Genomic DNA, 72,089 nt, shown 5'->3' on the forward strand with positions numbered 1-72,089 from the left:
ATCTCCATTCGCAACATTCCTGCCTGTCCATCCCCATTGCTGATACTTGAATACCATTTCGGTGCTTTTCTCCGCACCCCCCTCCCCCATTTTTTTCTTCTGTGTTGCTCCAAGCCGATTCCAACATACCACGCGCACGCGCCTCCCTCGACCTTCGGCATTTCGTCTTACTACCTGCTTTACACACACACGCAATAAAAAAATAGTAAAAAAAGAAAACCGAAAAGAAGTTCTTGAATGTACCGCAAATCTCCGCGTGAGTTGCTCCCGCGCATACCCCTTCTATTCTTCTGTGAACACTGACCTCCGTAGTCAGAATTCTTAAAACAATACGGGCTGCTGCTCTTTACGAGTTTTCTCTCTTGCACATAGTTCAGTAACCTTGTTATTGCAAACCCAAGACACCCCTCTCGTCCCCAAACTTCCTGGAAGCCTCCATGAAGGTCGCCCGGCCCCACCGCAGCCCAGCTTAAGCCGTTGTCCCCTGTTTTCTCCTACTCTCGCGTAGTCTTCCCTCTTTTTCTTTTGCGGGGTCCTGTCACAAGAACCACACCTCCCTTTCTCTCTCACTATTTCGCTTCTTTCAACCGACCGTTGACCCACTCTGCTGTCCTCCTTCCGGACCCGCTCTTACCAACCTTTCCCCTTTCTCCCCAACTCAATCTGTATCTATGCTCCAACACTCATAGCCGTCATTATCCCATGTGGATAACCATCATCATGCCCCCAGTCTCCTCGGAACGTTCGGAATGAGCAACCTAATAATTGGGGTCTTGAGGAACAACGCGTCTTTCTGAAGTGGCAGAGGGTATTTTCATACCACTGTCTTCCTCTCGCGGTCGCACTACTAGACCTCCATTTAGGTGGGAGGTGGCTGCTGCCCAGCGCCCTCATGCAGCACGAGAGCAGCCACTGGGGCAGTAAAACTGCGGTGCCGGTCCAGCATGCTTTTACTCTCACGTACTGCCATTGCGATCCTCTGTTTTTCTCTGGTCTCCATGGTTACGACGTTGAAGAGAGGCTTGATAAGTTAAACAGGGTGAGCGTGTTGAATCGATGGGAGAATAAATTCAAACTTCCGCACGTCTTATTTTCTCTGACGGAAGTGGCGAAGAGCTGGTTACTCAACAATGAGAAAGAAATCCGTGAATCGACCAGCTTTGTCAAAGAGCTGCGTCGTATACTTGGGACGTCCTCAAAGAGGTCCGATGGAGCCAAAAAAAAAACTGGCGGGGTGTGGGCAGGACCTGGACGAGAGGTACTCTTCGTACATAGAAGATGTCATCGCATTGTGCCATCGGGGTGGCAAGGACATGTCAGAAACTGATAAAGTTGAGCACATCATAAAAAGGGAAAACTTATTTCGCCTTTTAGTCTCATTGGGTTCAGAACCTTACCATCATTGCTGATCTACACGCGGTCTGTCAGCATTTGGATAAGCATCAGTCCATTCGCCTCCAACATGATTGTTTCCGTTCCTGCTGCCTTTAGGATTCGGAGCCCCGTACTCTGATCCGAACAATCATACGAGAATAGTAACAGCAGCGGGATACCACCTGCTCTCAGACACCCAGGTACACTCCCATGGGCGTCATGACTTGATCAAAAACGAGCTAGGGTACATGACCGAAGTTCCACAGCCTTGTGGTCCTGCTCCTCCTCACGTCCAGTCATACTCCGAAGGTGATAGGAGTTCATCCTTACTTATGCAGCAGATGGTCCCTCCCACTGCTCATGGTCATTTGACGGCTATTTCTGTGCCTTCGTCTTCACTGCCACCACTTCCAGCGTGGCGAGCAACGCGACGAACAAGCGACCGGACACTGTGATACTGCTGTCGCATCAGAGGGCACATTTCGCGGTTTTGTCCGCTACGCCAGCTGGACGAATGCCTAGGTTAAGCACAGTATGAACGCGATGCGTACTTTGGATACGCCCCTCGTCAGTGCCTGCACGCGTCTCCTCCGCGCCAACCTTCGCCGGCTTATGACGCCAGAAACTACCCTCGTGATTCCCGTCTGACATGAGGTCGCTCCCCTCCACCCTCACGTCACGCTTTGTCGCCTCTCCATCCTGTATCCAACTACAACGTCCCCAACCAACAGCAGGAAAACGAGACGGTGCAGTTTTTGGAGAGAAACCTGCCTCTTTTGGACTGATCACAGCTCTCGCCGATCTGCTGTGTTACCTGTTATCTGTTATCTTCGAAGTAATTGAAGTGGAAGCGTTAGTGGAAAACTGAGATAGTTTTTATGTGAGTCATGCTGATCTGCCTTCCCATCAGCGAAAGATCAAGAATCCGTATGGCGGCCCCCGTTTACATGAAGCAAATAAGACCACAGGATCTCTGCTCATTGTAGCATGCGCGTATTAATGGGAGAAGTGCGGCATTCTATTCAATGTGCTGTTCTTTTGCCCTGTGCTCACCAGCGCACCCTCTGATGACTTCGTTTATTCTGTCTCTCCCGTTATTTCCTGCTGTGAACCCACCATCCGTATTGCTAATACTGAAAATTCCAGTTGTGTAGTTTGGCCACAGCCCACTCCCAGCCAGAAATTTGATCATGTTTATTAAACACGCTGTGAGAGCATTCTCTCAGTATCCTCGGAAGAAGTTAACGCTGAAGATTTTGTTGTGGTGCCCTCTACTTGGTTCGTACACAAAAAAATCGCCATCCCAACCTGCCTTGTTCAGCTTGTGCCCGGGTTTGCGGTGCTTGCTGAGCTGAAGGCTACGAATGAAGTCATCTAACCGGCCAAAGGAATAACTATAGCATCGGTGGCCCTCGGTACTCTAAGCCAGCAGTTTCCGCTGACGTGTCCCCTCCCAACAAGAACTTGTTTGGCTCGCTTGACAACATGTGGGCTCTTGCATCCACTGTCGCTCACGACGTGACACCTAATCAGACAACGTTATTACTAGTCGTCCTAACAAAGCACCAAGCTTTTTTCGGCGCACACTGCACTAACCTCCCACAAACCCCTGCACCGGAGCACAGACTTAGAACGAATAGGTCAGCCGTGATCCGCCGCAGACAATACCGCGTCTCCTCATCTTCATCTGAAGGGAGAATCGTAGAAGACAATGTGGCTGACATGCTCAAGCGCAAAATTATTCATCCAAAGGCGAGCTCCGGGCCTTCCCCAGTCATGCTGCTCAAGACGAAAGACGGTTCTGCACGGTTCTGCGTCAATTACAGGGCACTCACTAACATCACTCAGAAAGGCGTGTATCCTATGCGAAGTATAAATGTTGCATTATAATGTCAGCAAGGGGCCGAGTAATGCTGGAGCCTGCACCTGCGGTCTGGTTACTGGCAAATCCCGATGGATGAAGCTGAAGAAGAAAAAAATACCCGAAGTTACCGCCGCCCGACGGCCTTTACGAAATTAATGTAATGCCTTTTGGCCTTTGCAATGCTCCTGGTTCATTTGAACGGATGATGGGCGCTTTGCTTCGTGGCCGTAAATGGAAAACGGGAATATGCTACCTAGAAGATGTTATTTTTAGTCCATATTTTCAGCGCACCTTGAGCGCCTTCACGAGGTACTTGTTTCCCTGTCCCACGCGGGACTCCAACTTAGCACAAAAAAATCTATTTTACTTGAAAGACTATTAAAGTTCTCGGACGCGTCGTCTCCAAAGACAGATTACACTCCGATCCTCATAATAAAATTGTCGTAAGTAATGCTCGTGGACCATTTTAACAAAAAGGGGTGCGAAGCTTCCTTGACATGGCATCAATACGCATCTTCGCCACCCTTGCGTCTCCCCTGCTTCAGCTCTTACGCGCCCCCGTGCCGTTCATGGACGCATGATTGCCAAGACAAATTTTAATATCTCAAAACATTCCTTCCCTCTGATCCCATCCTGTGCGTTTTGACGAATCAGCGCCTACGATACTGCACACTGCTGCCATTGGGTGGGGAATTGGTTCCTTTCTTCTCCAGCGGAACTCTCAGTATCGGGGCAGAATCATAGCGTACTCTAGTCGCTAACTGACGCCAGCTGAGAACTACACCATCACAGAACAGGAATGCCTGGCTGCCGTCTGGTGTATGCCATACTTTTGCCTATACCTCTACGGTCGTCGTATCACCATCGCTTCAGATCATCGCGCCCTCTGTGTGCTATTCCCGATCAAGAACTTATCAGCACCTCAGCGGATGGATACTGCATTTGCCGCACTTCGACTTAACCGTTACATTCAAGACAGGTCAAAGCATTCACACAGCGTATTTCCTTTCCGGATGCCAATTGTTGTCCCCGCCGCAAGCAGCGTCTTCCGAGCCCCAGCCACCACGTTTACCCATGGAACCCCTCAACAATGCTCCAGTAGAGGCGACCACTGAGCTGCCTTCGCTTCCGCACGCCGATACGTACTGCTGAACTTCATTGGACCACCTGAGTGGGTCGGCGCGACAACCCAATAACGGGTTGCGTAGATATCTGAACTTCCGTACATTGGATGGCACGCTCAACCGCGCCAACCAACATTATTCGGTCCATAAATAGATGCCTGCCGAAACTTGTTATCTCCGCCTGCGCATACTCGAAGCTTATCATGATGATACCCCAGCCACACACCCTGGGTTCCAGAAGGCATTTGATCGTGATAGCAGTCGACTTTTCTAGCCCGGCCACTCCAGGAACGTCGCCAAGAATCTCGCCTCTTGCGCGCTGTGTCAACACCGCAATTGATGCACATAACCTCGTTACGGTTTACTGTATCCGCTTACTTGCCCTTCTGTTTCATTTGACAGAGTATGCATTGACCTGTACGGGTCGTTACCTTTTCATCGACTGCGTCCAACTGCATAGTGACTACTGTCGACCACTTGACAATGTACGTAGAGACCGCTCTCCTACGGTCAGGGTGTGCTCACTAAGTCGCCGACTTCTTCCTGCGCAACATCATCCTGTGACATGGAGCGCCTCGGGTTTTGCTCAGTGACCTCGGAAAGACCTTTATTTTACTAAAAGATTCTGAAGTTCTTTGCGCTGCCAACACCATCCATAAAACTTGTTCTAGCTACCATTCGCAGGTGAATGGACTAACTGAACAATTCGACCACACGCTCTCTAATAGGATCTCCATGTACGTCATCTCCGACCACCGAAATTAAGACATCATCATGTCTTCATGTCGAGTCACGGCCCGGGGGTTAAAAAGAAGGTCCCTTCACCCCGAGTAGTCCGAGAGGCGCTGGCTACCACCCCCAAGCGCAGGAAACAAAAAACACCTGAACATAAATACCCCAGAAAGTGGAGGCTAAAGTAGCCCCGCCGGTAGCGTAGTGGTTATCGCACCAGACCGGTTTCTGGAGGTCGTGGGTTCGGATCCCACCTGGCGCGCATTTTTTCTCCACTTTCTTATTTTCCAAATTCTTTATCTTGATCAACTACATCCTCCCCTTTGCTTTCCGAGGTTTTCTTGACTGCCAATTCTTATTTCTGTCTTATTTTCAACGAGCCCCTTATTTCCTATTCTGATTGGCTACATGCATAGCGAGGGCCTCTGTTATGGCAGTCTTGGTGCCATAGGGAGCTTAAGAGGGTTCAACGCTGGTCGACCACTCTCGACATGTCGTAGACGCTCGATTCACGGCCCGGGGGTTAAAAAGAAGGTCCCTTCACCCCAAGTAGTCCGAGTGGCGCTGGCTACCACCCCCAAGCGCAGGAAACAAAAAACACCTGAACATAAATACCCCAGAAAGTGGAGGCTAAAGTAGCCCCGCCGGTAGCGTAGTGGTTATCGCACCAGACCGGTTTCTGGAGGTCGTGGGTTCGGATCCCACCTGGCGGGCATTTTTTCTCCACTTTCTTATTTTCCAAATTCTTTATCTTGATCAACTACATCCTCCCTTTTGCTTTCCGAGGTTTTCTTGACTGCCAATTCTTATTTCTGTCTTATTTTCAACGAGCCCCTCATTTCCTATTCTGATTGGCTACATGCATAGCGAGGGCCTCTGTTCTGGCAGTCTTGGTGCCATAGGGAGCTTAAGAGGGTTCAACGCTGGTCGACCACTCTCGACATGTCGCAGACGCTCGAGTCACGGCCCGGGGGTTAAAAAGAAGGTCCCTTCACCCCGAGTACTCCGAGTGGCGCTGGCTACCACCCCCAAGCGCAGGAAACAAAAAACACCTGAACATAAATACCCCAGAAAGTGGAGGCTAAAGTAGCCCCGCCGGTAGCGTAGTGGTTATCGCACCAGACCGGTTTCTGGAGGTCGTGGGTTCGGATCCCACCTGGCGGGCATTTTTTTCTCCACTTTCTTATTTTCCAAATTCTTTATCTTGATCAACTACATCCTCCCCTTTGCTTTCCGAGGTTTTCTTGACTGCCAATTCGTATTTCTGTCTTATTTTCAACGAGCCCCTCATTTCCTATTCTGATTGGCTACATGCATAGCGAGGGCCTCTGTTCTGGCAGTCTTGGTGCCATAGGGAGCTTAAGAGGGTTCAACGCCGGTCGACCACTCTCGACATGTCGTAGACGCTCGAGTCACGGCCCGGGGGTTAAAAAGACGGTCCCTTCACCCCGAGTAGTCCGAGTGGCGCTGGCTACCACCCCCAAGCGGAGGAAACAAAAAACCTGAACATAAATACCCCGGAAAGTGGAGGCTAAAGTAGCCCCGCCGGTAGCGTAGTGGTTATCGCACCAGACCGGTTTCTGGAGGTCGTGGGTTCGGATCCCACCTGGCGAGAATTTTTTCTCCACTTTCTTATTTTCCAAATTCTTTATCTTGATCAACTATATATATATATATATATATATATATATATATATATATATATATATATATAAGGTTAGTAGAGACAGAGACAAACGAGAAAGACGTAGAAAATAAAAATAAGTTTACTGACGTTTCAGGCAGAGGACTCCCTTTCTTCAGAGATACTCTGAAGAAAGGGAGTCATCTGCCTGAAACGTCAGTAAACTTATTTTTATTTTCTATGTCTTTCTCGTTTGTCTCTGTCTCTGCTAACCTTAAGTTTTTATCTTGTCAGTCTATATCTATATATATATATATATATATATATATATATATATATATATATATATATATATATATATATATATATATATATAGATATATATATATATATATATATATATATATATATATATATATATATTTATATATATACAAATATATATATATATACAAATATATATATATATATATTTACATACGAGTGGCGCTGGCGCTGGCTACCACCCCCAAGTGCAGGAAACAGAAATGTCTTAAAAAATATACCCGAGAAAGTGCTGGGGAAACTGCCCCATCGGTAGCGTAGTGGTTATCACACCAGACTGGTATTCTGGAGGTCGTGGGTTCGGATCCCACCCGGTGGGCATTTTTTCCCCACTTTTTTTCTGACTCAAAAAATTCTTCATCTCTTTCTATGACCCAACGGAACCACCTCTTTGCTTCTTTGCTTTGCGAGGTTTTCTTGACTGCCAACCCGTATTTTCTTTCTTATTTCACCGAGCCCCTCATTTCCAATTTTTCTGATTCTCTACATGCTTAGCGAGGGCATCTGTTCTGGCAGTCTTGGTGCCAAAGGTAGCTTAAGAGGGTTCAACGCTTGTCGACCACCCTCGACATGTCGTAGACACTCGAGTCACGGCCTGGGGGTTAAAAAAAGGTCCCCTTCAACCCGAATAGTACGAGTGGCACTGGCTATCACGCTCAAGAACAGGAAACAAAAATACATTAACATAAAGATCCCAGAAAGTGGAGGGGAAAATCTACCCACCGGCATCGTAGTGGTTATCACACCAGACGGGTATTCTAGAGGTCGTGGGTTCGGATCCCACCCGTCGGGCATTTTTCACCACTTTGTTACTGACTGAAAAAAATTTTCTTCTGTTTCTATGAACCACCACAACTTCCCCTTTGCTTTCTGACGTTTTCTTGACTGCGAACCCCTTTTTTGTGTCTTGTTTCACCGAGCTCCTCTTTTCCCATTGTCTGATTCGCTAATATAACTATATATAAATAAATATATATATATATATATATATATATATATATATATATATATATATATATATATATATATATATATATATATATATATCTATATATGGGTTGGCAGTCAAGAAAACCTCGGAAAGCAAAGGGGAGGTTGTGGTGGGTCATAGAAAGAGATGAATTTTTTGAATCGAAAAGAAACTGGTGAAAAAATGCCCACCTGGTGGGATCCGAACCCACGACCTCCAGAATACCGGTTTGGTGCGATAACCACTACGCTACCGGCGGGGCTGTTTCCCCAGCACTTTCTCGGGTATTTATGTTGAGGTTTTTTTGTTTCCTGCACTTGGGGGTGGTAGCCAGCGCCACTTGTACTACTCGGGGTGAGGGGGCCCTTCTTTTTAACCCTCGGGCCGTGACTCGAGGGCCTCCGACATGCCGAGAGTGGTCAACCAGCGCTGAGCCCTCTTAAGCTCCCTTTGGCACCAAGACTGCCAGAACAGAGGCCCTCGCTGAGCATGTAGCGATTCAGAAAACGAAATGAGGGGCTCCGTAAAATAAGACAGAAAATAAGGGTTGGCAGTCAAGAAAACCTCGGAAAGCAAAGGGGAGGTTGTGGTGGGTCATAGAGAGAGATGAAGAATTTTTTGAGTCGAAAAGAAAGTGGTGAAGAAATGCCCGCCGGGTGGGACCCGAACCCACGACCCCCAAGTGCAGGAAACAAAAAATACCTCAACATAAATACCCGAGAAAGCTCTGGGGAAACAGCCCCACCGGTAGCGTAATGGTTATCACACCAGACTGGTATTCTGCAGGTCGTGGGTTTGGGTCCCACCCAGCGGGCCTTTTTTCACCACTTTTTTCTGACTCAAAAAATTCGTCATCTCTTTCTATGATCCAACAGAACCACCTCTTTGCTCCTTTGCTTTGCGAGGTTTTCTTGACTGCCAACCCCTATTTTCTTTCTTATTTCACCGAGCCCCTTATTTCCAATTTTTCTGATTCTCTACATGCTTAGCGAGGGCATCGGTTCTATCAGTCTTGGTGCCAAAGGTAGCTCAAGAGGGTTCAACGCTTGTCGACCACCCTCGACATGTCGTAGACACTCGAGTCATGGCCTGGGGGTTAAAAAAAGGTCCCCTTCAACCCGAATAGTCCGAGTGGCACTGGCTACCACCCTCAAGAACAGGAAACAAAAATACATTAACATAAAAATCCCAGAAAGTGCAGGAGAAAATCTACCCACCGGCATCGTAGTGGTTATCACACCAGACCGGTATTCTAGACTTCGTGGGTTCGGATCCCACCTGTCGGGCATGTTTCACCACTTTCTTTCTGACTGAAAAAATTTTTCTTCTGTTTCTATGAACCACCACAACTTCCCCTTTGCTTTCTAAGGTTTTCTTGACTGCGAACCCTTCTTTTCTGTCTTGTTTCACCGAGCTCCTCATTTCCCATTGTCTGATTCGCTGTTATAACTCTCTCTCTATATATATATATATATATATATATATATATATATATATAAATATATATATATATATATATATATATATATATCGAAAGAAATGCCGGCAGTCTACAACGCCAAAGAAAGCATAGGGGAATGGTTAGAATATTTTTTACCGTTATTCATGTTACATTTTTTTTTATTATTATTATGTGAGAAAGAAAGAAAAACATGCGCCCAGAGTGGGGACCGAACCCACGCCTTTCGATTAGATCTCGAATGCCTTACCAATTCGGCTATCTGGGCGACTGTGTCCTCCTTCACTTTCTGGGGTATTTATAGTTACTACAACTGTATCTGACGCTTGAGGGTGGTAGCCAGCGCCACTCAGACTACACGGGGAGAAGGGGACCTTCTTTTCAACCCCCGGGGCGTGACGCGAACGTCTACAGCCTGTCATAAGTGGGTAATCGGCGGGAAAACACTCTTATGCTACCGTGGCATCAAGGCTGCCAGAACCGAGGCCCTCGCTAAGCTTTTGCACGAGAAAAGGGTTTGGAAATGAGGGGCTCGTTAGGAAATATAGAAAGAAATGCCGGCAGTCTACAACGCCAAAGAAAGCATAGGGGAATGGCTAGAATATTTTTTACCGTTAGTCATGTTACATTTTTTTTAATATTATTATATTATGTGAGAAAGAAAGAAAAACACGCGCCCAGAGTGGGGACCGAAACCACGCCTTTCGATTAGATCTCGAATGCCTTACCAATTCGGCTATCTGGGCGACTGTGTCCTCCTTCACTTTCTGGGGTATTTATAGTTACTACAACTGTATCTGAATCTTGAGTTGTGGTAGCCAGCGCCACTCAGACTACACGGGGAGAAATGGACCTTCTTTTCAACCCCCGGGTGGTGACGTGAACGTCTACAGCCTGTCATAAGCGAGTAACCGGCGGGAAAACCCTCTTATGCTACCTTGGCATCAAGGCTGCCAGAACCGAAGCCCTCGCTAAGCTTTCGCACGAGAATAGGGTTTGGAAATGAGGGGCTCGTTAGGAAATATCCAAAGAAATGCCGGCAGTCTACAACGCCAAAGAAAGCATAGGGGAATGGTTAGAATATTTTTTACCGATAGTCATGTTACATTTTTTTTATTATTAATATTTTGTGAGAAAGAAAGAAAAACACGCGCCCAGAGTGGGGACCGAACCCACGCCTTTCGATTAGATCTCGAATGCCTTACCAATTCGGCTATCTGGGCAACTGTGTCCTCCTTCACTCTATGGGGTATTTATAGTTACTACAACTGTATCTGACGCTTGAGGGTGGTAGCCAGCGCCACTCAGACTACATGGGGAGAAGGGGACCTGCTTTTCAACCCCCGGCGCGTGACGCGAACGTCTACAGCTTGTCATAAGTGGGTAATCGGCGGGAAAACCCTCTTATGCTACCTTGGCATCAAGGCTGCCAGAACCGAGGCCCTCGCAAAGCCTTCGCACGAGAATAGGGTTTGGAAATGAGGGGCTCGTTAGGAAATATCGAAAGAAATGCCGGCAGTCTACAACGCCAAAGAAATCATAGGGGAATGGTTAGAATATTTTTTACCGTTAGTCATGTTACATTTTTTTAGTATTATTATTACGTGAGAAAGAAAGAAAAACACGCGCCCAGAGGGGGGACCGAACCCACGCCTTTCGATTAGATCTCGAATGCCTTACCAATTCGTCTATTTGGGCGACTGTGTCCTCCTTCACTATCTGATGTATTTATAGTTACTACAACTGTATCTGACTCTTGACTTGTGGTAGCCAGCGCCACTCAGACTACACGGTGAGAAGGGGGCCTTCTTTTCAACCCCCGGGGCGTGACGCGAACGTCTACAGCCTGTCATAAGTGGGTAACCGGCGGGAAAACCCTCTTATGCTACCTTGGCATCAAGGCTGCCAGAACCGAGGCCCTCGCTAAGCTTTCGCACGAGAATAGGGTTTGGACATGAGGGGCTTGTTAGGAAATATCGAAAGAAATGCCGGCAGTCTACAACGCCAAAGAAAGCATAGGGGAATGGTTAGAATATTTTTTACCGTTAGTCATGTTACATTTTTTTATTATAATTAATATTATTATTATGTGAGAAAGAAAGAAAAACACGCGCCAAGAGTGGGGACCGAACCCACGCCTTTCGATTAGATCTCGAATGCCTTACGAATTCGGCTATCTGGGCGACTGTGTCCTCCTTCACTTTCTGGGGTATTTATAGTTAGTACAACTGTATCTGACGCTTTTAGGGTGGTAGCCAGCGCCACTCAAACTACACGGGGAGAAGGGGACCTTCTTTTCAACCCCCGGGGCGTGACGCGAACGCCTACAGCCTATCATAAGTGGGTAACCGGCGGGAAAACCCTCTTATGCTACCTTGGCATCAAGGCTGCCAGAACCGAGGCCCTCGCTAAGCTTTCGCACGAGAATAGGGTTTGGAAATGAGGGCTCGTTAGGAGATATCGAAAGAAATGCCGGCACTCTACAACGCCAAAGAAAGCATAGGGGAATGGTTAGAATATTTTTTACCTTTAGTCATGTTACATTTTTTTATTATTAATAATATTATTATGTGAGAAAGAAAGAAAAACACGCGACCAGAGTGGGGACCGAACCCACGCCTTTCGATTAGATCTCGAATGCCTTACCAATTCGGCTATCTGGGCGACTGTGTCCTCCTTCACTTTCTGGGGTATTTATAGAACTGCAACTGTATCTGACTCTTGACTTGTGGTAGCCAGCGCCCCTCAGACTACACGGGGAGAAGGGGACCTTCTTTTCAACCCCCGGGCCGTGACGCGAACGTCTACAGCCTGTCATAAGTGGGTAACCGGCGGGAAAACCCTCTTATGCTACCTTGGCATCAAGGCTGCCAGAACCGAAGCCCTCGCTAAGCTTTCGCACGAGAATAGGGTTTGGAAACGAGGGGCTCGTTAGGAAATATCGAAAGAAATGCCGGCAGTCTACAACGCCAAAGAAAGCATAGGGGAATGGTTAGAATACTTTTTACCTTTAGTCATGTTACATTTTTTTATTATTAATATTATTATTATGTGAGAAAGAAAGAAAAACATGCGCCCAGAGTGGGGACCGAACCCACGCCTTTCGATTAGATCTCGAATGCCTTACCAATTCGGCTATCTGGGCGACTGTGTCCTCCTTCACTTTCTGGGGTATTTATAGTTACTACAACTGTATCTGACGCTTGAGGGTGGTAGCCAGCGCCACTCAGACTACACGGGGAGAAGGGGACCTTCTTTTCAACCCCCGGGGCGTGACGCGAACGTCTACAGCCTGTCATAAGTGGGTAATCGGCGGGAAAACACTCTTATGCTACCGTGGCATCAAGGCTGCCAGAACCGAGGCCCTCGCTAAGCTTTTGCACGAGAATAGGGTTTGGAAATGAGGGGCTCGTTAGGAAATATAGAAAGAAATGCCGGCAGTCTACAACGCCAAAGAAAGCATAGGGGAATGGCTAGAATATTTTTTACCGTTAGTCATGTTACATTTTTTTTAATATTATTATATTATGTGAGAAAGAAAGAAAAACACGCGCCCAGAGTGGGGACCGAAACCACGCCTTTCGATTAGATCTCGAATGCCTTACCAATTCGGCTATCTGGGCGACTGTGTCCTCCTTCAATTTCTGGGGTATTTATAGTTACTACAACTGTATCTGAATCTTGAGTTGTGGTAGCCAGCGCCACTCAGACTACACGGGGAGAAGGGGACCTTCTTTTCAACCCCCGGGTGGTGACGTGAACGTCTACAGCCTGTCATAAGCGAGTAACCGGCGGGAAAACCCTCTTATGCTACCTTGGCATCAAGGCTGCCAGAACCGAAGCCCTCGCTAAGCTTTCGCACGAGAATAGGGTTTGGAAATGAGGGGCTCGTTAGGAAATATCCAAAGAAATGCCGGCAGTCTACAACGCCAAAGAAAGCATAGGGGAATGGTTAGAATATTTTTTACCGTTAGTCATGTTACATTTTTTTTATTATTATTATTTTGTGAGAAAGAAAAAAAAACACGCGCCCAGAGTGGGGACCGAACCCACGCCTTTCGATTAAATCTCGAATGCCTTACCAATTCGGCTATCTGGGCAACTGTGTCCTCCTTCACTCTATGGGGTATTTATAGTTACTACAACTGTATCTGACGCTTGAGGGTGGTAGCCAGCGCCACTCAGACTACATGGGGAGAAGGGGACCTGCTTTTCAACCCCCGGCGCGTGACGCGAACGTCTACAGCCTGTCATAAGTGGGTAATCGGCGGGAAAACCCTCTTATGCTACCTTGGCATCAAGGCTGCCAGAACCGAGGCCCTCGCAAAGCTTTCGCACGAGAATAGGGTTTGGAAATGAGGGGCTCGTTAGGAAATATCGAAAGAAATGCCGGCAGTCTACAACGCCAAAGAAAGCATAGGGGAATGGCTAGAATATTTTTTACCGTTAGTCATGTTACATTTTTTTATTATTATTATTATTATTATGTGAGAAAGAAAGAAAAACACGCGCCCAGAGTGGGGACCAAACCCACGCCTTTCGATGAGATATCGAATGCCTTACCAATTCGGCTATCTGGGCGACTGTGTCCTCCTTCACTTTCTGGGGTATTTATAGTTACTACAACTGTATCTGACGCTTGAGGGTGGTAGCCAGCGCCACTCAGACTACACGGGGAGAAGGGGACCTTCTTTTCAACCCCCGGGGCATGGCGCGAACGTCTACAGCCTGTCATAAGTGGGTAACCGGCGGGAAAACCCTCTTATGCTACCTTGGCATCAATGCTGCCAGTACCTAGGCCCTCGCTTAGCTTTCGCACGAGAATAGGGTTTGGAAATGAGGGGCTCGTTAGGAAATATCGAAAGAAATGCCGGCAGTCTACAACGCCAAAGAAATCATAGGGGAATGGTTAGAATATTTTTTACCGTTAGTCATGTTACATTTTTTTTAGTATTATTATTACATGAGAAAGAAAGAAAAACACGCGCCCAGAGGGGGGACCGAACCCACGCCTTTCGATTAGATCTCGAATGCCTTACCAATTCGTCTATTTGGGCGACTGTGTCCTCCTTCACTACCTGATGTATTTATAGTTACTACAACTGTATCTGACTCTTGACTTGTGGTAGCCAGCGCCACTCAGACTACACGGTGAGAAGGGGGCCTTCTTTTCAACCCCCGGGGCGTGACGCGAACGTCTACAGCCTGTCATAAGTGGGTAACCGGCGGGAAAACCCTCTTATGCTACCTTGGCATCAAGGCTGCCAGAACCGAGGCCCTCGCAAAGCTTTCGCACGAGAATAGGGTTTGGACATGAGGGGCTTGTTAGGAAATATCGAAAGAAATGCCGGCAGTCTACAACGCCAAAGAAAGCATAGGGGAATGGTTAGAATATTTTTTACCGTTAGTCATGTTACATTTTTTTATTATAATTATTATTATTATTATGTGAGAAAGAAAGAAAAACACGTGCCAAGAGTGGGGACCGAACCCACGCCTTTCGATTAGATCTCGAATGCCTTACGAATTCGGCTATCTGGGCGACTGTGTCCTCCTTCACTTTCTGGGGTATTTATAGTTAGTACAACTGTATCTGACGCTTTTAGGGTGGTAGCCAGCGCCACTCAAACTACACGGGGAGAAGGGGACCTTCTTTTCAACCCCCGGGGCGTGACGCGAACGCCTACAGCCTATCATAAGTGGGTAACCGGCGGGAAAACCCTCTTATGCTACCTTGGCATCAAGGCTGCCAGAACCGAGGCCCTCGCTAAGCTTTCGCACGAGAATAGGGTTTGGAAATGAGGGCTCGTTAGGAGATATCGAAAGAAATGCCGGCACTCTACAACGCCAAAGAAAGCATAGGGGAATGGTTAGAATATTTTTTACCTTTAGTCATGTTACATTTTTTTATTATTAATAATATTGTTATGTGAGAAAGAAAGAAAAACACGCGACCAGAGTGGGGACCGAACCCACCCCTTTCGATTAGATCTCGAATGCCTTACCAATTCGGCTATCTGGGCGACTGTGTCCTCCTTCACTTTCTGGGGTATTTATAGAACTACAACTGTATCTGACTCTTGACTTGTGGTAGCCAGCGCCCCTCAGACTACACGGGGAGAAGGGGACCTTCTTTTCAACCCCCGGGGCGTGACGCGAACGTCTACAGCCTGTCATAAGTGGGTAACCGGCGGGAAAACCCTCTTATGCTACCTTGGCATCAAGGCTGCCAGAACCGAAGCCCTCGCTAAGCTTTCGCACGAGAATAGGGTTTGGAAACGAGGGGCTCGTTAGGAAATATCGAAAGAAATGCCGGCAGTCTACAACGCCAAAGAAAGCATAGGGGAATGGTTAGAATACTTTTTACCTTTAGTCATGTTACATTTTTTTATTATTAATATTATTATTATGTGAGAAAGAAAGAAAAACACGCGACCAGAGTGGGGACCGAACCCACGCCTTTCGATTAGATCTCGAATGCCTTACCAATTTGGCTATCTATGCGACTGTGTCCTCCTTCACTTTCTGGGGTATTTATAGTTACTACAACTGTATCTGACACTTGAGGGTGGTAGCCAGCGCCACTCTGACTACACGGGGAGAAGAGGACCTTCTTTTCAACCCCCGGGACGTGACGCGAACGTCTACAGCCTGTCATAGGTGGGTAACCGGCTGGAAAACCCTCTTATGCTACCTTGGCATCAAGGCTGCCAGAACCGAGGCCCTCGCTAAGCTTTCGCACGAGAATAGGGTTTGGAAATGAGGGGCTCGTTAGGAAATATCGAAAGAAATGCCGGCAGTCTACAACGCCAAAGAAAGCATAGGGGAATGGTTAGAATATTTTTTACCGTTAGTCATGTTACATTTTTTATTATTATTATTAATATTATTATTATTATTATTATTATGTGAGAAAGAAAGAAAAACACGCGCCCAGAGTGGGGACCGAACCCACGCCTTTCGATTAGAGCTCGAATGCATTACCAATTCGGCTATCTGGGCGACTGTGTCCTCCTTCACTTTCTGGGGTATTTATAGTTACCACAACTGTATCTGACGCTTGAGGGTGGTAGCCAGCGCCACTCAGACTACACGGGGAGAAGGGGACCTTCTTTTCAACCCCCGGGGCGTGACGCGAACGTCTACAGCCTGTCATAAGTGGGTAACCGGCGGGAAAACTCTCTTATGCTACCTTGGCATCAAGGTTGCCAGAACCGAGGCCCTCGCTAAACTTTCGCACGAGAAAAGGGTTTGGAAATGAGGGGCTTGTTAGGAAATATCGAAAGAAATGCCGGCAGTCTACAATGCCAAAGAAAGCATAGGGGAATGGTTAGAATATTTTTTACCGTTAGTCATGTTACATTTTTTTATTATTATTATTATTATTATGTGAGAAAGAAAGAAAAACACGCGACCAGAGTGGGGACCGAACCCACGCCTTTTGATTAGATCTCGATGCCTTACCAATTCAGCTATCTGGGCGACTGTGTCCTCCTTCACTTTGTGGGGTATTTATAGTTACTACAACTGTATCTGACGCTTGAGGGTGGTAGCCAGCCCCACTCAGACTACACGGGGAGAAGGGGACTTTCTTTTCAACCCCCGGGGCGTGACGCGAACGTCTACAGCCTATCATAAGTGGGTAACCGGCGGAAAAACCCTCTTATGCTACCTTGGCATCAAGGCTGCCAGAACCGAGGCCCTCGCTAAGCTTTCGCACGAGAATAGGGTTTGGAAATTAGGGCTCGTTAGGAGATATCAAAAGAAATGCCGGCACTCTACAACGCCAAAGAAAGCATAGGGGAATGGTTAGAATATTTTTTACCGTTAGTCATATTACATTTTTTTAATTATTATTATGTGAGAAAGAAAGAAAAACACGCGCCCAGAGTGGGGACCAAACCCACGCCTTTCGATTAGATCTCGAATGCCTTACCAATTCGGCTATCTGGGCGACTGTGTCCTCCTTCATTTTCTGGGGTATTTATATTCACTACAACTGTATCTGACGCTTGAGGGTGGTAGCCAGCGCCACTCAGACTACACGGGGAGAAGGGGACCTTCTTTTCAACGCCTGGGGCGTGACGCGAACGTATACAGCCTGTCATAAGTGGGTAACCGGCGGGAAAACCCTCTTATGCTACCTTGGCATCAAGGCTGCCAGAACCGAGGCCCTCGCTAAGCTTTCGCACGAGAATAGGGTTTGGAAATGAGGGGCTCGTTAGGAAATATCGAAAGAAACGCCGGCAGACTACAACGCCAAAGAAAGCATAGGGGAATGGTTAGAATATTTTTTACCGTTAGTCATGTTACATTTTTTTTAGTATTATTATTACGTGAGAAAGAAAGAAAAACACGCGCCCAGAGGGGGGACCGAACCCACGCCTTTCGATTAGATCTCGAATGCCTTACCAATTCGTCTATTTGGGCGACTGTGTCCTCCTTCACTATCTGATGTATTTATAGTTACTACAACTGTATCTGACTCTTGACTTGTGGTAGCCAGCGCCACTCAGACTACACGGTGAGAAGGGGGCCTTCTTTTCAACCCCCGGGGCGTGACGCGAACGTCTACAGCCTGTCATAAGTGGGTAACCGGCGGGAAAACCCTCTTATGCTACCTTGGCATCAAGGCTGCCAGAACCGAGGCCCTCGCTAAGCTTTCGCACGAGAATAGGGTTTGGACATGAGGGGCTTGTTAGGAAATATCGAAAGAAATGCCGGCAGTCTACAACGCCAAAGAAAGCATAGGGGAATGGTTAGAATATTTTTTACCGTTAGTCATGTTACATTTTTTTATTATAATTATTATTATTATTATGTGAGAAAGAAAGAAAAACACGCGCCAAGAGTGGGGACCGAACCCACGCCTTTCGATTAGATCTCGAATGCCTTACGAATTCGGCTATCTGGGCGACTGTGTCCTCCTTCACTTTCTGGGGTATTTATAGTTAGTACAACTGTATCTGACGCTTTTAGGGTGGTAGCCAGCGCCACTCAAACTACACGGGGAGAAGGGGACCTTCTTTTCAACCCCCGGGGCGTGACGCGAACGCCTACAGCCTATCATAAGTGGGTAACCGGCGGGAAAACCCTCTTATGCTACCTTGGCATCAAGGCTGCCAGAACCGAGGCCCTCGCTAAGCTTTCGCACGAGAATAGGGTTTGGAAATGAGGGCTCGTTAGGAGATATCGAAAGAAATGCCGGCACTCTACAACGCCAAAGAAAGCATAGGGGAATGGTTAGAATATTTTTTACCTTTAGTCATGTTACATTTTTTTATTATTAATAATATTATTATGTGAGAAAGAAAGAAAAACACGCGACCAGAGTGGGGACCGAACCCACGCCTTTCGATTAGATCTCGAATGCCTTACCAATTCGGCTATCTGGGCGACTGTGTCCTCCTTCACTTTCTGGGGTATTTATAGAACTGCAACTGTATCTGACTCTTGACTTGTGGTAGCCAGCGCCCCTCAGACTACACGGGGAGAAGGGGCCCTTCTTTTCAACCCCCGGGCCGTGACGCGAACGTCTACAGCCTGTCATAAGTGGGTAACCGGCGGGAAAACCCTCTTATGCTACCTTGGCATCAAGGCTGCCAGAACCGAAGCCCTCGCTAAGCTTTCGCACGAGAATAGGGTTTGGAAACGAGGGGCTCGTTAGGAAATATCGAAAGAAATGCCGGCAGTCTACAACGCCAAAGAAAGCATAGGGGAATGGTTAGAATACTTTTTACCTTTAGTCATGTTACATTTTTTTATTATTAATATTATTATTATGTGAGAAAGAAAGAAAAACATGCGCCCAGAGTGGGGACCGAACCCACGCCTTTCGATTAGATCTCGAATGCCTTACCAATTCGGCTATCTGGGCGACTGTGTCCTCCTTCACTTTCTGGGGTATTTATAGTTACTACAACTGTATCTGACGCTTGAGGGTGGTAGCCAGCGCCACTCAGACTACACGGGGAGAAGGGGACCTTCTTTTCAACCCCCGGGGCGTGACGCGAACGTCTACAGCCTGTCATAAGTGGGTAATCGGCGGGAAAACACTCTTATGCTACCGTGGCATCAAGGCTGCCAGAACCGAGGCCTTCGCTAAGCTTTTGCACGAGAATAGGGTTTGGAAATGAGGGGCTCGTTAGGAAATATAGAAAGAAATGCCGGCAGTCTACAACGCCAAAGAAAGCATAGGGGAATGGCTAGAATATTTTTTACCGTTAGTCATGTTACATTTTTTTTAATATTATTATATTATGTGAGAAAGAAAGAAAAACACGCGCCCAGAGTGGGGACCGAAACCACGCCTTTCGATTAGATCTCGAATGCCTTACCAATTCGGCTATCTGGGCGACTGTGTCCTCCTTCACTTTCTGGGGTATTTATAGTTACTACAACTGTATCTGAATCTTGAGTTGTGGTAGCCAGCGCCACTCAGACTACACGGGGAGAAGGGGACCTTCTTTTCAACCCCCGGGTGGTGACGTGAACGTCTACAGCCTGTCATAAGCGAGTAACCGGCGGGAAAACCCTCTTATGCTACCTTGGCATCAAGGCTGCCAGAACCGAAGCCCTCGCTAAGCTTTCGCACGAGAATAGGGTTTGGAAATGAGGGGCTCGTTAGGAAATATCCAAAGAAATGCCGGCAGTCTACAACGCCAAAGAAAGCATAGGGGAATGGTTAGAATATTTTTTACCGTTAGTCATGTTACATTTTTTTATTATTATTATTTTGTGAGAAAGAAAAAAAAACACGCGCCCAGAGTGGGGACCGAACCCACGCCTTTCGATTAGATCTCGAATGCCTTACCAATTCGGCTATCTGGGCAACTGTGTCCTCCTTCACTCTATGGGGTATTTATAGTTACTACAACTGTATCTGACGCTTGAGGGTGGTAGCCAGCGCCACTCAGACTACATGGGGAGAAGGGGACCTGCTTTTCAACCCCCGGCGCGTGACGCGAACGTCTACAGCCTGTCATAAGTGGGTAATCGGCGGGAAAACCCTCTTATGCTACCTTGGCATCAAGGCTGCCAGAACCGAGGCCCTCGCAAAGCTTTCGCACGAGAATAGGGTTTGGAAATGAGGGGCTCGTTAGGAAATATCGAAAGAAATGCCGGCAGTCTACAACGCCAAAGAAAGCATAGGGGAATGGCTAGAATATTTTTTACCGTTAGTCATGTTACATTTTTTTATTATTATTATTATTATTATGTGAGAAAGAAAGAAAAACACGCGCCCAGAGTGGGGACCAAACCCACGCCTTTCGATGAGATATCGAATGCCTTACCAATTCGGCTATCTGGGCGACTGTGTCCTCCTTCACTTTCTGGGGTATTTATAGTTACTACAACTGTATCTGACGCTTGAGGGTGGTAGCCAGCGCCACTCAGACTACACGGGGAGAAGGGGACCTTCTTTTCAACCCCCGGGGCATGGCGCGAACGTCTACAGCCTGTCATAAGTGGGTAACCGGCGGGAAAACCCTCTTATGCTACCTTGGCATCAATGCTGCCAGTACCTAGGCCCTCGCTTAGCTTTCGCACGAGAATAGGGTTTGGAAATGAGGGGCTCGTTAGGAAATATCGAAAGAAATGCCGGCAGTCTACAACGCCAAAGAAATCATAGGGGAATGGTTAGAATATTTTTTACCGTTAGTCATGTTACATTTTTTTTAGTATTATTATTACGTGAGAAAGAAAGAAAAACACGCGCCCAGAGGGGGGACCGAACCCACGCCTTTCGATTAGATCTCGAATGCCTTACCAATTCGTCTATTTGGGCGACTGTGTCCTCCTTCACTACCTGATGTATTTATAGTCACTACAACTGTATCTGACTCTTGACTTGTGGTAGCCAGCGCCACTCAGACTACACGGTGAGAAGGGGGCCTTCTTTTCAACCCCCGGGGCGTGACGCGAACGTCTACAGCCTGTCATAAGTGGGTAACCGGCGGGAAAACCCTCTTATGCTACCTTGGCATCAAGGCTGCCAGAACCGAGGCCCTCGCTAAGCTTTCGCACGAGAATAGGGTTTGGACATGAGGGGCTTGTTAGGAAATATCGAAAGAAATGCCGGCAGTCTACAACGCCAAAGAAAGCATAGGGGAATGGTTAGAATATTTTTTACCGTTAGTCATGTTACATTTTTTTATTATAATTATTATTATTATTATGTGAGAAAGAAAGAAAAACACGTGCCAAGAGTGGGGACCGAACCCACGCCTTTCGATTAGATCTCGAATGCCTTACGAATTCGGCTATCTGGGCGACTGTGTCCTCCTTCACTTTCTGGGGTATTTATAGTTAGTACAACTGTATCTGACGCTTTTAGGGTGGTAGCCAGCGCCACTCAAACTACACGGGGAGAAGGGGACCTTCTTTTCAACCCCCGGGGCGTGAGGCGAACGCCTACAGCCTATCATAAGTGGGTAACCGGCGGGAAAACCCTCTTATGCTACCTTGGCATCAAGGCTGCCAGAACCGAGGCCCTCGCTAAGCTTTCGCACGAGAATAGGGTTTGGAAATGAGGGCTCGTTAGGAGATATCGAAAGAAATGCCGGCACTCTACAACGCCAAAGAAAGCATAGGGGAATGGTTAGAATATTTTTTACCTTTAGTCATGTTACATTTTTTTATTATTAATAATATTATTATGTGAGAAAGAAAGAAAAACACGCGACCAGAGTGGGGACCGAACCCACGCCTTTCGATTAGATCTCGAATGCCTTACCAATTCGGCTATCTGGGCGACTGTGTCCTCCTTCACTTTCTGGGGTATTTATAGAACTACAACTGTATCTGACTCTTGACTTGTGGTAGCCAGCGCCCCTCAGACTACACGGGGAGAAGGGGACCTTCTTTTCAACCCCCGGGGCGTGACGCGAACGTCTACAGCCTGTCATAAGTGGGTAACCGGCGGGAAAACCCTCTTATGCTACCTTGGCATCAAGGCTGCCAGAACCGAAGCCCTCGCTAAGCTTTCGCACGAGAATAGGGTTTGGAAACGAGGGGCTCGTTAGGAAATATCGAAAGAAATGCCGGCAGTCTACAACGCCAAAGAAAGCATAGGGGAATGGTTAGAATACTTTTTACTTTTAGTCATGTTACATTTTTTTATTATTAATATTATTATTATGTGAGAAAGAAAGAAAAACACGCGACCAGAGTGGGGACCGAACCCACGCCTTTCGATTAGATCTCGAATGCCTTACCAATTCGTCTATTTGGGCGACTGTGTCCTCCTTCACTACCTGATGTATTTATAGTTACTACAACTGTATCTGACTCTTGACTTGTGGTAGCCAGCGCCACTAAGACTACACGGGGAGAAGAGGACCTTCTTTTCAACCCCCGGGACGTGACGCGAACGTCTACAGCCTGTCATAGGTGGGTAACCGGCTGGAAAACCCTCTTATGCTACCTTGGCATCAAGGCTGCCAGAACCGAGGCCCTCGCTAAGCTTTCGCACGAGAATAGGGTTTGGAAATGAGGGGCTCGTTAGGAAATATCGAAAGAAATGCCGGCAGTCTACAACGCCAAAGAAAGCATAGGGGAATGGTTAGAATATTTTTTACCGTTAGTCATGTTACATTTTTTATTATTATTATTAATATTATTATTATTATTATTATTATGTGAGAAAGAAAGAAAAACACGCGCCCAGAGTGGGGACCGAACCCACGCCTTTCGATTAGAGCTCGAATGCCTTACCAATTCGGCTATCTGGGCGACTGTGTCCTCCTTCACTTTCTGGGGTATTTATAGTTACTACAACTGTATCTGACGCTTGAGGGTGGTAGCCAGCGCCACTCAGACTACACGGGGAGAAGGGGACCTTCTTTTCAACCCCCGGGGCGTGACGCGAACGTCTACAGCCTGTCATAAGTGGGTAACCGGCGGGAAAACTCTCTTATGCTACCTTGGCATCAAGGTTGCCAGAACCGAGGCCCTCGCTAAACTTTCGCACGAGAAAAGGGTTTGGAAATGAGGGGCTTGTTAGGAAATATCGAAAGAAATGCCGGCAGTCTACAATGCCAAAGAAAGCATAGGGGAATGGTTAGAATATTTTTTACCGTTAGTCATGTTACATTTTTTTATTATTATTATTATTATTATGTGAGAAAGAAAGAAAAACACGCGACCAGAGTGGGGACCAAACCCACGCCTTTCGATTAGATCTCGAATGCCTTACCAATTCGGCTATCTGGGCGACTGTGTCCTCCTTCATTTTCTGGGGTATTTATATTCACTACAACTGTATCTGACGCTTGAGGGTGGTAGCCAGCGCCACTCAGACTACACGGGGAGAAGGGGACCTTCTTTTCAACGCCTGGGGCGTGACGCGAACGTATACAGCCTGTCATAAGTGGGTAACCGGCGGGAAAACCCTCTTATGCTACCTTGGCATCAAGGCTGCCAGAACCGAGGCCCTCGCTAAGCTTTCGCACGAGAATAGGGTTTGGAAATGAGGGGCTCGTTAGGAAATATCGAAAGAAACGCCGGCAGTCTACAACGCCAAAGAAAGCATAGGGGAATGGTTAGAATATATTTTACCGTTATTTATGTTACATTTTTTTTATTATTATTATGTGAGAAAGAAAGAAAAACACGCGCCCAGAGTGGGGACCGAACCCACGCCTTTCGATTAGATCTCGAATGCCTTACCAATTCGGCTATCTGGGCGACTGTGTCCTCCTTCACTTTCTGTGGTATTTATAGTTACTACAACTGTATCTGACGCTTGAGGGTGGTAGCCAGCGCCACTCAGACTACATGGGGAGAAGGGGACCTTCTTTTCAACCCCCGGGGCTTGACGCAAACGTCTACACCCTATCATAAGTGGGCTACCGGCGGGAAAACCCTCTTATGCTACCTTGGCATCAAGGCTGCCAGAACCGAGGCCCTCGCTACGCTTTCGCACGAGAATAGGGTTTGGAAATGAGGGGCTCGTTAGGAAATATCGAAAGAAATGCGGCAGTCTACAACGCCAAAGAAAGCATAGGGGAATGGTTAGAATACTTTTTACCTTTAGTCATGTTACATTTTTTTATTATTAATATTATTATTATGTGAGAAAGAAAGAAAAACACGCGACCAGAGTGGGGACCGAACCCACGCCTTTCGATTAGATCTCGAATGCCTTACCAATTTGGCTATCTATGCGACTGTGTCCTCCTTCACTTTCTGGGGTATTTATAGTTACTACAACTGTATCTGACGCTTGAGGGTGGTAGCCAGCGCCACTCTGACTACACGGGGAGAAGAGGACCTTCTTTTCAACCCCCGGGACGTGACGCGAACGTCTACAGCCTGTCATAGGTGGGTAACCGGCTGGAAAACCCTCTTATGCTACCTTGGCATCAAGGCTGCCAGAACCGAGGCCCTCGCTAAGCTTTCGCACGAGAATAGGGTTTGGAAATGAGGGGCTCGTTAGGAAATATCGAAAGAAATGCCGGCAGTCTACAACGCCAAAGAAAGCATAGGGGAATGGTTAGAATATTTTTTACCGTTAGTCATGTTACATTTTTTATTATTATTATTAATATTATTATTATTATTATTATTATGTGAGAAAGAAAGAAAAACACGCGCCCAGAGTGGGGACCGAACCCACGCCTTTCGATTAGAGCTCGAATGCCTTACCAATTCGGCTATCTGGGCGACTGTGTCCTCCTTCACTTTCTGGGGTATTTATAGTTACTACAACTGTATCTGACGCTTGAGGGTGGTAGCCAGCGCAACTCAGACTACACGGGGAGAAGGGGACCTTCTTTTCAACCCCCGGGGCGTGACGCGAACGTCTATAAGCCTGTCATAAGTGGGTAACCGGCGGGAAAACTCTCTTATGCTACCTTGGCATCAAGGTTGCCAGAACCGAGGCCCTCGCTAAACTTTCGCACGAGAAAAGGGTTTGGAAATGAGGGGCTTGTTAGGAAATATCGAAAGAAATGCCGGCAGTCTACAATGCCAAAGAAAGCATAGGGGAATGGTTAGAATATTTTTTACCGTTAGTCATGTTACATTTTTTTATTATTATTATTATTATTATTATGTGAGAAAGAAAGAAAAACACGCGACCAGAGTGGGGACCGAACCCACGCCTTTTGATTAGATCTCGATGCCTTACCAATTCAGCTATCTGGGCGACTGTGTCCTCCTTCACTTTGTGGGGTATTTATAGTTACTACAACTGTATCTGACGCTTGAGGGTGGTAGCCAGCGCCACTCAGACTACACGGGGAGAAGGGGACTTTCTTTTCAACCCCCGGGGCGTGACGCGAACGTCTACAGCCTATCATAAGTGGGTAACCGGCGGAAAAACCCTCTTATGCTACCTTGGCATCAAGGCTGCCAGAACCGAGGCCCTCGCTAAGCTTTCGCACGAGAATAGGGTTTGGAAATTAGGGCTCGTTAGGAGATATCAAAAGAAATGCCGGCACTCTACAACGCCAAAGAAAGCATAGGGGAATGGTTAGAATATTTTTTACCGTTAGTCATATTACATTTTTTTAATTATTATTATGTGAGAAAGAAAGAAAAACACGCGCCCAGAGTGGGGACCAAACCCACGCCTTTCGATTAGATCTCGAATGCCTTACCAATTCGGCTATCTGGGCGACTGTGTCCTCCTTCATTTTCTGGGGTATTTATATTCACTACAACTGTATCTGACGCTTGAGGGTGGTAGCCAGCGCCACTCAGACTACACGGGGAGAAGGGGACCTTCTTTTCAACGCCTGGGGCGTGACGCGAACGTATACAGCCTGTCATAAGTGGGTAACCGGCGGGAAAACCCTCTTATGCTACCTTGGCATCAAGGCTGCCAGAACCGAGGCCCTCGCTAAGCTTTCGCACGAGAATAGGGTTTGGAAATGAGGGGCTCGTTAGGAAATATCGAAAGAAACGCCGGCAGTCTACAACGCCAAAGAAAGCATAGGGGAATGGTTAGAATATTTTTTACCGTTAGTCATGTTACATTTTTTTTAGTATTATTATTACGTGAGAAAGAAAGAAAAACACGCGCCCAGAGGGGGGACCGAACCCACGCCTTTCGATTAGATCTCGAATGCCTTACCAATTCGTCTATTTGGGCGACTGTGTCCTCCTTCACTATCTGATGTATTTATAGTTACTACAACTGTATCTGACTCTTGACTTGTGGTAGCCAGCGCCACTCAGACTACACGGTGAGAAGGGGGCCTTCTTTTCAACCCCCGGGGCGTGACGCGAACGTCTACAGCCTGTCATAAGTGGGTAACCGGCGGGAAAACCCTCTTATGCTACCTTGGCATCAAGGCTGCCAGAACCGAGGCCCTCGCTAAGCTTTCGCACGAGAATAGGGTTTGGACATGAGGGGCTTGTTAGGAAATATCGAAAGAAATGCCGGCAGTCTACAACGCCAAAGAAAGCATAGGGGAATGGTTAGAATATTTTTTACCGTTAGTCATGTTACATTTTTTTATTATAATTATTATTATTATTATGTGAGAAAGAAAGAAAAACACGCGCCAAGAGTGGGGACCGAACCCACGCCTTTCGATTAGATCTCGAATGCCTTACGAATTCGGCTATCTGGGCGACTGTGTCCTCCTTCACTTTCTGGGGTATTTATAGTTAGTACAACTGTATCTGACGCTTTTAGGGTGGTAGCCAGCGCCACTCAAACTACACGGGGAGAAGGGGACCTTCTTTTCAACCCCCGGGGCGTGACGCGAACGCCTACAGCCTATCATAAGTGGGTAACCGGCGGGAAAACCCTCTTATGCTACCTTGGCATCAAGGCTGCCAGAACCGAGGCCCTCGCTAAGCTTTCGCACGAGAATAGGGTTTGGAAATGAGGGCTCGTTAGGAGATATCGAAAGAAATGCCGGCACTCTACAACGCCAAAGAAAGCATAGGGGAATGGTTAGAATATTTTTTACCTTTAGTCATGTTACATTTTTTTATTATTAATAATATTATTATGTTAGAAAGAAAGAAAAACACGCGACCAGAGTGGGGACCGAACCCACGCCTTTCGATTAGATCTCGAATGCCTTACCAATTCGGCTATCTGGGCGACTGTGTCCTCCTTCACTTTCTGGGGTATTTATAGAACTGCAACTGTATCTGACTCTTGACTTGTGGTAGCCAGCGCCCCTCAGACTACACGGGGAGAAGGGGACCTTCTTTTCAACCCCCGGGCCGTGACGCGAACGTCTACAGCCTGTCATAAGTGGGTAACCGGCGGGAAAACCCTCTTATGCTACCTTGGCATCAAGGCTGCCAGAACCGAAGCCCTCGCTAAGCTTTCGCACGAGAATAGGGTTTGGAAACGAGGGGCTCGTTAGGAAATATCGAAAGAAATGCCGGCAGTCTACAACGCCAAAGAAAGCATAGGGGAATGGTTAGAATACTTTTTACCTTTAGTCATGTTACATTTTTTTATTATTAATATTATTATTATGTGAGAAAGAAAGAAAAACATGCGCCCAGAGTGGGTACCGAACCCACGCCTTTCGATTAGATCTCGAATGCCTTACCAATTCGGCTATCTGGGCGACTGTGTCCTCCTTCACTTTCTGGGGTATTTATAGTTACTACAACTGTATCTGACGCTTGAGGGTGGTAGCCAGCGCCACTCAGACTACACGGGGAGAAGGGGACCTTCTTTTCAACCCCCGGGGCGTGACGCGAACGTCTACAGCCTGTCATAAGTGGGTAATCGGCGGGAAAACACTCTTATGCTACCGTGGCATCAAGGCTGCCAGAACCGAGGCCCTCGCTAAGCTTTTGCACGAGAAAAGGGTTTGGAAATGAGGGGCTCGTTAGGAAATATAGAAAGAAATGCCGGCAGTCTACAACGCCAAAGAAAGCATAGGGGAATGGCTAGAATATTTTTTACCGTTAGTCATGTTACATTTTTTTTAATATTATTATATTATGTGAGAAAGAAAGAAAAACACGCGCCCAGAGTGGGGACCGAAACCACGCCTTTCGATTAGATCTCGAATGCCTTACCAATTCGGCTATCTGGGCGACTGTGTCCTCCTTCACTTTCTGGGGTATTTATAGTTACTACAACTGTATCTGAATCTTGAGTTGTGGTAGCCAGCGCCACTCAGACTACACGGGGAGAAATGGACCTTCTTTTCAACCCCCGGGTGGTGACGTGAACGTCTACAGCCTGTCATAAGCGAGTAACCGGCGGGAAAACCCTCTTATGCTACCTTGGCATCAAGGCTGCCAGAACCGAAGCCCTCGCTAAGCTTTCGCACGAGAATAGGGTTTGGAAATGAGGGGCTCGTTAGGAAATATCCAAAGAAATGCCGGCAGTCTACAACGCCAAAGAAAGCATAGGGGAATGGTTAGAATATTTTTTACCGTTAGTCATGTTACATTTTTTTTATTATTATTATTTTGTGAGAAAGAAAAAAAAACACGCGCCCAGAGTGGGGACCGAACCCACGCCTTTCGATTAGATCTCGAATGCCTTACCAATTCGGCTATCTGGGCAACTGTGTCCTCCTTCACTCTATGGGGTATTTATAGTTACTACAACTGTATCTGACGCTTGAGGGTGGTAGCCAGCGCCACTCAGACTACATGGGGAGAAGGGGACCTGCTTTTCAACCCCCGGCGCGTGACGCGAACGTCTACAGCCTGTCATAAGTGGGTAATCGGCGGGAAAACCCTCTTATGCTACCTTGGCATCAAGGCTGCCAGAACCGAGGCCCTCGCAAAGCTTTCGCACGAGAATAGGGTTTGGAAATGAGGGGCTCGTTAGGAAATATCGAAAGAAATGCCGGCAGTCTACAACGCCAAAGAAAGCATAGGGGAATGGCTAGAATATTTTTTACCGTTAGTCATGTTACATTTTTTTATTATTATTATTATTATTATGTGAGAAAGAAAGAAAAACACGCGCCCAGAGTGGGGACCAAACCCACGCCTTTCGATGAGATATCGAATGCCTTACCAATTCGGCTATCTGGGCGACTGTGTCCTCCTTCACTTTCTGGGGTATTTATAGTTACTACAACTGTATCTGACGCTTGAGGGTGGTAGCCAGCGCCACTCAGACTACACGGGGAGAAGGGGACCTTCTTTTCAACCCCCGGGGCATGGCGCGAACGTCTACAGCCTGTCATAAGTGGGTAACCGGCGGGAAAACCCTCTTATGCTACCTTGGCATCAATGCTGCCAGTACCTAGGCCCTCGCTTAGCTTTCGCACGAGAATAGGGTTTGGAAATGAGGGGCTCGTTAGGAAATATCGAAAGAAATGCCGGCAGTCTACAACGCCAAAGAAATCATAGGGGAATGGTTAGAATATTTTTTACCGTTAGTCATGTTACATTTTTTTTAGTATTATTATTACGTGAGAAAGAAAGAAAAAGACGCGCCCAGAGGGGGGACCGAACCCACGCCTTTCGATTAGATCTCGAATGCCTTACCAATTCGTCTATTTGGGCGACTGTGTCCTCCTTCACTACCTGATGTATTTATAGTCACTACAACTGTATCTGACTCTTGACTTGTGGTAGCCAGCGCCACTCAGACTACACGGTGAGAAGGGGGCCTTCTTTTCAACCCCCGGGGCGTGACGCGAACGTCTACAGCCTGTCATAAGTGGGTAACCGGCGGGAAAACCCTCTTATGCTACCTTGGCATCAAGGCTGCCAGAACCGAGGCCCTCGCTAAGCTTTCGCACGAGAATAGGGTTTGGACATGAGGGGCTTGTTAGGAAATATCGAAAGAAATGCCGGCAGTCTACAACGCCAAAGAAAGCATAGGGGAATGGTTAGAATATTTTTTACCGTTAGTCATGTTACATTTTTTTATTATAATTATTATTATTATTATGTGAGAAAGAAAGAAAAACACGTGCCAAGAGTGGGGACCGAACCCACGCCTTTCGATTAGATCTCGAATGCCTTACGAATTCGGCTATCTGGGCGACTGTGTCCTCCTTCACTTTCTGGGGTATTTATAGTTAGTACAACTGTATCTGACGCTTTTAGGGTGGTAGCCAGCGCCACTCAAACTACACGGGGAGAAGGGGACCTTCTTTTCAACCCCCGGGGCGTGACGCGAACGCCTACAGCCTATCATAAGTGGGTAACCGGCGGGAAAACCCTCTTATGCTACCTTGGCATCAAGGCTGCCAGAACCGAGGCCCTCGCTAACCTTTCGCACGAGAATAGGGTTTGGAAATGAGGGCTCGTTAGGAGATATCGAAAGAAATGCCGGCACTCTACAACGCCAAAGAAAGCATAGGGGAATGGTTAGAATATTTTTTACCTTTAGTCATGTTACATTTTTTTATTATTAATAATATTATTATGTGAGAAAGAAAGAAAAACACGCGACCAGAGTGGGGACCGAACCCACGCCTTTCGATTAGATCTCGAATGCCTTACCAATTCGGCTATCTGGGCGACTGTGTCCTCCTTCACTTTCTGGGGTATTTATAGAACTACAACTGTATCTGACTCTTGACTTGTGGTAGCCAGCGCCCCTCAGACTACACGGGGAGAAGGGGACCTTCTTTTCAACCCCCGGGGCGTGACGCGAACGTCTACAGCCTGTCATAAGTGGGTAACCGGCGGGAAAACCCTCTTATGCTACCTTGGCATCAAGGCTGCCAGAACCGAAGCCCTTGCTAAGCTTTCGCACGAGAATAGGGTTTGGAAACGAGGGGCTCGTTAGGAAATATCGAAAGAAATGCCGGCAGTCTACAACGCCAAAGAAAGCATAGGGGAATGGTTAGAATACTTTTTACCTTTAGTCATGTTACATTTTTTTATTATTAATATTATTATTATGTGAGAAAGAAAGAAAAACACGCGACCAGAGTGGGGACCGAACCCACGCCTTTCGATTAGATCTCGAATGCCTTACCAATTCGTCTATTTGGGCGACTGTGTCCTCCTTCACTACCTGATGTATTTATAGTTACTACAACTGTATCTGACTCTTGACTTGTGGTAGCCAGCGCCACTCAGACTACACGGGGAGAAGAGGACCTTCTTTTCAACCCCCGGGACGTGACGCGAACGTCTACAGCCTGTCATAGGTGGGTAACCGGCTGGAAAACCCTCTTATGCTACCTTGGCATCAAGGCTGCCAGAACCGAGGCCCTCGCTAAGCTTTCGCACGAGAATAGGGTTTGGAAATGAGGGGCTCGTTAGGAAATATCGAAAGAAATGCCGGCAGTCTACAACGCCAAAGAAAGCATAGGGGAATGGTTAGAATATTTTTTACCGTTAGTCATGTTACATTTTTTATTATTATTATTAATATTATTATTATTATTATTATTATGTGAGAAAGAAAGAAAAACACGCGCCCAGAGTGGGGACCGAACCCACGCCTTTCGATTAGAGCTCGAATGCCTTACCAATTCGGCTATCTGGGCGACTGTGTCCTCCTTCACTTTCTGGGGTATTTATAGTTACTAAAACTGTATCTGACGCTTGAGGGTGGTAGCCAGCGCCACTCAGACTACACGGGGAGAAGGGGACCTTCTTTTCAACCCCCGGGGCGTGACGCGAACGTCTACAGCCTGTCATAAGTGGGTAACCGGTGGGAAAACTCTCTTATGCTACCTTGGCATCAAGGTTGCCAGAACCGAGGCCCTCGCTAAACTTTCGCACGAGAAAAGGGTTTGGAAATGAGGGGCTTGTTAGGAAATATCGAAAGAAATGCCGGCAGTCTACAATGCCAAAGAAAGCATAGGGGAATGGTTAGAATATTTTTTACCGTTAGTCATGTTACATTTTTTTATTATTATTATTATTATTATGTGAGAAAGAAAGAAAAACACGCGACCAGAGTGGGGACCGAACCCACGCCTTTTGATTAGATCTCGATGCCTTACCAATTCAGCTATCTGGGCGACTGTGTCCTCCTTCACTTTGTGGGGTATTTATAGTTACTACAACTGTATCTGACGCTTGAGGGTGGTAGCCAGCGCCACTCAGACTACACGGGGAGAAGGGGACTTTCTTTTCAACCCCCGGGGCGTGACGCGAACGTCTACAGCCTATCATAAGTGGGTAACCGGCGGAAAAACCCTCTTATGCTACCTTGGCATCAAGGCTGCCAGAACCGAGGCCCTCGCTAAGCTTTCGCACGAGAATAGGGTTTGGAAATTAGGGCTCGTTAGGAGATATCAAAAGAAATGCCGGCACTCTACAACGCCAAAGAAAGCATAGGGGAATGGTTAGAATATTTTTTACCGTTAGTCATATTACATTTTTTTAATTATTATTATGTGAGAAAGAAAGAAAAACACGCGCCCAGAGTGGGGACCAAACCCACGCCTTTCGATTAGATCTCGAATGCCTTACCAATTCGGCTATCTGGGCGACTGTGTCCTCCTTCATTTTCTGGGGTATTTATATTCACTACAACTGTATCTGACGCTTGAGGGTGGTAGCCAGCGAACTCAGACTACACAGGGAGAAGGGGACCTTCTTTTCAACGCCTGGGGCGTGACGCGAACGTATACAGCCTGTCATAAGTGGGTAACCGGCGGGAAAACCCTCTTATGCTACCTTGGCATCAAGGCTGCCAGAACCGAGGCCCTCGCTAAGCTTTCGCACGAGAATAGGGTTTGGAAATGAGGGGCTCGTTAGGAAATATCGAAAGAAACGCCGGCAGTCTACAACGCCAAAGAAAGCATAGGGGAATGGTTAGAATATTTTTTACCGTTATTTATGTTACATTTTTTTTATTATTATTATGTGAGAAAGAAAGAAAAACACGCGCCCAGAGTGGGGACCGAACCCACGCCTTTCGATTAGATCTCGAATGCCTTACCAATTCGGCTATCTGGGCGACTGTGTCCTCCTTCACTTTCTGTGGTATTTATAGTTACTAAAACTGTATCTGACGCTTGAGGGTGGTAGCCAGCGCCACTCAGACTACACGGGGAGAAGGGGACCTTCTTTTCAACCCCCGGGGCTTGACGCAAACGTCTACACCCTATCATAAGTGGGCTACCGGCGGGAAAACCCTCTTATGCTACCTTGGCATCAAGGCTGCCAGAACCGAGGCCCTCGCTACGCTTTCGCACGAGAATAGGGTTTGGAAATGAGGGGCTCGTTAGGAAATATCGAAAGAAATGCGGCAGTCTACAACGCCAAAGAAAGCATAGGGGAATGGTTAGAATATTTTTTACCATTAGTCATGTTACATTTTTTTATTATTATTATTATTATTATGTGAGAAAGAAAGAAAAACACGCGCCCAGAGTGGGGACCGAACCTACGCCTTTCGATTAGATCTCGAATGCCTTACCAATTCGGCTATCTGGGCGACTGTGTCCTCCTTCACTTTCTGGGGTATTTATAGTTACTGCAACTGTATCTGACGCTTGAGGGTGGTAGCCAGCGCCACTCTGACTGCACGGGGAGAAGGGGACCTTCTTTTCAACCCCCGGGGCGTGACGCGAACGTCTACAGCCTGTCATAAGTGGGTAACCGGCGGGAAAACCCTCTTATGCTACCTTGGCATCAAGGCTGCCAGAACGGAATCCCTCGCTAAGCTTTCGTACGAGAATAGGGTTTGGAAATGAGGGGCTCGTTAGAAATATCGAAAGAAATGCGGCAGTCTACAACGCCAAAGAAAGCATAGGGGAATGGTTAGAATATTTTTTACCATTAGTCTTGTTACATTTTTTATTATTATTATTATTATTATTATGTGAGAAAGAAAGAAAAACACGCGCCCAGAGTGGGGACCGAACCCACGCCTTTCGATTAGATCTCGAATGCCTTACCAATTCGGCTATCTGGGCGACTGTGTCCTCCTTCACTTTCTGGGGTATTTATAGAACTGCAACTGTATCTGACTCTTGACTTGTGGTAGCCAGCGCCCCTCAGACTACACGGGGAGAAGGGGACCTTCTTTTCAACCCCCGGGCCGTGACGCGAACGTCTACAGCCTGTCATAAGTGGGTAACCGGCGGGAAAACCCTCTTATGCTACCTTGGCATCAAGGCTGCCAGAACCGAAGCCCTCGCTAAGCTTTCGCACGAGAATAGGGTTTGGAAACGAGGGGCTCGTTAGGAAATATCGAAAGAAATGCCGGCAGTCTACAACGCCAAAGAAAGCATAGGGGAATGGTTAGAATACTTTTTACCTTTAGTCATGTTACATTTTTTTATTATTAATATTATTATTATGTGAGAAAGAAAGAAAAACATGCGCCCAGAGTGGGTACCGAACCCACGCCTTTCGATTAGATCTCGAATGCCTTACCAATTCGGCTATCTGGGCGACTGTGTCCTCCTTCACTTTCTGGGGTATTTATAGTTACTACAACTGTATCTGACGCTTGAGGGTGGTAGCCAGCGCCACTCAGACTACACGGGGAGAAGGGGACCTTCTTTTCAACCCCCGGGGCGTGACGCGAACGTCTACAGCCTGTCATAAGTGGGTAATCGGCGGGAAAACACTCTTATGCTACCGTGGCATCAAGGCTGCCAGAACCGAGGCCCTCGCTAAGCTTTTGCACGAGAAAAGGGTTTGGAAATGAGGGGCTCGTTAGGAAATATAGAAAGAAATGCCGGCAGTCTACAACGCCAAAGAAAGCATAGGGGAATGGCTAGAATATTTTTTACCGTTAGTCATGTTACATTTTTTTTAATATTATTATATTATGTGAGAAAGAAAGAAAAACACGCGCCCAGAGTGGGGACCGAAACCACGCCTTTCGATTAGATCTCGAATGCCTTACCAATTCGGCTATCTGGGCGACTGTGTCCTCCTTCACTTTCTGGGGTATTTATAGTTACTACAACTGTATCTGAATCTTGAGTTGTGGTAGCCAGCGCCACTCAGACTACACGGGGAGAAATGGACCTTCTTTTCAACCCCCGGGTGGTGACGTGAACGTCTACAGCCTGTCATAAGCGAGTAACCGGCGGGAAAACCCTCTTATGCTACCTTGGCATCAAGGCTGCCAGAACCGAAGCCCTCGCTAAGCTTTCGCACGAGAATAGGGTTTGGAAATGAGGGGCTCGTTAGGAAATATCCAAAGAAATGCCGGCAGTCTACAACGCCAAAGAAAGCATAGGGGAATGGTTAGAATATTTTTTACCGTTAGTCATGTTACATTTTTTTTATTATTATTATTTTGTGAGAAAGAAAAAAAAACACGCGCCCAGAGTGGGGACCGAACCCACGCCTTTCGATTAGATCTCGAATGCCTTACCAATTCGGCTATCTGGGCAACTGTGTCCTCCTTCACTCTATGGGGTATTTATAGTTACTACAACTGTATCTGACGCTTGAGGGTGGTAGCCAGCGCCACTCAGACTACATGGGGAGAAGGGGACCTGCTTTTCAACCCCCGGCGCGTGACGCGAACGTCTACAGCCTGTCATAAGTGGGTAATCGGCGGGAAAACCCTCTTATGCTACCTTGGCATCAAGGCTGCCAGAACCGAGGCCCTCGCAAAGCTTTCGCACGAGAATAGGGTTTGGAAATGAGGGGCTCGTTAGGAAATATCGAAAGAAATGCCGGCAGTCTACAACGCCAAAGAAAGCATAGGGGAATGGCTAGAATATTTTTTACCGTTAGTCATGTTACATTTTTTTATTATTATTATTATTATTATGTGAGAAAGAAAGAAAAACACGCGCCCAGAGTGGGGACCAAACCCACGCCTTTCGATGAGATATCGAATGCCTTACCAATTCGGCTATCTGGGCGACTGTGTCCTCCTTCACTTTCTGGGGTATTTATAGTTACTACAACTGTATCTGACGCTTGAGGGTGGTAGCCAGCGCCACTCAGACTACACGGGGAGAAGGGGACCTTCTTTTCAACCCCCGGGGCATGGCGCGAACGTCTACAGCCTGTCATAAGTGGGTAACCGGCGGGAAAACCCTCTTATGCTACCTTGGCATCAATGCTGCCAGTACCTAGGCCCTCGCTTAGCTTTCGCACGAGAATAGGGTTTGGAAATGAGGGGCTCGTTAGGAAATATCGAAAGAAATGCCGGCAGTCTACAACGCCAAAGAAATCATAGGGGAATGGTTAGAATATTTTTTACCGTTAGTCATGTTACATTTTTTTTAGTATTATTATTACGTGAGAAAGAAAGAAAAAGACGCGCCCAGAGGGGGGACCGAACCCACGCCTTTCGATTAGATCTCGAATGCCTTACCAATTCGTCTATTTGGGCGACTGTGTCCTCCTTCACTACCTGATGTATTTATAGTCACTACAACTGTATCTGACTCTTGACTTGTGGTAGCCAGCGCCACTCAGACTACACGGTGAGAAGGGGGCCTTCTTTTCAACCCCCGGGGCGTGACGCGAACGTCTACAGCCTGTCATAAGTGGGTAACCGGCGGGAAAACCCTCTTATGCTACCTTGGCATCAAGGCTGCCAGAACCGAGGCCCTCGCTAAGCTTTCGCACGAGAATAGGGTTTGGACATGAGGGGCTTGTTAGGAAATATCGAAAGAAATGCCGGCAGTCTACAACGCCAAAGAAAGCATAGGGGAATGGTTAGAATATTTTTTACCGTTAGTCATGTTACATTTTTTTATTATAATTATTATTATTATTATGTGAGAAAGAAAGAAAAACACGTGCCAAGAGTGGGGACCGAACCCACGCCTTTCGATTAGATCTCGAATGCCTTACGAATTCGGCTATCTGGGCGACTGTGTCCTCCTTCACTTTCTGGGGTATTTATAGTTAGTACAACTGTATCTGACGCTTTTAGGGTGGTAGCCAGCGCCACTCAAACTACACGGGGAGAAGGGGACCTTCTTTTCAACCCCCGGGGCGTGACGCGAACGCCTACAGCCTATCATAAGTGGGTAACCGGCGGGAAAACCCTCTTATGCTACCTTGGCATCAAGGCTGCCAGAACCGAGGCCCTCGCTAACCTTTCGCACGAGAATAGGGTTTGGAAATGAGGGCTCGTTAGGAGATATCGAAAGAAATGCCGGCACTCTACAACGCCAAAGAAAGCATAGGGGAATGGTTAGAATATTTTTTACCTTTAGTCATGTTACATTTTTTTATTATTAATAATATTATTATGTGAGAAAGAAAGAAAAACACGCGACCAGAGTGGGGACCGAACCCACGCCTTTCGATTAGATCTCGAATGCCTTACCAATTCGGCTATCTGGGCGACTGTGTCCTCCTTCACTTTCTGGGGTATTTATAGAACTACAACTGTATCTGACTCTTGACTTGTGGTAGCCAGCGCCCCTCAGACTACACGGGGAGAAGGGGACCTTCTTTTCAACCCCCGGGGCGTGACGCGAACGTCTACAGCCTGTCATAAGTGGGTAACCGGCGGGAAAACCCTCTTATGCTACCTTGGCATCAAGGCTGCCAGAACCGAAGCCCTTGCTAAGCTTTCGCACGAGAATAGGGTTTGGAAACGAGGGGCTCGTTAGGAAATATCGAAAGAAATGCCGGCAGTCTACAACGCCAAAGAAAGCATAGGGGAATGGTTAGAATACTTTTTACCTTTAGTCATGTTACATTTTTTTATTATTAATATTATTATTATGTGAGAAAGAAAGAAAAACACGCGACCAGAGTGGGGACCGAACCCACGCCTTTCGATTAGATCTCGAATGCCTTACCAATTCGTCTATTTGGGCGACTGTGTCCTCCTTCACTACCTGATGTATTTATAGTTACTACAACTGTATCTGACTCTTGACTTGTGGTAGCCAGCGCCACTCAGACTACACGGGGAGAAGAGGACCTTCTTTTCAACCCCCGGGACGTGACGCGAACGTCTACAGCCTGTCATAGGTGGGTAACCGGCTGGAAAACCCTCTTATGCTACCTTGGCATCAAGGCTGCCAGAACCGAGGCCCTCGCTAAGCTTTCGCACGAGAATAGGGTTTGGAAATGAGGGGCTCGTTAGGAAATATCGAAAGAAATGCCGGCAGTCTACAACGCCAAAGAAAGCATAGGGGAATGGTTAGAATATTTTTTACCGTTAGTCATGTTACATTTTTTATTATTATTATTAATATTATTATTATTATTATTATTATGTGAGAAAGAAAGAAAAACACGCGCCCAGAGTGGGGACCGAACCCACGCCTTTCGATTAGAGCTCGAATGCCTTACCAATTCGGCTATCTGGGCGACTGTGTCCTCCTTCACTTTCTGGGGTATTTATAGTTACTAAAACTGTATCTGACGCTTGAGGGTGGTAGCCAGCGCCACTCAGACTACACGGGGAGAAGGGGACCTTCTTTTCAACCCCCGGGGCGTGACGCGAACGTCTACAGCCTGTCATAAGTGGGTAACCGGCGGGAAAACTCTCTTATGCTACCTTGGCATCAAGGTTGCCAGAACCGAGGCCCTCGCTAAACTTTCGCACGAGAAAAGGGTTTGGAAATGAGGGGCTTGTTAGGAAATATCGAAAGAAATGCCGGCAGTCTACAATGCCAAAGAAAGCATAGGGGAATGGTTAGAATATTTTTTACCGTTAGTCATGTTACATTTTTTTATTATTATTATTATTATTATGTGAGAAAGAAAGAAAAACACGCGACCAGAGTGGGGACCGAACCCACGCCTTTTGATTAGATCTCGATGCCTTACCAATTCAGCTATCTGGGCGACTGTGTCCTCCTTCACTTTGTGGGGTATTTATAGTTACTACAACTGTATCTGACGCTTGAGGGTGGTAGCCAGCGCCACTCAGACTACACGGGGAGAAGGGGACTTTCTTTTCAACCCCCGGGGCGTGACGCGAACGTCTACAGCCTATCATAAGTGGGTAACCGGCGGAAAAACCCTCTTATGCTACCTTGGCATCAAGGCTGCCAGAACCGAGGCCCTCGCTAAGCTTTCGCACGAGAATAGGGTTTGGAAATTAGGGCTCGTTAGGAGATATCAAAAGAAATGCCGGCACTCTACAACGCCAAAGAAAGCATAGGGGAATGGTTAGAATATTTTTTACCGTTAGTCATATTACATTTTTTTAATTATTATTATGTGAGAAAGAAAGAAAAACACGCGCCCAGAGTGGGGACCAAACCCACGCCTTTCGATTAGATCTCGAATGCCTTACCAATTCGGCTATCTGGGCGACTGTGTCCTCCTTCATTTTCTGGGGTATTTATATTCACTACAACTGTATCTGACGCTTGAGGGTGGTAGCCAGCGAACTCAGACTACACAGGGAGAAGGGGACCTTCTTTTCAACGCCTGGGGCGTGACGCGAACGTATACAGCCTGTCATAAGTGGGTAACCGGCGGGAAAACCCTCTTATGCTACCTTGGCATCAAGGCTGCCAGAACCGAGGCCCTCGCTAAGCTTTCGCACGAGAATAGGGTTTGGAAATGAGGGGCTCGTTAGGAAATATCGAAAGAAACGCCGGCAGTCTACAACGCCAAAGAAAGCATAGGGGAATGGTTAGAATATTTTTTACCGTTATTTATGTTACATTTTTTTTATTATTATTATGTGAGAAAGAAAGAAAAACACGCGCCCAGAGTGGGGACCGAACCCACGCCTTTCGATTAGATCTCGAATGCCTTACCAATTCGGCTATCTGGGCGACTGTGTCCTCCTTCACTTTCTGTGGTATTTATAGTTACTAAAACTGTATCTGACGCTTGAGGGTGGTAGCCAGCGCCACTCAGACTACACGGGGAGAAGGGGACCTTCTTTTCAACCCCCGGGGCTTGACGCAAACGTCTACACCCTATCATAAGTGGGCTACCGGCGGGAAAACCCTCTTATGCTACCTTGGCATCAAGGCTGCCAGAACCGAGGCCCTCGCTACGCTTTCGCACGAGAATAGGGTTTGGAAATGAGGGGCTCGTTAGGAAATATCGAAAGAAATGCGGCAGTCTACAACGCCAAAGAAAGCATAGGGGAATGGTTAGAATATTTTTTACCATTAGTCATGTTACATTTTTTTATTATTATTATTATTATTATTATGTGAGAAAGAAAGAAAAACACGCGCCCAGAGTGGGGACCGAACCTACGCCTTTCGATTAGATCTCGAATGCCTTACCAATTCGGCTATCTGGGCGACTGTGTCCTCCTTCACTTTCTGGGGTATTTATAGTTACTGCAACTGTATCTGACGCTTGAGGGTGGTAGCCAGCGCCACTCTGACTGCACGGGGAGAAGGGGACCTTCTTTTCAACCCCCGGGGCGTGACGCGAACGTCTACAGCCTGTCATAAGTGGGTAACCGGCGGGAAAACCCTCTTATGCTACCTTGGCATCAAGGCTGCCAGAACGGAATCCCTCGCTAAGCTTTCGTACGAGAATAGGGTTTGGAAATGAGGGGCTCGTTAGAAATATCGAAAGAAATGCGGCAGTCTACAACGCCAAAGAAAGCATAGGGGAATGGTTAGAATATTTTTTACCATTAGTCTTGTTACATTTTTTATTATTATTATTATTATTATTATGTGAGAAAGAAAGAAAAACACGCGCCCAGAGTGGGGACCGAACCTACGCCTTTCGATTAGATCTCGAATGCCTTACCAATTCGGCTATCTGGGCGACTGTGTCCTCCTTCACTTTCTGGGGTATTTAGAGTTACTACAACTGTATCTGACGCTTGAGGGTGGTAGCCAGCGCCACTCTGACTACACGGGGAGAAGGGGACCTTCTTTACAACCCCCGGGGCGTGACGCGAACGTCTACAGCCTGTCATAAGTGGGTAACCGGCGGGAAAACCCTCTTATGCTACCTTGGCATCAAGGCTGCCAGAACCGAGGCCCTCGCTACGCTTTCGCACGAGAATAGGGTTTGGAAATGAGGGGCTCGTTAGGAAATATCGAAAGAAATGCGACAGTCTACAACGCCAAAGAAAGCATAGGGGAATGGTTAGAATATTTTTTACCATTAGTCATGTTACATTTTTTTATTATTATTATTATTATTATGTGAGAAAGAAAGAAAAACACGCGCCCAGAGTGGGGACCGAACCCACGCCTTTCGATAAAATCTCGAATGCCTTACCAATTCGGCTATCTGGGCGACTGTGTCCTCCTTCACTTTCTGGATTATTTAGAGTTACTACAACTGTATCTGACGCTTGAGGGTGGTAGCCAGCGCCACTCAGACTACACGGGGAGAAGGGGACCTTCTTTTCAACCCCCGGGGCGTGACGCGAACGTCTACAGCCTGTCATAAGTGGGTAACCGGCGGGAAAACCCTCTTATGCCGAGCTCAGACGTGAACTCATGCTCAGTTTTGCTGACCGCGCCTGGAATAGACTTAATAAAACTGCCTACAGAGAGTCGACGCATGGAAAGGAAAAGCTCCAAGTACGCGGGTCGATTCCGGCCCCGACAGCCGCTTTACTGGTGAAGGCTTAAAGCAAAAACGTCTGTTTTTGGGAGATTAAGGCGCACGTTAAAGATCCCCAAGTGGCAAAAATTAATCCGGAGCCATCAACTACCGCACACCTCATAACCTGCGTGAATTCGGCTTGTTACACCATATAAGTCGAAAGCGTCATGCAGAGACTACACTGCTACTTAAAAATTTAAGAAAGAAACAGTGCCTTTTACCAGCTAATGATGTTCTGCCGCCTGTCGCCTGCGAGTTATAGTGAAAAGTTTTCCCACGCTTGCCCTCTCCCCCCTTCCTTCTATTTCTATATTGAAACACTTACGACGTGTTTGGTTTCCAGGGAAATATTGTACTTGTAATATATTAATTTCTAGTGGCACTCACACTATCCACTCCGTGTGTCTTAATTTTTAACATGTAACCTAATGCGCACTGTACAAAGCTGAGGTGAAATTCATTTTATATACAGAGGGCGCAATAACCGGAATAGCAAAGTAGCAGACGCCACTGCCTGGAGTCTGCCGTTAGAGCTGAAATGCTGTCGCCACAGAGAATTTTTTTTGGCCTTTGCGCATATCAGCCGCATTGTCTCTTTGGTAGATGACGTGTGACTTTTTTTTCCAGCCTGTGATTTTAACAGTGAAGCTGTTGTTGCTGGCCGTAATGCGGGGGGTGTGCGGCGTAAAAAAAAGAGCGCGTCATAGTTACTCCCGCCATTAACCGCGCACCTGAGTACGCGTCTCACTAGGAACGCCCGGCATCATTCATGCTTGCGTGTGGCACTCGCGAAAATACCAAGGAAACAGTTCACGGGCGTCCTTGCCTAAAGGGGTAGCACAAGACAGCTTGCGGCGGTTCAGACGCCCAGTTCGCGAAGTCGGTTGCCACCGGCGGACAAAACGACAAGGGCCCGCCAGTCCTGCATGAAGATGGCAAGGATAAAGATGGATATGACAATGGCTACTACTACAACAGTGAAAAGCGAAGACGCAACCTGTAAATAAACAATTTCAAACCTAATGCAATTCGTCGTGGGGCGTACATCAAAAGAAAGCGCCTAGCTAAAAGGAAATCCTCCAGCTTTGTTGGGGTTCAGGTCATGCACCACTTAGTGCAAGCTTCGCCATTTTTTTATGTGTATCTTTATATTCCTCGCTGATGACATCGCAACCTGAATAAAAAATCCTGTAGGAAAGTCAACTTTACAGAGTGGATTTCAGAAAACGATGATGATGATGATAAGCGAAGGCACTTCCAGCGCCCGAAGAAATAACTTTCCCGTGGATAGAATTAAACCTGGGTTCCCTGCCATATGAATCCGACGTCTATCCGATTACGCTATTTAGAAACTGTTGAATCAGTTTCGATTTAAAACTGTGACTTTGACTGGTTGCACGGGAGAAAGCTTTGCGTTTTATTTCTCGTAATAGAGGGTTTTTTCGTCAGTTGGATGAAGTTGTTAAAAAGTAATGATTGTTTTGGGCATCCCTCAAAGCCAATGTGAAGCTTATCTCTGAAAACACCCAATTTGTTTTTTCGCTTCATTCAGCATGGTGGACTTGGTATCAATAGGGCTGCTGAAGGTCACCGCAAAAAGAAACGATCCATGTTGTTTACAATAAAGGCGAAGTTAAAACTCCCGTGCTGCAAAAAAATAAAGTCAGTGGGAATGAGAAATATCAGTGGTTGGGAGTGAGCGTTAGTTGGTGATGGAAGAGGAGAGTGCGTGTGAGTGGGAAAGCGAGCGGTGATTGCTAGTGAGTGTGAGTGGCCATTGCAAGTGGTGAGTGCGAGTACGACGGAGTGTAAGCCGTGAATGCGAGTGGTGAGCATGAACGCGGGTAAGTGCGAGAGGTGAGGACGAGTGGCGAGCGTGAGCGCGAATTAGCACGAGTGGTCAGGGTGGAGTGGCGAGCGTGAGCGGGAGTGAGTGCGAGTGGTGACGTCGAGTGGTGAGCATGACAGTAAGAGAGTGCGAGTAGTGAGGCCCGAATCCGAGCTTGAGTGGTGAGGGTGCGAGTGGTGAGGGCGGAGGTGAGCATGAGCGCGAGTGAGTGCGAGTGGTGGGGACGAGTGGCGAGCGTGAGCGCGAGTGAGTGTGAGTAGTTGGGCGGAGTGCGAGCGTGAGTGCGAGTGATTGCGCCGGGTGAGGGCGGTGCGGTGAGCGCGAGTCGAGTGAGTGCTTTAGGATAACCATATTTTTTGAGTGAGTGCGAGTGAGTGGCCTCCAGTTTGGCCGAGCTTTGCATCATGCATATTCCATGCGGCTCTTTTATTTTTGAGATGGTCTGCTCTAGAATATCTTAATAGGTCTCCCGAAGTTCAATCGATTATGCCAGCATCTTATATTAGCAAGTGTCTTAAAAATAATGGCCTCTCGGGGTATTTGTTGGCCAACACTATAACTGCGACATCACATCGAGCAGATTTTATATACCAGGGAGAAGACTTATAGCTTTCATAGATTGCCGCTGTATACTTGAGGATTAAATGAAGCTACAAGTCCCGTTTTATCCTTTTTGTTATATCTTTTCACTTTTAGCTACTTGGAACCACATGGGTGGAAGAAATTTCCACTTATTTTTTTCATTTAAATGGTTTCATATTTTTTCCTCCGTCAGGTAGTGTGGCAGTGCGAAAATCAGCTATCAAATGTGATGCAAAAGCGCTAGGTTATGAATATCCCTTAGTCTTTTTATTTTGTGTTTTTTTTGCATTTCAGTTTTGAGGCGGTTATTTCAGTAGATTTTTTTACATTTCATCCTTTGCTTGTGCGATTGATTACTATCCCAAGGCAGGGACCTTTTTTGAACATGGCAAGTTACCGTTTCTTGTTTTCGACTTCCTTTCTCTTCGTTCATCGTAATGAGGAGGCCGTGTGTAAACCGTGCTCCCAGGTGCTAAGGACCCAAGAATGTGTGGCGCACGTGTGCCGTCTCAGCTATTACAGAAACTGAAGTGATTTTTAAATGCCCCATGATTACTCGTGCGGAATAAACTGTTAGAACCCAGGTACCGTTTCGGCAACACTATAGTAGTACGCACTAAGTTCATTTTTCTAGAAAATACAAAACCATGCTACTGCTCCTCTGTCCAGCTCCCCTTAGTGATTTGGGGGTGATTTCTCTAATGCTTAATATTTCATTCGATTGATTTCAAAGCGCGTACTAAGCTGCTCGACGCTCAAATGCACCGACAAAGCCAGTCGGTAGATGCCTCTTACAAGGGGTTGTCTGTTGCTTATTGCGAAATAAAAGGGGGACCTCCACGAGGCACGCACTCGTAAAATGTCTGTGGTTTACTACTTTGTTGTTATATACCATTTTTGAAGTCCACGAAATCAAAACAACTGAAAACTAGCCCCAATACAACATATTATTCACCCTAGAACGCTGTTGTGACTTCGTTTTACAAGAGTCGTAACATACATATTCTTGTCCTAGCGGCACGAATATAGAAGACATGTCCTTCAGGAGCAGGATACGAGAGACATGACGTAGTTGATAAAAACAACTTGAACAGAATTGTTCACCGCGAAACCGTAAAAACAAGGTGTGAGGACCTCATTTGCCACACGGTGATATGGTGGACGGAAACCTAGGGCACGTTGTATGACCTAAACTGATGCAGTCACCGTTGATCTGATTTTTTAGGCTAGGTTGAAGCTAATCGTAAAGCCCTAATGAACAGCTACTCAGCCTAGAAGCTGGACACAGGGTAATACAACAAGGTGCAGCACTTCACGTTGTGAAGTTGGGCATACACTTTAGTTCCTGATAAACATTGGTGTCCACGCAGTATAACCATTGTAAGTATTACTTAGCTGAAATATCGATATTCCATTTTTGATACCTGGTGGAGTGTTGCTTCTTCGTGTTCACGCTAGATACACGCATTTTGGAGAGGGGGGTGTTTTGTCACAACCAGTCACCTTCCACAGGAGAAGCCAGCCCAACCGCGGCACCGTAGGCAGCGCACCCGCCATCACAGCGTACGGAGTTTGCGCATGCTGTTCCCCTAAATGGTTCAATACTTGCTAGCAGTGAGTTATCTGAGAGACGCTTAAACACTTTCAAATTCATTGTACACCGAAGAACATGGCAGAAGCGCATGGGGAATTAATAAAGTAGCCAAAACACGTGAGATAACGTAACACGAAATGCTAGGGGGACCAAATCAAAAAATCATATGCACAATTTTTGAGAAAGAAGCAATCAAGCATTGCCGAATGCATTCTTCCCGAAAACAGAACTTATCGCCTGCTTAAAAAACATTGACACGAGACTTACGTGTGCTACAGCTTAAAAACGTCTACAGTGTCCAATGACATTGCAAAATGTTTCCGTGTAGTTTTACGTCGACTGCTGTATTTGAAGCTTCACTTGCTTTATTTCGTTTCTCTTTTCGATTTTCGTAAACGCATTACTACGTTACCTGCCACACGTATTGGAAGCAACGAAATGCTTGTCAAATTTACTTCAGTGGCACTCTGAAACGTAACAACCCTAATTCCCACCAATAACGTATATGGCCACATCCGGTTCGAGACCACCCACCGAGATTGAATGATGTCCAGGAACGGCTGGTGACCTCCCAACCCTCATAAATCTTTGTGGCTTTGTTTAAAAACACTGTGCATCCGGTTTGCTGATTGTCGCAGTCACAGTGTGTAATGGCTGATTTTTTTCGGTTCTAATTTCTCTCACAAAACCATTCTAACGCGTATTGTTTATCTGAGCAATGCAGGACTCAGAATTTACATAATTACACTTGATTAAAAAAACTCTATCTTTCCATTGGCCTTTATAATATGGACACGCATGTGTTATGCCAGAATTGTTACAGCTAGCAACGGTTTGGTTTGCAGCCGGAACATTGATGTCGAATTCGCTTGCTAGAAAGAAATGGGCCCAATCGCAAGAGCACCGGTTTCAAAAAGTGATGCAACAATGCTACTACTCAATGTGTGTGATTGGGTAAAGTATATAGTGCACACTGAAAAGTTATAACTAATGTTATTACAATGACTAATGAGCAACTTTTTATGCGTGTAACCCAAAACCAAAAGCTGTGTTTTCAATTGAACCAAATCAATGCAGCCGGATGTCATAATTTTGTCCTTCTCGTGCCCTGATTATTGGTAGGAGACGACCAGGTGTGACACACCACATCCACTTTTCAGTTGTCGGAAAAATTATACAACTGCACGAATAAAACGTATTCAAAACAGGCATTTTTCAAACAGCACAACTCAGAGTTCCTCCGCAGGTGTTTGTCTCTATGCTTTCAATGGCATCATAAATACCCAAGTTTCTCAAATGCCATGTGTTAACTAGCTTGGATGCTGACAATCTATGAGTGTCTACCTTGTTGATTATCAATTTTGGACACATGCGTGCTGTTTGTGAGAAGTCGTAGACCTCAAATACAAAACCTTGGTTTACTGTCAAAAGGCTTTCTAGAAGGGTAACAGCGTGGATATTAAGCTGCTCCTTTATTACACATCCTCTCTCACGCTGGAAAAGGCATAACAGCATTTGTCTCCTTAGGTTATATGTTTGTAAAGGTACATCAACACTAGCGTGATTGCCTGATGTTGGAGGTATGTATGCTGGCGAATAGACTGCTGTGAGGTAGGTTTCTTGCTCAGCTGCTAGCAAAGGGTCCTCCAGGCATACGAGTGCTGAAGTAAGAAAGGTTCCTTGGACATGCAGCTGACTTTCTCAAGTACATTTGGCTACCCTTCAGCTTAACATATCCCGATTCGAACTTTGCGAGCGTTTTTGTAACACTGAGTTTACAGAAGTGCTTATTAAGAAACTTTCAAGTTCACTTTGCATTATTTTTTTTCCCGTAGGCGAGAAACAACAAATACCAGAGGAGCGTATGTGTAATCTTTCTTCCAGACAGATTGATTTGAATATAACAAATATCTGGCGCTTTAACAATGTGGAAATTATGGGGTCATCACAAAATCCCCCACGGAACGTTCAGTTGTTTAGTTTATTCTTTCTGCACTGCCTATTTCATAGTTCTTTAAACCTATAATAACTAGACGATAGCTAAGGTAAGTACAATCATTGTAAAGTATGCAGAACACGAAGAGGCGAGTTTCAGAACATACCTGCTGTCCTATTCGAACCAGTGATGTTCGCAGAATTCTGTTTCAGTCGTTTGTACGTAAATACCTCGGGGGCGCGATAACCTACACATCAGCGGAAATAAGAAATATTAATCACGAGTTCTGCGGAGCCAAGTATTACACTTACACTTGTGTGTTTGGACAAAAATATGAAACTTTGTTCTGCAATTTTGATTAGCTGGCATGCAACGAAATTGCACATCAAAGGTCAATAAATCTTTTCCAAATATTTTGAAGTTTTAATTCCGTTAAATGAAAATAAATTACCCAGCAGTTATTGCCTAGTTTATAAGCAAAGTGACGGCCTTTGTTGATATTTAGGAGCGAACGGAAAGGGAAGACTTCTCTACTTCTGTTCAATATTTTATTTCTTTATCATTAAATTCATTGTGGTCATCATCGTGCATAGTCTACTAGGTCCACTTCAGGAATCAGGCGTCTCCTTGCGACCTCCAACCACTCCAGTCCTGCCTCGCATCTGTTTTTGCCAACGAATTTCCTTCTTTTCTCTCTCGTTTGAGTAATTTGTCTTTTTCATATATACCCCTACCTCAGTATCTTCGCTGTTACCCTAGTGTTCCGCCGGTTGTCGTTTTGCAACTCCATAACCAACCGAAGCCAAACTCTTTTTATTTTATTTAACCGATCACATCCTATACACCGAGTATGTTCTCTTATACATTCAGCTCATTTCTCCACTCTTAACAAAACGCCATTCATTCTTATTTCCATGGCCCGCCGAGCCGCCCAAATATTGCGTCGACGTTGTCGACTAAGGGGATAACGTTGCGCTTCATATGTCATCAACCACATGGCACATTGGTTCTAAATTCCATTTTCAAAGATAGGGGAAGCTTACGTTTCAGTATTTGGGAGCGTTTGACGAGTGCACTTCAGAGCATACCCGTCGTGCACCAGATTTTTTTGTTTTGTTGGGATAAACAGATATTAGTTGAATGAGGAACGCGTAATTTTTTACTTTTTACTCGTTTGTTACATGTGCTGAACAGAGCACTTTCTGCATGTTTATTCATCATTCCTTACATGTATTCATACTTCGTCATAGTTTTTTACAGCACCACCCTGCTATATAAATATAGTTCTTTAAGGAATTTCGTGGGTGTTTAGCAGATTCGCTTAAGAAAACCTTGTTGTCTGCAAACCTCATCTTCTAAAGGTAATCCTCGTTTATTCGTAATTTCGCATTTCCCAAGTGAACATTCCTGAATACCCGTGCAGACATGTTGAGCGCAGTTGTGATGAACGCTATGACCGTGTCGTAGGCCCTTTCGGAACAGGAATTGGTCACTTGGATTGTGTTGGATAATGCTGCCAGTGCATCCTGTATAAATACCGTCTAGGATGCTCATCTAGGTCTCTTTTATTTACCAGCCTTTCAATGCTTCCACCCCTGTAGTGGTGCTTGCCGCATGAAAAGTTTTCGTAGTGTCTGACATTTATAAGGGTTTATTACACTCTCCGAATTTTCGGACTCTTTATGGACAACATCAATAGAATACATTGCTTGATGTCCTTTACTACACCCACTGTGGTCTCCGGGTTGTTGAAAATGAAGGCTGTCACATGTTCGGCTAACTACTACTTTGGTAATCAGTTTGTATACAACTGAGAGCAAGATCATGGGTCTCTAGTTCTTAAGTTCTTTGGAATCTCTCTTCTTCGGGATAAACAATATTTTTGCCGTTATTCCCAGCTATAGGCACTTTCGGAGTCTTTAGGTTAAATGCAGTAAGCGGTGATTTAACAGCGGCTAGAGTAGCCCTTTTCGTTAGAGGAATCGTCCTGAAGTATTCTCCACGCACACGCGGCGAACAAGGGAGATTCGAAATGCCATAGGTTTCACCCTGCACCCTGTATTTATGCGTTTTCTTGTGCAACCGGGAGCGTGGCGTTTTCTATAGATTCAAAATGCAGGGAAAGATGCGGGACATAAGCAAGGGAAACACATAAAAGGTGAGATAACAAGAGTGCTCGAGCCGGTTGCCACCTATAGCTTGCTTTCCAAGCATCCAAATGCTTCCTAGCACAACAATAAAATAACAGCAAAAATGAAATCATAGTGAGGACAAACACCGTGCCTGAAAAGCAATACGAAACTAAGAGTACTAAAACCACAACATTTTTATGCAAAGTAAAGGCAATCCTAAATCTGATGTAGTTTCTGTTAATTCGTGCGACAAACGGTTTTCTAACCCATGTGGCAACTAGGTGGATTGTAAAACATGCATGGAGAGGAAATTCCATTTGTCAATAGTATGCTGATCAAGCCTATTCAGGTGATATTTCATTCTATCAAACGTTGTTTTAACGAAGAGGCTGCGTAAACGTCGTGTGCGACATGCATCAAGAAAATGACATGACAAAGCGGTTAAATTCTGGCTCATTGTCGTAGGATGGCATGTAAAAATAGGATACGACTAATTCTGTGCCTGCACTCTAGTGTGCTGATTTTTTAAAGCACGATTGCGAACGGGCAATTCCCTCTTTTGTATTCTCCAAATAAATGGGAACAGCCTTCGTTTTTGTACGTTTAAAATTTATGATGTTCTTTTTAGTACAACTCTCTCAGGAAACCGCCATGTATTCTAGTTTCTATCTCACGAAAATGTTGTAAGTTTAAAAGGTGCTGTTTACCAGACAACTTTTCGGTTTTTTATTCACTGCACAAAGCAGCCGTGCTGCAAACTATGGTCTGGCTGCGTGAAGGCATCATAAATGTAATTCGTATTTTTTTTTTCACTAGACTTATAATGGTTTTATTCACTGAATAGGAAAACCAACTTTGAACCTTTGCCATGTTAGTAGCAGGAAGTCGGTTTTTGAACATTTTGTTAAATGTCTGAGGGCTTGAATGAATCAGAAGTGTTGGTAACAAAATTCTGCGAAATGATGTGATCACGTTATCGAACAATTTTTCTAAAAAAACTCGAATCTGCAAATAAGCTAACATAAATATTATCAGAATTTTTTTCAATGAATTCACTTAAATATGATAAATAAAAGCAGTTATAATGCGATGCCTTGCGGAACAACCAAAGGTAAAAACATACACCAGATGAACAATCGTAAATTTCCACGAACGTCTGTGAGTGAAGTTAGTATGAATCTATGGTATGATATTTGAGGGAGCTCCCATGTACTCGAGCATGTCGATTTACGAAAAGCTACAATTAGGATACAGCACGTAGACGTGTCCAGATGAGTGGAGTACCTTGGAAATTTCATGGATAACTGACGCAAGCTAATTTGAAGTCAAACCCTTTCTGACCCCTTTTTATAGTGGAGACAATGAGTCTTGATGTCAGAAATACTCACGAATAAATACTGATACAATGTGTTCTAAAAATGTACGTAAATTGATTCGAATAGAGTCAGAACAGAACATTTGAAATATAAGGTGATCTCACTTTTATCCAATGGGCAACTCTTGCATTGAGCGAATCGTATGGTACATGCGATGAATGTAGTAATAGGTGGAAAAATTCATTTGTGAATATCATGTCAGTTCAGCATACCCGCACATAAAAACGTTTGAGTTATTTTAAGGCGCTGTGGACTGTATTCTATAGATATTGAAGAGCATATGCAAAACACAATTGCAATATCATTTACCAAAGACATATTTTGATAAAATTAATCAGCTCCACCTGAGACCGAAAATAATTTAGAAAAGTAAATATTTCTTTAAATGCTCACAAATAGCGGAGGAATCTTGAATAAATGCTGCCTCAATCTACATTTCATAATGTTCTGTCTTGACAGCGCCAAAACACCCATTGAGCTTTTGTAATAAAATCAGCAAGGGCATGACTGAAATACATCTCTCTTGCAGCTCCCACTTTTGTTATAATTCCCTTTTTACATGTTTCGTAATCCAGTATCGGTTTTACGTAATTTTTTCATTCGTTTTAGTAGTCGGGTTCTTTGGATGTTATGTGTTTTTATCCAACGATTAGTTTGAGGCTCATTGAGCCCATTTACTGTAACAAACTTTCAGTGCAATAAGTGATAGCGTCCTCGAACTTTGGCCATGAAAGTTCCACGTCGGCCTAAGCAATATTCAGTTAAATCCCTAGGTGAGTGATAATGTATTTACCATATGCTTGAACATGAACCCTAACCGCACTTTTTTTTCGGTATTCTGATATTGTGCCGTTCTATTTTGAATGCCAGTTTCAACTTCAATTGATCGTACACTGCACTTCAATCAGGAGCAGAATGTAAACAATGGTATCATCCCCCGGGGCCTACATGGAGGCCCTGATGAAGAGAGACAGTAAGCTTGAAGTAAACAATTAGACCGAAGGAAGTACTACGGTGATAACAACATTTTCTTCGAGTTATTCGGGTTAAATGAAAAGGCAACAGTAAATAATAAGTTCCCCGTTCTACTTCAGTATGTGGGTTTGTAGTTGGACTGGATGATTCATTGCAGATTGAACAGCTAAAATAGAACAACGGGAAGAATAACAAAAACGGAAGAGTAGCCAACAACGTCCGTGTTTGTTGCTGTTCACTTTTCTGCATTTTGGCACCACCAAATCCATGTTTGACTATATTATTGCTGCATGTAATTGTCGTCAGCACTTGATGCCGATACACACATCACCTCATGTATTACACAAGACAAAAACGGACACTAACGAGCCAGATTCAATGCTGATCACTTTGTTATAGGTCTCTTACACCAACCCCATTTTTTGCAATAACGGCGACACCATCACCTCATCCGCCTGTATCTCTCTTGAACAGCCTATGGTTAGGTGTAGCAATTACATCATTCTGCACGCCGCCATTCAATCAAGTTTCGCAAAGAACACACGTATGAAAATTGTGTGCTGATAAAAGATATTCTTGTTGCTCTATTTGATTGACAGTGCTTTATTTAATGGGAGAAGAGAAACTAGTACTACCATGAATGATATTCGTTCTGTTGTGGTTTTGTTTCGGCTTTTCTTTTTCTGTTTCGAATCAGTTTTTGTGTTGTACGTACGTCATCCCAAATATACAAGTCGTTGTCAACAACAGTTTATTCAGAAAAAGGTTTTATTTGTGTCATGTTCTTTATCCTCATTTGCACTGCTCCAGAGCGGCCAACCGTTCCGCAGTGTATCTGGACAGTAACAATTTTTCCGTTCCGGCGATTTCCTTACCCCTTTAATATAAAGCGTTTTTTAGGCAAGCTTGTTTTTAATTGAAATGTTTGTACAAGGTCATGACTGGCCCTCTGGTGGTAACATTTTTTTAGAAGTCTGTGAATTTGCGCCGCTGATATGCATATTCAAAACTTAGCTGGGGAGGCTCCCTGAACCACCTTGTCGCATATTGTCTTTGCCGTTACACTTTCTGCACTGGACTTAAGAAAACCTACCTAATTTGAACAAGAACCTTGGCTTTTTGAATTCCCTAGTTTTTATTGGTGAATATTGAACATATTTTTCTCTACAGGTACAGCGGAATTTATTCATTTGCTTTCGTCGTTCTTCCCTTTTAAATTCGCCCTACCGCCTTGGAAGTTGTTTAAACATCTTTGAAACCATCTACTACCTACTCGGTAGACTAACGGTGTTTTTAAAGAAATCAGCCTGATGTTTATTTGCCTGCTACGCGCTCGTTTGCGACTGAAACATTTCAACAGTTGACTAAGATTCTTTTCGATATCTCCACAAATGAGGATATTGATATAATGCAAACACCCATAGGCAATGAAATCAAGTGTTAGACGGAAGCCCGTATGGTCGGGGAACTGCTTATTAGAAATTAAGAACTGACACCGACCACAGGTGTTTATAAAATGAAAAAAGACTTTTCGGCTGCAGTACTGGACCCTTGTTCTTAATGATCTGAGGGGGTTTTTGGGATCTCGTTGCGTTGGATTCAAGATATGACGTAGGCAACGTGCGTACACGTGTGGAAAGTAGCCGTCATTTCGATTAGGTGTGTGCTCCATCTTCTAGATAGTGAGTTATTCAATACAAAGCCGTGAGGCCCTATTCTTCTGTTTGACCATTATATTTGCATTGGTCCAGGCTATTCCGTCGCCAGTTGCTTCTGCGTGTTCGGCAGAGAGTCAGATGGTACGTTTTTTACGTCGTACATGTGCTGCTTGAGCCTTGCTGGAAATTTGCTGCCTCGGCAACATAGCTTCGATCACAGTCTGCGCAGGGAATGCTGCAGATAATTCCTGGGAACTTTTCTTTTGTTAGCTTGTCTTTGACATTCACTAGTGAGTGCCTTGAGGTTTGTGCTTGCACGTGCTCTACCTGAACCGTGGAGGGGCGTTGAACACGCGCCAAGTGCTCGCTAAGTCCAAGTACACTGGTATCAGAGCACTATTACGCGTGTTACCGGGCGGTGCAAGACGTTCGCTCTGGCGTTTCACGGTCCGCACAGAAGAGTCCGTGTAGCCACTTTCAGACAGGTCTCGATGCAGGGGCTGTATGTTGGCAGCGATATCTTCTGATTTCTTGCAAACTCGGTTTGTATGACTGACAGGCTAGACCACTACAGACCTTTTGTGGGAGGCAGGGTTTACAGAGTACAAATGGAGATAGCGACCTGTGCGGGTGCTCTTTCTGTGCACGCTGAACGTCGAGGATTTTCCTTCTCGCTTCACGACGACGTCGAGGAATGGAAGCTGCCCGTGCTGCTCCTCCTCTGAGCTGAGTTTGGTTGCATCATTCATGCTGTTCAGATGTGGTGGGAGCGCAGTCAGTGCCTCCATTTTTATTACGCTGAAGTCATTGTCTACGCAACGTAGAAAACGTTTGGGCGCATGACTAAACAAAAAAAGTGCACGTTGCTCAAGCCACTCCATCATACGGTAGGCCACTGTGACCAATACGGCCGCGCCGATCGCTGTCCCCCGCACCTGCCTAGAAAAACAGTGCTCCAGCTTGAAGTACGTGTTCTCGAGGCAGAACGTCAGGAGCCGCCACAAAACCGTGACTTCTATAGGTGTACGCTCGGGCAAAGTTCCGTACGTTTGGAGGGCTGAGACGCATGCGCCAACTGCGCAACACGTTGGTATCCTCGTAAACAAGGACACGACGTCAAAAGACACCGGGACGTCGCCATCTTGGAGGGCGGTGTACTGTACCTTGTCTGTGAGGTTTCCGGAGTGGCGGACGTGCGTTGCGCTGTTACCTACAAGTGGTGTCAGCACGCCATGCAGTTACCCGGACTACTTATGTAGTGGTGAGCGAGTGTAGTCTACAATGGGGCACATCGGTACTTCTGTCTTGTGAATCTTGTGCAATCCGTACAAGGCCGGTGCAGAGTCATTTTGACACAGCAGATGGTAGTAGAGAAACTTCGGAGGCAGAATGCAACCGAATATGTCAGAAAGAAGCTTTTGGAAGTCTCGTCACAGGTTCGGCGTCGGGCCCTTCTGGAGTCGTCGGCACGTGCTGCTGTCGGAAAGTAGAGCCATCATTCTGGAGTGGTACTTGGAACTGTCAAGAAGTACTGTACCGTTGCCTTTGTCAGCAGGAAGCACCACTATCTTTGAGCTGTTTCTAAAGCGCTTGATCGCTGAATGTTCTGCCGAGGACAGTGCGTAAGGTGACACTGGCGACCGAAACCGTGACAGAACGCCCATCGCACGAGTGTGAGCCTCGGCGCGTCTTGAGGGTTCAACCTGTATCACTGCATGTTCCACAGAGCACATCATTCATTTCGGGTCTGTTTTTTGTTTTATGAACGCTCGTGGTCGGTGTCAGATTTAATTTTATCACCCAAAGATAATAAGCATAGACGCACGTGGGCACAGCTGTGCAACCAAATATCTATCTTCATTGCGTACATTGTTAAATTAGCTAACCTGAACAAGAAGAACCAGATGCAAATTCAGCAATGTGCGCGGAGTTCATTCTTCATGCCCTCTGGTATCCATCGATAGGGGTCCATGAAGTTGATGACAGGAACCCGCGACAGGACATTGTTGCATCATCAATTTAGAAATGAAGCACGCAGTTTTAATTCGGCTACTTTTTGTTGTTTTTGGCGCGTAGAGCTTGTTTACACACGCAAATATTTCGGTGGCGTTTGGGCATGAACGAAACATGTACAAGAAAGATACGCACAGGGCGTTCGCCGCGCCCGCTCAATATTAGTCGTTGTGGAGAAAAGAGGGACTCAAGATGGAACATTTATTCTGGTTCTTGGCATGAACACAACCTGCATAAGAATCAAAGGAATCGTCAGTGATGTGGGAGGATCGCTTTCGGTGTGCTCCCTCACCTAACGCATTTTAATTGCACACGCAGTATTTCGCCGACAATCTAATTTTCTGCATTCTGTTTTTAGGAAACTTCAGTGTAATTTTTACTATGACGATTTCATGGGCGTGGAGCCTTATTCATCAGTTTTGTTACACACGTCGTTTGAGGCGTAAGCCAGTATCTTACTGGACACAAGCTTACAATGTACCACGAATAAACTGTTCTTTATGCGTGTAGGGGATACCACCCCTATCTATTGCACGGAAGTTATACTACGTGAGCACGACCTGTTTTTAAATTGTAGTAAAAATAGAAATTGCAGTAGTAAGGGTCATGTTGAGAAGCACTACAAAAAATGTTGCTACGGTAACTAGAATTTAGGCATTGCCACCATTGCTGTTCTTCATACAATCAGAAACAAACCGTTCAGAACTCTTGTGGTACAAGATTCCATAACCAGCGAAATTCAGAAATGCTAAGTAAATATCTGCCAAGAATAAACAATACTTCCGCAACTCAAGTAACAAATACCAAAATATTTGTAGTTGTGCCCGCTGCTCGTAGAAAATTACTAGGCCCTGGTTTCCGAATATGTGCGTGCTCCTTTCCTGGACGGGCTAAACGTAGTCCATAAGTTACATAAATATGCTTACATCGCCACGAAGACAGCGTTTTTCAATGCATTTACTTGCTGTGGACTGCACGATGCCTTTTCGTCTGCAAACAAAAATCAGTTTGCCTCAATATTCTGCTGTCAATAGGAGATAGTGTAGCTAAAATGTTGCAACTTTTAATTTCGGTTTTTCAGGGCCATCCATAAATTTCCGCGGCGATTTTGTGCGAAGAAAGAGGGAATTGACACTGGTTTGCTGAACAAGTAACCACATAATTTATTTACGCCGTTCACAAAGTATAAAACTCCAGCGTCGGAAATAAACTCCAACAAGCATGTAATGTATTTCAGAATGATTGTGCTATTGCATATAAAATTTAAAATAGTGACCGCCAAGATTGAACAATAAACAATTACTGTGCCTTGCAGGAGAGCATATATATTTAAAGCCGGTTTGATGACACCGAAATTTTCCAACTCTTGGCGGCTGTTTTCTCTGTTGCGGCGGTCTTTCACCTTGTAAACATTTGTCACATTGAGACGCAGAATATCGGCTTGGGAACGAAAGTAAGAGAGACAACTATACAGGGGAGTTTATATTGTGCAGTTTGGAATCGTCGGTGGCGAGAGGAAGAAGAATAAAGGAGCGGAGAGCGGGTAGAGGTATCTTCTGACTAGAGTGGTGTAACAGCAAGCCCAGCCAGAGTTAAAAATAGGCAGCAAAATTGATCCAGTCTCTCTCATAAAGAAAGTGGGGTTCTTAATCTCCACAACACCTTCTAGATTTGTTTAAGGAAGAAAACAGCACCGTTCCCTTTCGCCAGTGCGAGCAGACTTCCCTAGCGCGAATTCACTACAAGATTTACGAGGTAAATGTGTTGCAACTGTCTGTATCCTCGTCAGCCGCTTCAGCAGCTGTTCTACGCCCACTGCTGCGCAAACCGATGGGCTCTTTCATAGATCTCCAGTTATCTCCATCACGTGCTACCTGCGACCAAATATCCCATCAACCTTCTTGATCTAACCTTACCACATAAGTTTCTACCACCCCCTTTCCACGCTCGCCTTTGCTAGGAATTTACTCTTTTACCTTTAATGTCCAATGATTATCTTGTCTTCAAATAGCGTTCCCTGCTACGGCTAATTTCTTCTTAGTTTTTACTGATATTTTCTTAACACGCGTTTGTTCCCGTACCCACCCTGCTTTCTTCATTTCCCTTAATTTTCCACCTATTATCTTCCGATCAATTGCTCCTTGAGTCATCCTCAATCGAAGTTGAACCCTCTTAGTGAGCCTCCAAGTTTCTGCCCCGTAGGAGAGTACCGGTAAGATGAAGCTGTCATAAACTTCTTTCTTCAGACAATGGTACGCTGCCATTCATTATCTGAGAATGCCAGCCGAATGTACTCAACCCCATTCTATTTTTTCTAATTTTCTCTGCCTAAAGGTTGGTGTAGGGGTCACTACTTGTCCTAAATAGATATATTCGCTTACCACTTCCACTTCTTCGCTACATGTCTCAAACCGCTGTGCTCTCACGAGGCGCTTGAGGATTACTTTTGTTTTCTGCCTAATAATTTTCAGGCCCGGGATGGCAATGTGCTTGTCCAGTGTGGTAATGATACTTTGCAATTCGTCCCTGAGGCAACGTCATCTGCAAATCTCAGTTTACTGAGGTATTCTCTGTTAACCTTTGCGCACAACACTCCGCTATCTTATGTCCTGAATACCTCTTGTAAGCATGCTGTGAAAACCATTGGATAGATTGTGACTCCTTGTGTACCGCCCTTCGTTATAGGCATTTCACTGCTCTCGTTACTGAGGACTATGGTAGCTGTGGACCCACTGTAGATATCTTGTACGGTCTCAGTCAAGAGGTCCGTATATTTTCTCTGACACTGTAGTTTAAGAGCCATCTGAAAAAGTACACTGTGCAGTTGCTCTACTCGAGGTTATGACCCGTTTTCTTTATGGGCCCAGCAAAAGTGATAAATGGCTAACCACTGTATCAGATATAACGAGCAGAACAATATTTCATCTAAGAATACACAATAATATCGCATTCAAGATGGTCGAAATAGAGCCTGTCAACGTTCAGTGGCCGCAAACCCGCCACTGTCCAAATATTTGCGCGGTTTAAACGCACAGAGCCATTCCTAGCTTTCCCTGTTGTGCACTGCTACAAATCACGACACAGATAAAGGATGCTGAAGTGAGAAAATCAAAAAATATGTATAAAAAAATAGCAGTACGTTTATTTTAGCGGGTGATAAGAAAACACGTGTGAATTCATTGTCTTTAAAATATGTGCCGATTTATTTTGAGACGTTCAGGTAAGCTGAGTGTAAAAAAATGATCTTGGTGTTGCTGCGTTAAATGTAGCAAAAATGCAGAATGGCGAGTAGGACATATTCGGAACTTGTCATAATTACCGTTTTTACTTCCAGTTTTTTATTCTTTTGTTGCCACGCGAAGACCCTTGTTTAAGTGGCAATTTTAGGCCTACTGTTTTTTATACAGCTTAGGCAATTATAACAGTGAGCCCAGCGGTAAGGCATGCTAAGTAAATGTCATTGTAGTTAACACTATCAGCAGAGATGCAAGGTTAAATATCAAAATTTACGGTAAGCCCAACAGTAGGTGATCTCATTCATATTAACACTTGCCTCGGAACCGATAATAATTCCAGGAATTCTGCAAGGAGATGTGAGGACTTTTATCCGTCGTTCGGTTTCCTTGTATCATGTCCCACGAGGCAGCAATGGAGACCATCATACCTGCGCATACCGTATTTCATCTGAGCATAAGAAAGTCGACCGACGTTTACGTACGCTTGCCGCCACGAGGTGTCGCGCACCCAATACGCACGTCAGCCTGGGTAAAGGCGTGTCGGCATGCGATGAGAATTCCACTTCCAGGTATCTGAAGCGACATGATAGGCACTCTGAACCGGACAAAGACCGTTCTTGCACAGCCACGTAACAGTGCTTATGCAATGTTAAGCAATAAAGATGCTGCCCCAGTATTAAATCGGACATAGTGCGCCAGATTCTAACCTTGACTATGTCCGCAAAACTTTAAATTCGGCTTGCTCACCCGGGGAGCTACCTGACTCAGTACACGGGCTGCTAACCGCAACACACTCCTCTGCCGTATGTCCAGCGGGTTTGCCAAATTTGAAACCGTTAAGTGCATTTTCGAAAGGTATATTTTGGCGTTAGGTTGTACGACTGAGATGTTATAATCCCTCAGTTACGTTACAATCGTAAAATAATTTCACTCCAATTGGTTTAGCAACATGACCATGAAATATTCGTAATTACGAATCAGCACGATTTCTGCAATATACATATGTGACCATACGATGATGGAGTATACCGAAGGAGTTACCAAAACCAAAGGAGCATCTCTGTAGCTTCTAGCATTATCTGCATAAAAAAGTTATACGAAGAAGACGAACAGGGATATCAGTGATAAGCAACAAAAATCTTATTGACGTGCACGTGGTAGTGTAGAATGATATGGTAGTTAGCTTTTAGTACAATAATTAAAATTATTGCACACCCCGTAAAAAAATCAAGTTCAATTTAAAACAGATGTCACGTATTTGTGAATATAAAATTTAACAAGAAATACCCATTCAATAGAGAGTAAAGGACCATTGTCGAATTGCTTAAACCGAACAATGTCCTGAGACGTAAGTGACACGAATAATTAACAGATATTTATTGCAAAAAAAAGTAATGTACTGCTGTCAAAGTACTTCAAATATTTGGACGGATGTGATTAAATTTAATACATGATATAGGAATATAAAGGCCGTTCAATGTATTGAAAGAAACACTTTAACGGACATTAAAATCTATTCACTTGCAGAAGTTTGTAAAAGTTTACAGTTTGTTCCCCGTAATTATTGGCGCCTAGCTCAAACTCATATTTTTGAAAAAGGGAGTCTAGAAACATTCCCTTCGCAAATTAATATACAAAAAAAATGGCCAAGAAAGGTCGTTCAATTAGGACGAGAAGTAGAATCGTGGAGAAATTTTTCGCAAGGGTGGCAATCAAAACAAAGCGGATTTTTCTAATGTGGCGTAGCGGTTTTACTGCAGTAATGAGAGAAAGAAATTTTAAACGTTTGATTTCCTACAATCTGAACTGGGTAGGATGCATTTTGTAAGTGCTGTTGTAGAGAATGGCGAAGATGTGAGGAAGAAGTGATGAAGAAGAAAGAAGCCAAACGTGCACGTTCCAGTTTTAGATATCATCATCATGCTTTTCAAGAATAAAAATGTGTTTGTGTCAACGTCACCGAGGCACCTGTGATTATCTCGTCTTCGAACCATCTTGAGGCCACGGGACAAAAATTTGAAAGATCCTCAGGCCGGAACGGCAACGACAATCACGCCTCTACAAGGACTGCCTGTATCTTCAGCTCGAGGGCTCAGCCAGCGGAATGCGTACTAGGCATCTATGGCTGATTACTCAAAAATCACCCACAAGACGACGGAGTTCATCTCAGATTTGACACTGCACCGACTGAGGACCCTCGTCCCCAAGAAGCCGCAGCTGGCAAGGAATAAGGTGCATACGTTGGGTGATGTCTCCTTGCCGAAGGACGTCGAGTGCGTGCTCAGCATCGGACCGAAGTTCCCCGTGCAGCTAAGGAAGTCAGCCCCGGAGAAGTTCGCGATGGTGAGACAAGTTTATAGGTTGGCACATGACTCTGATGTTGAGCGCTTTGTTTCGGAGGGATTTGATGTGTTGTCTCAGCATGGTCAGGGCCCGAGTAGCCTGCCTTTAGAACGCCGCACTGTTTCCTTCCTCAGGGAGCCGTCGCTTGTGCTGGTAGCGGCCGACAAAGAGGGCAATTTCGCCGTTTTGCCAAATTTCTTGTATTGTGCAAAAGCGCAGGATGCAATGGATGCGTCCTTTAGGACGAAAAGCAAAGTTGTGCCTTTCGCGTGGCGGAACAGAGGCCAAGAAACTGTGAAAAACTAAATCTTACCCGATTGGCCCAGAGTGTTGGTAAAAGACCAAATGTTTGTTTAAGAATGTTTTTTTTCAATGAAGACGCATAAGATTGACTGGCCCCTTAGTGTTATTGTTTTGGAGAGGAACACTTGGCAGAAACCTTTCGCACTGTTTCACAAAGAAGAACTGGAAATGTAGGCAATCGATGATCGATTTCTTATACGACGCTCTGAGGACGTCATTAGCCTTTTGAAAGAAAATAACCACAAAGAAGTTGTTGCTTTCTCTGTTGACGTGAAATACTTATACTATTCCATACCGCACGATAATCTGCTCCTTTGCCTAGAGGATTGCATTGTCGCCATGATGCCGTACGCTTCCAGAACACATGTGGAATCTCGACAAGCAGCTTCCAGGAAATGCTTTACTTTTGCCTGAATTCCACGTACGCGACATGGGAGGGCAGAGTTTATATTCAGAGAGAAGGCATTTGCATAGGGTCGTGCTTAGCTCCCCTCCTGAGCCACTTGTACCTAGGCTCGCTGAACAGGCTCCTAGCTCCTCGATTAGAGTGGTCAGCCGTTGTTAAGATGTGCCTATATGTCGACGACTTTCTTGTGCTCCTAGAATGTGGGCGTAGTGCTTTCACGTCCACCATAACCAGTGTTCTGTCACATTTTCGACAGTGTCCCGCCCCTCTTCTTCTGACACATGAAACTTCGAGTGGTCCATCAAATTTCTCAACCTCAGGCTTTCGTTCGGTCCCAATCACTTTTGATCGGAGTATGAACCGCGTAGCCAGAAACCGATTCTGCCTTTTCAGTCGGCGCACTTCAACCTAACTAAACGCGGGATCGCTAGGCATTGTTTTACCCACGCGCTTAGGAAATCCTGCTCCACCACCGCGCAAGATAGTTTCAGAAAACAGACAATACGTCTAAAGTCGGCCGGGTACCCTCCATTTCTTCTGGTGTCGGTAGCCGATAAGATGCTTAAAGAGCTTAGGAACAAGCCATACGTGGAACCCAGGGATAAAGAGAGAGAAACGTTAAAGTGCGTTGTCGTGCCATACCTACATGGTATTTCGCATAATTTCAAGAAAATAGGAAAGCGCGTCAACGTTAACGTTGTCTTATCTGCTACCAACAAATTGTCGATAATAATGAACAGAGTCAATGGAAGAGATAAAAAAAGCAAGTCCGCAACGCAGCATCGCGACCGGTTCGTGAATTTCTCAGAAGGCGCTGTTTATTCCATTCCTCTACCGTGTCGCAGGCAGCACGTCGGATAGCCAGGTCGTTGCTTAAACGATCGACTTAGAGAACATATGAATAATGTAGATAAGACGATTAAAGTACATCTGGGCGTAAATTGCAGAGACCACAGAGATTGTGAGTGTAGGCCACTTTTCGATAAGACTAGGATTGTAGCTAAACAGGAGGATCACTTGACACAAGAAAACACCGAGGCCTACCAGATAGTTTCCTTAAAACACAACTGCGTTAGCACAGCTTCTTTAGCATTGACAAAGAAAGGGCGGCCATTCTTATCCAATCATTAGATTTTACGGTGCAAAAGTGCCTTCGTAACGCGATCGTTTGATATGTCACCCTCCATTTTTTTGTTTTTTGTAGTTGCTTGTGCTCCTCCCCCTTTCCTTTTTTCTTTTATTAACTGTGCATCTTCCGAAATAAAATCGGACATCACAGTGAAAACAAAACGAGTTGATAGTAACGTCATGTCCCGTTCACTTCGTTCGTCCTTGTTCATTTCGCGCTTACGTACACAATGTTTATATACATTTTCACAAAACAATAAATAGATGGATTTAAAACTTTTAACAGTGATTTCCCACCGAAATGTGTCAAACGTTTTGTGATTTAGTAAAAGAATGCTATATCTGTTCAAAAATTGCAGTCATTAAAAATGGGTTGTTTTTCCGCCTCTGTGCAACCGCGATACCATTCAACAAAATAAAAATATACAAAACTAAAAGTAACATATTTTAGTCACTTGTTGGGATGAAAACACGTCGTATATGGGGATAAAAAGTATGTTCATGTGAAAGCTCGGAATATCAAGTCTAACCTTCAGACGAACCTGCGTTTGTAAAGACAGTAACACAGCCTCCAATATTGCTCTGTCAAAACTTGCATTGCGTGTTGTATCGCATAAAATCCAGCACACTGTAGAGTACGGGGACAAAAAAATGTGCATGCTGCAAGCCAAATTTCATTTGTTTAACAACTTTTGCAAGCTCTTCCAAAAACGCCACCGGGCAGGGCATGCCAAGTTTAATACAAGCGACGTAGTAATGCCGTCTACAAATGCTTTACTTTGAAGCTTCGCTTTTAGGGACTCTGAACAAAGAAAGAGGTAAACCAGACAAAACTTTGATCCTTCACTTGGTAGATACAAAAAAGCTGCCGCAGACCGAAACCATACCACCATCTCTGCAGAAAATATACCGGGGCAGTTGTTTTTAATACAAGCATCATTGTTTTCTTACGAATCTGTCAGGTCTTTCTGAAGAACGTAATTTATGCACAATAAAACTTGAAGCAAGATTTGGCTATTTGGCAGTCAGGTACACTTAACTTACTTAAAATCGCCAGTAGGGGAATTGCGGTTCGCAGGTACATCTCTCTACTTAACACTATCAAGAACTAGAATTTCCTGATACGTCGGCGTTTTAATAGTGTCCAAAGCGGCATACCTTGAAAGACATAAAACTCAAGATTTGGTTCAGTCAAGAAATGTTATTAACTGTGCATGAAGGCAAACTTTTAAAAGTTCATCGTTTTTGTATGTTTTAACCTGGAAGCGGTTCCTTTATTGGTGTCTAGCACGGAGAGGAACTTGCATTTTTAGATTAAAAAGACCACTAAGTTTTGCCTTTCTTTTATGGTTTGCAAAATATTTTGGTATTTAGCATTGACCGTACATTATAGATTGGATGCTCATCCAAGGAAACGTCACTATACCCCGTTCTTCTATAAAGCAAGCAAATGTTTCTTTTTCATCAAGGAGTGGGCGTTCTCATTGTACGATACCTATTATTTGTTTTCCAGCATTATACTCACTACGGAAGAGAAAAAATATAGCTCATGCATTTGTCGTTGAGGCGAATCTAAATAGTGTGTATTCCTCAGGTCACTGGTATTTTTTAGTTTCAAAATGTATTCCTCATGTCACTAGTATTTTTAGTTGGAAAATTTCTTTGCAAAGAAGGTCGTCCGTCAAGTATGGTTGGGCCAGGAAGGGTATAAACATTTTCGCTGGGACAATGACATATATAACAAAGTTAGGATGATGACGCACACATTTCCATAATAGTGTTGCCTTTTTTAAATTCTACATGTCAACGTTCTCATTATTGTACTTGAATGCTAAAAGTATATAGTTGTGCTAAAACCATCCGCGCCCACATTCTTGAGCTTCCAACGAAAAATAAAAATACAAGATTAGTGAAGCCCGCTCCTTTGTTATTATTAGCTTGGAGCGAAAATATGAACGAGGAAACGTTTTTTCAGAACCTTACAGAATAGAACTACATAGTCAGGATCCTGCCAATTGGTAACATTGAGGTGGTAGCTCTTGTATACTTCTTTTTTTGTTTAGGTTGAATAATTTCTGGCTATCATGCCTTCTCTGCAGCTTTTTACTCATGTCCTCAATAAGAAAATTCGTAAAAGAAAAATGCGATATTTTTGAGCATTTCTATGGATAGGGTTTAAAAAAGCTATTCGGCGCAAACGAACTAATTGGTTTCCCTCGTCGGAATCCTTTGCTTTGACATCTTTTGTTTGGAGATCCAACCTTTTTCTTTTAAACGTTTGTGGTCTGAAGCCGCTAAATTGCGTCACTGCACGCGGCTGTGACACCGTAAACGAAGAAATTATGACAACTTTAAAGTATGCTTTATTTAGGTTCTTTTGGTGGCGTTTTTCTGCTTGCTAACTTCACCAGGGGTAGACTGGTGTGCCCGGTCACCTTTGATTGCATATGAGTTTAAGCTAGCCAAACGTTTCAAAACATTCACGCTTCACAGGGTTCTAATAACAGTTTTTTTCAGAAAATGATTGCGCCAACTCTGTCTTTCTAGCGCGGTGAACTATTTGATGCATTCGTGTCTCAAAACCGACCCATTAACACAACATTCAAGATTATGTATGGTCCTGAAACCATGGAGAACTATAATAAATGGTTCTGGTTCCCGTTTCGATTGTTAAGCATCCATTGAAGGTGTCATTACCAAGTGTTACATATATTTCAAATGACTGGAAAATGTACCGATGAGACCCTGTAGTGGCCCGGCCTTCCACCTCTGCCATAACCGACATTGTACTGTATTTTGATCGTAATGATTTTCAACGCATGTCTTGCTCAAACATGGACAACCAATGCAAGACCAATAAAGAATTTTACGAAGACGTCATGTAATGGCCGGGAGCAAGATAGTAATTCCTTTTTACTCGCATGGCCCATGCCTAGTTCATGTTTGTGCTTTTTGTGTTTTTCTTGGTCTGAGAATTTTTAGTGGTGTAAGCATTTGCGCAAAGATTTCTGTAGAAAAAAAGGTACTCCTTCAGGTGATCTTGTTAATTAATGTCTATGTGGATGAATTTCGTAACAGAAAACATTGTGGAATTTTCAAACTGTGATTTTCTTTATCCCGACTGCCATGTAAGAGAATGCTGCTATGTATATACTTTTACGCAATCAAAAAAGATTCACGGACATTAAAATAAACGATGTTTATCAAGGCGAAGAGGTGCTCGACGCCAAAAAAAATGAACAGAAGCGAGGAAAATGCGATTTGCAAAGCGCCGCGCGCAGTAGAGCACCGTTGAAAGTAATGAGGCGAGCATTTCCTTCGAAAATTTATCTCGCAGCAACTTTCCATCCGGAACCACCAATTCAGATCGATTACACTGCGGGTCAAAGAGCGTTCTAATTTAAAGGAGGCGTCGAACGAGAACCATAACCGAGCCCAAAACAAAACCGAACCTGAATTTTGCGTGTAACCGGAACCGACCCGATCCCGATTTTTACTGTATTTTGGAACTGAACCCAATCGGGAACGAATGATTAGAGTGAACGAAAATATATCGAGTCGGTAGGACCAACCTCGAAATTTTTGTAAGTCGTCAGAAAACCAATCATTAAATTATACACCAGAAGACCGGAACGTTTTGGGGTGACTGCCACCCAAATGCTATAAAATGTCTTTCTCTATGCACGTGTTGAGCAGCAGGTTCTTTCTAGCGTAAGATTGACACCTAGCACTGAAGTGAATAAATATCTGCCTAAGGCATATTTAGAACAAGTGTTTTTATGAGGTAATATTGAAGGACGCTGCTGAAGTGAAAATAAAAAGTGCGATCAACTGGTTTGATTTGGATGGAATGCGACAGCGTTCTTCAATGTCTTCTCTCGTATTGTGCTACCAATATTCACCAATAAAATACCAGCGACCACTACCGCTGCTCGGGAATTTACTAACCTAATATGCATACTCAAACCCAATCGCTGTCACCTGTTGCTGCAGGGTATTACCATGTTGCTATCACGGGTGTTTCCCCATAGCCAGTTAGTACTTATGCTCCAGCCCTAAAGAAAAAAACGCTGTTAAAACTATAGGTATACAAAACGCAGAGCAAACGACAATTTTTTTTTCATTCCGAAAGCAGTAATTGCCGCATAGAGATAAAATGCCTGTGTGTGCGCGGGCGTGCCTGTGTGCTCGCGTATGTGTGGGCTAGCGTTGGGTGTGCGCATGTGTGCGAGCGTGTGTGCATGTGTGCGTGGGCGCGTTGCAGGGTTACGACTGCGCAAATCAAATGACTCCGAATTTACCCCCGTTTTTCGCAACCATGAAATGAAATGGGAATGTAATGCTGTCAAGGCGTGTAGAATGGAATGGGAATGAAATTTGGTGCGTTTCGCCCAGAAGGAAATGTGACTGGGATGTGCCCTGTGTCTAGACGAGCTGTGTCCATGTAAAGCGGCGCGCTGCGGCTAGTTGCCTCTGGGAGCAACATCATTTACACCCACGCAGCCACTGGCTTTTTGCAGTTTTTTGGTGGGTACTCTGACTCGTATAAGACCACGGTGACTCCCAGTTAGACGCGAAAATCGAAGATCTACGTAGAGAAAATGTTTCTGGAACCGAAGTACGCTAAATGACATCTCCGCCTCGACGGCCGTCATATTCCCCAACAGTGCAGTGGTGAAAACCGAAAGGATCATTCACGGCCACCCTCGCGCGCTATGTATATTCCAACCTCTGATGCGTGGACATCTTCTGCGTAAAACAACGATACATTTTAAGGGCTGGTTCACAGCCTCAGGTAAGGCAAAACGTAACGTGCTAAAATAAAATGTATTTCAAGGAATTGCATTGAATTGAATTGATTTTTATCACAACTTGTAGAGGTGTTGCACAACAGAAAGTGAGGCGAAAGAAGGAAAAAGCTTCTTTGCGCCACCTTGACAGAGCCCCACCGTCCCATCACAACAAAAAACAAAAAATGGCAGCATAACAAATCAAAGGCAGTAGGCCACCCATACCGAGGGAACACATTTGCTGAACGTACGACACAAAATCAATACATCAACTCCAGTAGATACCAATGCAAATAATTACAATGCAAATATGAATGAAAAGAAAATGGGTAAAATAAAATGATATTTATCACCGCTTGTCGTTCCAACATTGCAGTTCAGATATTCGCTTTTTATTTTAAGGATTACAAGTATTACTTCGCGCACACAATGGCCGATATCAGGTGTGTTACCCGAACTGCTGCCAGGCGGTCTTGTGAGGAGCGTTGCACAGATGGGAACCTTCTTATGGGTAATATCTCGATCAATCATTACGTTGGTCATGTGGCAAAAAACACGCTCTTCACGTATACTCGTGAATCTAGAGACATGGGCGCAAAAATTGAATCACTGCGAATGCAGGTATACGTTTTCTCCAAACCGGTTACGCGTCGGCCTACGCGTCGGCCTACCTGACGAGCATTTTTGCCACCAGCCCGAGTATTCGCCTGTATGATAATCCCGCTGGCTGGGACGCGTGATGTCGCTGAAGAAAATGCTGATGATGTAATATAAATCTTTATTGGGCAAGGGGGGGTTGGTGCCATAAAAAGTATATGAAAATTTCAAAATGTAACAAGTCGTATGGCGGGCGATGAAGTGGTTAAATAGGCATGCCAAGATGCGACGTTAATCCTCAAGTGCGCGACATTCGGTTGGCGATGAAGGGGTGGAAGCGGGTATTCCTTAGCAGCCCGACGTCAATCCTGATGTGCGCAAGTCGAGGTCTAACGCCTGCCCTTGAGGGCCACGATTTATAGTCCAACCTCTAACCGCAGCTTACCTAACAATGAGCGTGATGATGTTTCATACATTGTTGCTACAACGATTAGGTTTCCTGACCATTACCACTGAACACAGGTCAAACCAGAGCGACTGGGGAAATTTTCTGGCCATTGAAACGGATAGAAGGGATAAATGCACGACAAGAAAAGGTGAAGAAAATGGTATTGGTGCCGTATGTATCGCGACATCAATTCACAGGCTGCACAACGGGCGCCAAAGTGGCCATCGCCCCACTGACTACTACGAAAGGGTGAAAAATTTCAAATGCCAAAAATACTAAAGGATTTCTTAAGCCCAATCTTAACTTGTCTGGCTCAGAACCTAGTTTTTTCCACCTTCTTCACCATCCGTCCTCTCAGTACACGTGTTTGCCATTTCCAGTGCCCGTTTCTGTGGACCTCAGGTGTCCGCAGCAAAAAAAAAACAGAAGAGAAACGGAGGGGTTGAATTAGAGTGACTAGAATATTTCTCCTAGTGTCGAGAACTGGCAGTCCAAAGGGAAATGGTATGCGATACATCCGCCAGTTGGCAGTACCGCTCTCTGGCGCGCTGCTTTTTCGGCCAGCTGGGGAGGCAGCAAGCCGGAGCAGACGCTTTGCGTTGAAATTGCAGCGGTGGTTTCAGGCCTTAGCACGCGATTGCCTTGTTATACTGCATTTTTCATGCACACTGCAAATAAAGCGTGTGAATTTGAACGAAATGTATGCGAGCTATCTGCCTTGTTGAGTTTTGTGTCCGCCTGCTGTGCCGCCTCTTCATAGATTGGCCGCTCGCGCGCTACGAATGTTACTTATGAAATTGCGGTAATTAAGCGGTGGCCAACCGGGGGCTCCCAGCGGTACGACTGTTCCACACATAGGAGGAGGAGGAATAAATGTTTATTCCACGAGCGCTGGCGCTGCTGTTCCACAAAGAAAATCACATATTGTGAGCGTGCAATTGGAAAAGAAGAGGTTTTGCATCGGGAAGCGGACAATATCCCTTTTATGCTTTGTTGTCGTTTAGACATTGTGCGCGTTCATGATCATCTCATTTCATCTTCCTTCTCGTCGGTTGATCATCATCTCCGCTGCCGGAACGGTCGCTGTCCTTTTGTGTCCGTGCTCGGCGCTTGCAAATAAAGCGGACCTCAAGCGTTGCCGTCGACTCTCTCAAGTGGTGGAGGGTGCTTCTGATCCCGCCGTCTACCTTTCGCGGTCGCACCACTGGAGCTCCGATCAGGTCGGCGGTTGCTACTGCCCACCAGCTCCATGCAGCACGAGAGCGGCCACTCGGGCAGCTACGCTGCGTCCTCGGTCTATACTCCCATCATAATCACCAGCTGTCAGCGCGATCCTCCGTCCTTCTCGGGCCTCCGGGGAGAAGATGTTGAAGATTGGCTGGATCAATTCAACCGGGTAAGCGCTTTCAACCGATGGGACGATACACGCAAGCGGAGGAATGTCTCGGTTTCCCTGGATGAAGTGGCGAAGCTCTGGTTTCTTAACAACGAGGCAGATATCCCTGATTTGACCACCTTTGTGGAAGAGCTCCGTAAAAGTTTCGGCACGTCGACTGGCTCCGCTCCTGCCAAAAAGAAGCTCGTGGCCAGGGTGCAGCACCCGTACGAGACATTCTCTTCGTACTTCGAAGATGTCATCGCGCTTTGCCGACGAGCTGACAAGGACAAGTCGGAAACCGAGAAAGTACATCACGTCATGAAGGGAATCTCCACTTTCGCCTTTATTGCTCTGGCGGTACAGAACCCGACCACCATTGCTGACATACGCACGATCTGTCAGCGCCTGGACCACTTGCAGTCCAATCGCATTCAACAAGATTGTTTGCCTACCGGCTCCTTTTCGGATTCAGAGCTCCGTACTTTGATTCGGACTATTATCCGTGAGGAGCTACAGCAGCGTGACGGAACCTGCCTCCAGAACGCCCACGCCCACACCTGTGGCCTGCGTGACTTGATCAAGCAGGAGCTGGCATGTATGACCGCAGTTGAGCAGCCAGGGTCTTGCTCCGCTACATGCCCAGTCCTACTCTCAAGCTGTTACAAGACCAACCCTGCCTATGGAGCCAATCGCTCCTCCGACTGATCACGGCCACTTGACCGCTATTTCGGCACCTGTGCCTTCACCACCTTCCTTTCCTGCGTGGCGAGCAACCCGGCCAACGAGTGAACGACCAGTGTGCTACTATTGCGGCATACGAGGGCACATTTCTCGTTTTTGCCGGCGACGTCAGTTGGACGAGCGCTGAGGTTACGCACCATACGAACGCGACACCTACTTCGGCTACGCCCCTCGTCAACGCGTCTACCCGCCACTTCCGCGCCAACGTTTTCTCCCTCGGGATGCTACCAACGTCCCTCCTGACTCGCGCCTGGCTAGACGTCGCTCTCCTTCGCCCTACCGTCGCTCTACATCGCCCTTGCGCCCGGCCTCTCACGTTGGTGAGAACCGTGCGGAAAACTAGATGCGGCAGTTTTTTGGGGGTCAAACGGCGTCGCCAAGGAACAGTGCAAGTCCCCCTTACCGGCCATGGAAAACGTTGACTGTTACAGTTGAGGGAGTTATGGTTGAAGCACTTGTAGAAACTGGCGCCAGCATATCTATAATTAATTAGAAGTTTGTGCTCTAGACTACGCAAAGTGAGAACTCCTTACTCTGGTCCAGCGTTACGTGGTGCGAACGCCGCTATGCTTGGACCCTCCGGACATTGTACAGCGCGTGTGATCATCAATGACATTCGTCATCACATTCAGTTTGCGATACTCTCTCCATGCCCTCATCAAATCATTTTTGAATGGGACTTTTTGCGATCCGCATCTGCTGTTATCTCCTGTGGAAAGCCGATGATTGACATCACCGAAACGGACCTTGCTAGTGTCGCTGACGATCCAGAGCTCCGCTTGACCTGTACTTCCGACTTTACCCTGTTTCCTGGCGAAGAAAC

General features: G+C 45.5%; 6 non-coding genes across 6 annotated transcripts; all 6 read right to left on the reverse strand.

Annotated features, from left to right (window-relative positions):
- Positions 1 to 13,499: 13,499 nt before the first annotated feature.
- Trnak-uuu (transfer RNA lysine (anticodon UUU)) lies at positions 13,500 to 13,571 on the reverse strand. The gene has a single exon. It is a non-coding gene; the product is annotated as a tRNA-Lys (tRNA).
- A 9,562-nt stretch (positions 13,572 to 23,133) lies between these two features.
- On the reverse strand, positions 23,134 to 23,205 carry Trnar-ucu (transfer RNA arginine (anticodon UCU)). Its single transcript has one exon. It is a non-coding gene; the product is annotated as a tRNA-Arg (tRNA).
- Positions 23,206 to 25,065: 1,860 nt separating this feature from the next.
- On the reverse strand, positions 25,066 to 25,137 carry Trnar-ucu (transfer RNA arginine (anticodon UCU)). The gene has a single exon. It is a non-coding gene; the product is annotated as a tRNA-Arg (tRNA).
- A 6,665-nt stretch (positions 25,138 to 31,802) lies between these two features.
- Positions 31,803 to 31,874, reverse strand: Trnar-ucu (transfer RNA arginine (anticodon UCU)). Its single transcript has one exon. It is a non-coding gene; the product is annotated as a tRNA-Arg (tRNA).
- Positions 31,875 to 38,526: 6,652 nt separating this feature from the next.
- Trnar-ucu (transfer RNA arginine (anticodon UCU)) lies at positions 38,527 to 38,598 on the reverse strand. Its single transcript has one exon. It is a non-coding gene; the product is annotated as a tRNA-Arg (tRNA).
- Positions 38,599 to 41,394: 2,796 nt separating this feature from the next.
- On the reverse strand, positions 41,395 to 41,466 carry Trnak-uuu (transfer RNA lysine (anticodon UUU)). The gene has a single exon. It is a non-coding gene; the product is annotated as a tRNA-Lys (tRNA).
- Between the last annotated feature and the right edge of the window lie 30,623 nt (positions 41,467 to 72,089).

Source organism: Haemaphysalis longicornis, unplaced genomic scaffold (genome assembly GCF_048455015.1).
Source record: "Haemaphysalis longicornis isolate Haplotype H1 unplaced genomic scaffold, Haemaphysalis longicornis Haplotype H1 scaffold_8, whole genome shotgun sequence".
Taxonomy (NCBI): domain Eukaryota; kingdom Metazoa; phylum Arthropoda; class Arachnida; order Ixodida; family Ixodidae; genus Haemaphysalis; species Haemaphysalis longicornis.